Source organism: Tamandua tetradactyla, chromosome 2, assembly GCF_023851605.1.
Source record: "Tamandua tetradactyla isolate mTamTet1 chromosome 2, mTamTet1.pri, whole genome shotgun sequence".
Classification (NCBI taxonomy): domain Eukaryota; kingdom Metazoa; phylum Chordata; class Mammalia; order Pilosa; family Myrmecophagidae; genus Tamandua; species Tamandua tetradactyla.
The window spans coordinates 190,874,228-190,944,305 of NC_135328.1; the positions used below are offsets into that span (position 1 = coordinate 190,874,228).

At 48.9% G+C, this 70,078-nt stretch overlaps 4 protein-coding genes across 6 annotated transcripts; all 4 read right to left on the reverse strand.

The window, feature by feature from the left end:
• Nucleotides 1-2,184: 2,184 nt before the first annotated feature.
• Nucleotides 2,185-7,408, reverse strand: GJA4 (gap junction protein alpha 4). The gene is made up of 2 exons (XM_077150382.1): nt 7,320-7,408; nt 2,185-6,236 (listed from the first exon to the last, which is right to left on the reverse strand). Exon 2 carries the CDS (start codon nt 6,217-6,219, stop codon nt 5,218-5,220), a length of 1,002 nt encoding a protein of 333 aa, XP_077006497.1. The 5' UTR covers nt 6,220-6,236; nt 7,320-7,408; the 3' UTR covers nt 2,185-5,217.
• Nucleotides 7,409-11,962: 4,554 nt separating this feature from the next.
• Nucleotides 11,963-16,528, reverse strand: GJB3 (gap junction protein beta 3). 2 transcript variants are annotated; one of them, XM_077137180.1, is made up of 2 exons: nt 16,268-16,528; nt 11,963-13,492 (listed from the first exon to the last, which is right to left on the reverse strand). In XM_077137180.1, the coding sequence occupies exon 2, from the start codon at nt 13,456-13,458 to the stop codon at nt 12,646-12,648; it is 813 nt and encodes a 270-aa protein (XP_076993295.1). In that variant the 5' UTR covers nt 13,459-13,492; nt 16,268-16,528; the 3' UTR covers nt 11,963-12,645. The 2 variants fall into 2 exon arrangements, with proteins under 2 accessions (XP_076993295.1, XP_076993304.1); XM_077137189.1 differs by lacking the exon at nt 16,268-16,528 and adding an exon at nt 15,706-16,046.
• Nucleotides 16,529-36,248: 19,720 nt separating this feature from the next.
• Nucleotides 36,249-37,043, reverse strand: GJB4 (gap junction protein beta 4). The gene has a single exon (XM_077130466.1). It carries the CDS (start codon nt 37,041-37,043, stop codon nt 36,249-36,251), a length of 795 nt encoding a protein of 264 aa, XP_076986581.1.
• Nucleotides 37,044-39,981: 2,938 nt separating this feature from the next.
• On the reverse strand, nt 39,982-44,037 carry GJB5 (gap junction protein beta 5). 2 transcript variants are annotated; one of them, XM_077137207.1, is made up of 2 exons: nt 43,806-44,037; nt 39,982-41,813 (listed from the first exon to the last, which is right to left on the reverse strand). In XM_077137207.1, the coding sequence occupies exon 2, from the start codon at nt 41,789-41,791 to the stop codon at nt 40,970-40,972; it is 822 nt and encodes a 273-aa protein (XP_076993322.1). In that variant the 5' UTR covers nt 41,792-41,813; nt 43,806-44,037; the 3' UTR covers nt 39,982-40,969. The 2 variants fall into 2 exon arrangements, with proteins under 2 accessions (XP_076993322.1, XP_076993313.1); XM_077137198.1 differs by having other exon boundaries at nt 39,982-41,816; nt 43,806-44,032.
• Nucleotides 44,038-70,078: the final 26,041 nt, after the last annotated feature.

Sequence of the window (70,078 nt, forward strand, 5' to 3'; positions counted from 1 at the left end):
AGGTATTAAGTATATAAAATTAGAAATAATCTTCGAGAGGAGGAAACTGTGTAAGCATAAAATCACTGGAAAGGAAAAAATTAAAAAATTTGACTACATAGAAATTAAAAACTTCTGCAGATGAAAAGACAAAATAACAAGCTGAGAAAATGATTTACAACAAATAAGCTAGATAAGAGATTGATATCTCTATAATAAAATATCCACCTTCACTACTAAAGTTTACCCATTGAAGGTCAGTGCCATTTTTGTTTTGCCTATTTAATAAGGAAAGGAATTAAAATTTTATCAGGAATTAAAAAATTATAATGCTGGCGTGGGTGTCTTGAAACAGGTCTTTCATGTTGTACTGTTGAATGTTTAATTTTTTCGAGACAGCAACTTGGTGGTACATACTGAGGAAGGAAAACATCAAGTCCCTTCTTTCTTCAGAGTCTTGGAATTTGCTATTCCTTTTCCCTGGAATGCCCCCCCCCTTTTTTTTTTTCCAATCACTTTACTAGATAAATTCCTCCTTACCTGTCATGTGCAAAAGGTCACCTCCTCAAGGCAGCCTTCCATGACGTCTACGCAGGATCAAATCCTCTGTTTACAGCCTTCACTATATCAACTGGCATTCTGGGAGCCAAGTAGGAGGAGAAGGCTGAGGATCACACTATTTGATGTTGTAAACTTTCATTTCTCTGTTTCGTTATGGTACTTCCAACCCTCAACTACGCCGTGTTTCCCTATCCACGGACTGTTTATTCCTCTCGGGAGAATAAATTTATAGCCTTCCCCGGCGTGGGGGAAGGGCAGCCACCCAGCTGCTCAGAAAGGAGGAGGGGATTGACGGGCCTCATTGAGGTCTCCGAATTTTTAGCTCCACCTTCACTTCCACTCCCAGGGGTATTTGATGTCTTCACTTCTGTTTTGCTTGTGCTTTTGGCATTTCTGGGATCATCTGCAATGAATTACTTTCATAATCAGAAAAAAGCCCCTGCATTTTAATTTAAATTTTCATACCTTTAAGCCAGTACTCTCCATTCTTAAAATGTCTTTTTTAAAGAAATAGAAATTTGGAAAATATTTATGCACAGATACCTACATTACAGTGCGATTTATAATAGAGGATAATTAATTGCAAATAATCCAAAAATACAATAATAGGGCCATGATGAAGTGGGTAATGAAAAAGCCATTAAAGGTTGTTTCCAAAGATATTTAATGAAAGGCTTATGATTTAATGCAAAATGAAAAAAGGGGTATACAAAATTGTAGGTATACCTTTTCTTAGGTTTTACTTTAAAATATGCGTAGAAGGCGGCTAGAAGGAATTACTTCTGAATATTAGCAGCTGTTATCCCTGGATAGTGGAATGTCATTGCTTACAATGATCATGCATTACCTTTGTAACCTGAAAAAAAATCTAAATATTAAGAAGGGAAGAAACTAGAAAAGTTAATGTAGTCCTAGGTTGCATTAGTAGAGGTAGAAGTTTTGGGGCAAGAGAGGTGATAATCTAGATTCTGAACATCTACAGTATCATCTCCAGCACTTAATGGAGGGGGCATGTTAAGAAGAAAATAGACAAAGTACAGGTTGGCTAGATATTTCTGGAAATCAGAGTCAGTGGGAGGAATGGGAGAGGAATTGGCTGAGGATTGGTCTGCTGGCTATCTGCATGTGGTTACAGTGCTCAAAGGGGACATACAGAGTAGCTGAGTTCACTGAGCCCCTGGGGTCAGAGCCAGGGCTTGTGGGAGAGGTTATAAAATGGAGAGGGAAGTTCCAATAATCCTGTGATGGATACCTTTTCTCACAAATACCAATGGCCATGCTGAGCTTGGTATGGATAGGACTCCCAATCAAGGCACTGGAGGTCAGTAGTGGAACCGTGAGGCCAGCAACCCAGGGGTCAGCGAGTCAGCACATTGGATTGGGAAGAAGTTTTGATATCACCACCCTGGGAGCTTTCTTTGTTTATGTGTGGCCCATAATGTTCACATGCTCCCATGGGTCACAGGATAAGATGACCTTGGGTTATGCAAAATTTCCAGTGCACTCCACATAACCCCATCCTTTTCTTTCCTACTCAGGAAGGCAATGAAGTTACTGGAATTGAGCTCATTATAGAAATAACTTTGTGTCTGTTCTGATTTATGAAAAATATTACATCACTCATGAGTTTCAGACCAATGATTAGTGACAAGTTACCTCATGCAATGCTCCAGACACCTAATTTCCACATACTTGTTTCTCATCCAATCCCCACATTTCACAGTGGGGAAACTGAGGCCTGGAGAGGGAAGAATGAGTGTGACAAGAGTGAGAGGCAACAGCTAAGCCTCCAAACTCCAGGCTATGGCACCTTCTATAAATGAGAGCTACCTGTTGTCAACTTAGATTTTGGTGGTGAGGGATGGGGTGGTGGGAGGAAGGAAACAAATGTAAAATATGACATGTGAGTCTGCTGTGTTTCAGCTAGGCCGCATCACCAAGGAGATGCCTATGTCCAAAATATCCTTAACATTCAATTCAGGCTTCTAACACCTGTGCTTGTCAGTGAGGTGGGGCTGGTGGGATGGGATGGAGTTTGCAGCCACTCTTCATTGTATAAGTCATCATTCTCCTATACTGCTCCCACTCTGACCTGTGTGGCCCCATGCCCACTATACTGTCCTCATCCTTAAACCCCTACACCCAAACTTAATTTCCCTTGTGTTTGTGTGGCCACTGGTCTAGGACCCAACTCCAGCCTTGCTGAAGGTCCAAGTCCCTGATCCCAGCCCCAATATCAAGCTCAGTGAGTAGTAAGCTTTGAGGGAGGGGAAGGATGCTGTCCTCACTCACCTAAACCACTCTTCTGCCTTTCTAAGCTAGGACAGCCTGCAAACACCTGATTCACAGGTTTCCAGGGCCCTCAGGTGGGTCTGGCTCTAAGAGACCAACCCCTAACACACAGCCTATAGCTTTTCACCTGGCTGGAGAAGAATCCTTTGGAAGGGGGCTCTTTCTCGGAGTCATGCTCCTCCAATTTGTGAACTATCTCCTTTCAGCCCAGTCTAACTCAATCCCTCATTTCATAGTCAAAGCGTATGCTGGGCTAGGCTCCGGGAAATAAAAGCGTCCGCCTGGAGATGCTTAGAGTCTTTCTGGGGAGATAAGATAGGCATGTACCAAGAAGTGGTCCAGAATACTGAAAGGTAGTGGTCATTGCTAGGGGTTGGCAAGGGGAGTCAGAGAGGAGGAAGTTAGCCTTGTTGAAATGGGCAAACAAAATTTTATTACATGCTACTATGAGTTAGGCACATTCATATACTTTCTCTTATTTTATTTCCTGCTGCTCATGAGGCAGACAATGCTATCTGCATTTTACAGATGAGAAAACTGAGGCTCAGTGAAATGAAATTATTGGCTCAAGGCCACATGACTTGTACCTGTTGGAGGCAGCATTTAATTTTAGGATCCTTTGTGCCAAATCTCTTCTTTATTTTGCACTAAGTCTTTGCCTTTTCCAGGGCAAAGACTTATTATGTGTTTAAGGGATTGATGGGGTTTGGAAGTGTGGGGAAAGGGGCTCCAGGCTGACAAAAGAGCAGAGTCAGAACAAACAAGGGAAGTTTGGGAAGCAGTGAGGAAGCTGGCTGGTTGGGTTTCAGGGATTCAAAATGTGAATCCAAGCTGGAAGAGTAAGTGGGTTATAACTTATCAGGCAGCATGTTCAGACTCTATGGGAAAGTGGTAAGTGAGTAATTAGTTCTGGGGTGAGGGATACAGCACTGGTCTTTTGGAAACCTATCCTGATGGGAGAGGGGCTTGCTATAAAGGTGTTGTGGCTTTTGAGGGGATGTGGCCCCATGAATGAACACTATTGCCTCCTCCAATTTAGACCCCAAGTCTCCCAGGGTAGGAAAGAAAATTGGTTTTCCAAAGGGCCACTACCTGGCCACCTTCCCCCCATGGAAGATCAGCTTGCGCAGCACTGGGCTTATCCTCAGCTGCACCAAACCTGGATGGCTCATCAGACCCTAAGCACCCTCCCAGCTCCCCAAGCCTTTGCAGTTTTCTCTGTCAGAATAATCAGTGACCTTCCCAGCAAACTCCTATTCAACTTTGAAAATCAAGTTCAATTGCTAATTTCTAAATGCAGCCTTTGTGACTCACAGGCAAGTTTCAGCCCCTCCAGTGGAGTGACAATTCCCTCTACCACTTTATACTGCCATTTGTGTTCTATGAGTGAGTTCTGGGTGCATGGGGAAGAGATGCTCCTTCTTGTGTGCTGACAGACTAGAAAGGACAACGTAGGGAGGGACAGTGACCTAACCCATTCAAGCTGGGCTGTAAAGGACTTGGCTGGCAGGCATGCTTAGGGAGCAAAGTGACCAGTAAGGATAAGCATATTGAAGGAAGAGCATGGCTTGAGTACCGGATGGGCATGGGGCAGGATGGGCCATTGGTTAATGGCTAGGTCACCAAGGCTAGGGCAGTTGGGATTAAGAGAAGTGGATGGTGCCAAAGCATTTCAGAAGGTAGAACCTGTTAGGGCTCAGAACTATTGGGAGACAGAATGTAAGAGTTTGAGGGGTTAAGGGCGTTGGCAGAGGCCAAAGAGATTATGCAGTACAAAAAGGAAAAGGAAGCCTGAGGTAAATAACTGCCCTCCCCTCTCCTGCCTTGAGGCACAACACAACATCATCAAAACACACCCAGCTTTATAATCAAGTCCTGTTTATTTTAGAAGCATAAACTGTGGAACTGGGAAGGAGTGATGAGGACAAGCCCACAATTACCTTGGCTAGGCCAGATCAGTCCCACAACCTTCCCCCAGCCCTGTGCTAGCAAAGACTCTGCCTGTCTCTGGGATCAAGACTGACCCAGCAGCCTTTATCAGTCTTTTCCTGTGAGGAGAGGGTATGAGGACAACTTGTGCAGAGGTGAAGCTTCGATGAGTGAGGGTGGGGCCAATTGGCTCTGGGTTCCTCAGGACCAGGTGAAAAAGACCAGAGACCCCAAATATCCTTGACCTACAGCACCCCAAGATGAGTTGAAGCCAGGTTTTAGGGGGGAAGCTTTGGTGCTCCGGGTGTTCGAGAACAAACTGCAATGTAGCCCTCTGGCCAGCAAGCACCCCCTTCCGCAACCATAGCCACCTCTGCACAGCCTTCAAGGAGAGGTTATCCAAAGCAGCCAAACTTCCCAAGAGCCCCTCTGTTGGGTGACAGAAGCCCCAGGCTCTTACACATACTGCTTCTTGGAAGCAGAGCTGCTGGGGCGACTGGGAGATTTCTGGACGCTCTGGGGAGGTGGATCCAGGAAAAGGTGGGGTCTGGAAGAAGCTAATCTCTCCTCTGTGGTCAGGTTGGCCCAGTTCTGCTCACTGGATGAGAGCCCGTTGTAGGTGGGGCATGGTGGGGATGAGGGCCCCTCGCCCATGGGGAGGTAGAAGAAGACCTGGTCAGTGTAAGGGTCTGAGGAGGTGCCCTGGGCTGGGGGGGCATCCCGGTCCTGTCGCGCTCTCATCCCTCGGCACAAGTAGTGGCAGAGCAGGTGCCCCAGCTCCAGCAGATTTAGCACCAGAGAAATAAGTCCAACCACCAGCATGAAGATGATGAAGATGGTTTTCTCTGTTGGGCGGGAGACAAAGCAGTCCACGAGGTAGGGGCAAGGTGCACGCTGGCACACAAACCTGGGCTCCATGGTCCAGCCGTAGAGACGCCATTGGCCATAGAGGAAGCCTGCCTCTAACACACTCTTGCAGAGCACACTGGCCAGATAGGTGCCCATCAGCGCCCCGCGGATCCGCAGGCGACCATCCTCTGCCACAGAGATCTTGGCCATCTGACGCTCTACAGCTGCCAGTGCCCGCTCCACGTGTGGGTCTTTGGCTGGCAGTGCCCGCAGCTCCCTCTCCTTCTGCCGCAGCCGCTCCTCGCGCCTGGACAGGTAAATGACATGGCCCAGGTAGACCAGGGTAGGTGTGCTGACGAAGAGGAACTGCAGCACCCAGTAGCGAATGTGGGAGATGGGGAAGGCCTGGTCATAGCAGACGTTGGTGCAGCCCGGCTGGGCCGTGTTACACTCGAAATCCGATTGCTCGTCACCCCACACCGACTCACCGGCCAGGCCCAGGATGAGGATGCGGAAGATGAAGAGCACCGTCAGCCAGATCTTGCCTACCACAGTCGAGTGTTCCTGGACCTGGTCTAGCAGCTTCTCGAGGAAGCCCCAGTCGCCCATTGCTCCCGGGTCTCCTTCTGCAGGGAGCCAGAGGACAATGTCAGCATGCCCTAGCAATAAGCCTATAGGGAAGCTGAGGCTCAGGAAGGGGAAGGGACTGACTTGGGGGCTCACACCCAGCAGGGGAGTTAGGACCCAGAACACATCTTTGGATGATGGGTGCTGAGATCATTATGTTTCTCTTAATGGCAAGGTATGGGTGGGGGTCCTTGTCTAATTACACATCTGTGCCCCTCTTCCCCAGTCAGAACCCCAGGATGACCAAAGAGCTGTGAATCGAGTTGAGGCTCCTGAGTCTAGGGGGACCGAGAATTTGAGGAACTTATCCAAGGTCACACAGCCATACCATGCCCCTCCTTCATTCTGCCCAAGGCTATCTACACAGACAGGAGGGGAGGATATGTGTGTGCTATCTTTAGCTTCTTGGGGGGCCCAAAACCTCAGGTACTTGTTCCCCTCCTCATCAGGTCTCACCCAGCTGGCCTCATTCTAACCTCTGAGTTTTGGGTTGGGTTGGGAAGGGGTTTTAGAAGCTGAAGGCAGCCTCTTCCATCAGCTCCACCTGACAGCAATAATGGCCACCTGTGACTTGGTATGGACACTTGCCCCCTACCCCCACCCCCTTTCCCTCTCCTTCCCAAAGCTATTCCTGCCAAACTCAAGACTCTTGGGAGGAACTGTCATTGCAGGGTGGAGTCACAGGCCACAGAGTTCCCAGAAAGCCTGAGTGGGGTGGTGAGGAGGTAGGGGAAAGGGAGGGGAGAGGTACTTTTTCCTAGGAGCAAAGATCAGGTTCTAGAACCAGACCTGGGTTCAAATTCTGGTTTCCTCTTACTAAACTCTAGCCTTGGATGCCTGAGAATTTCTTGGAGGTTCAGCTTCCTCCTCTGTAAAGTGGTAATAGTAATATTTCTACCTCCTAGAGTTGTCATAAGGCTTTGAGGAAGGAATAGGAAGCCTGTTTAGCAGAGAGCCTGGCCCAAACTTCCTGCTGTGGCAGGGGCCCCACAGCTCCCCTCAGTCCCGCATAGGTGGCGGAAGCTGTGTCCCCCACCTGACTTCTTGCTAGCAGGTGGCGCCCCTGGCCCCGGTAGACTCACCGCTTGCCTTGCCTGCCGGACCAGCCCAGGTGGAGATGGAGACACACAGTCGCCAGGGAGCGGCGCCCGCCGGAGCCCTGCTGGACTGAGCCAGGCGGCGGGGGCGCCTTAAATAGCCCTGAGCGGGCGGGGTGGGGGCAGGAAACAGGACGGGGAGGGCTGCGGGGTGCTTTACAGACCGGGCGGGGAGGTACAGACTCTAAAGGAAGGGCCAGGGAGGGAGGCAGCATTGTGAGTTGGGGGTCCAAGGAGGGCTGAAAAACCCTGGTGCTCCCCTTCTCTGCAGCTGATGTTCTGGATGGTAAACCCTTGACCCTCAGTTTCTTCAGCTCCAAAACCAGCCTAACTCTGAGGTGAGGATTTTTCAGAGTGGATTTGAAAAGATTTAGAGAGTGCATCTGTAAAGATCCTAGCGTGTGACCCAGGGGCTATGGAGGATGAGGTGGAGGGTCTCTAGGAAAGCACTCTCCCTTGACCCTGGGGACCTATTGCTCTTGGTGAAAAGGAAAAAAGACCACTCATTTGTTAGGTGGCCACAGTGTTCCAGGCACTGTGCCAGGACCTCAGCAATCATAGCTCATCAGGACACGGGGAACCACACTGGGAGAGAGGGGTTATGATCCAGAGTTCCTTGAGTCTGTGGTACAGCTGGGGTCTCAACCCTGTCTAATTTCTTCCAGATTTCTGCTTTAGGAGACAATGCCCACAACATCCTCCTCCCCAGGCAGGCCACACATTCAGAGGTCACTAAGCAACATCCATGGACAACTCAAGACTTGGATCCTATTCACTCTAAGCTGGGGTAGGGGTGTATCCAAAGGAATTAAAGGGATGGGCATAGCCTACCATCATTCATTCTGGCATCACCCAGTTGATGAATGTTAATGCAGGGTCTGCTCACAGCAGAGGCATTGTGCATGGAGCTGGTGATACAACGATAAGCCAGCTTGACTTGGCCTCTGGCCTCCAGTTCTCACTGGCTGCTGCAGGCGGTGGGCATCAAGCACATCAGGACTTGGGTAATGGCGGACAGTTCTGAGAAGTACAAGGTGACTAATAGGGGACTTGTTAGTCCTGGAAAAGACTGAAGTAGTCGGGTGAAGGGGGCAGAGCATTCTAGGGCAGGAGGAGCAGCGGAGCAAAGGCCTGAGGGCTGTGAGGTCTTGGAGATCTTGGCCACTGCCCCCAGGGTGTAGAGGCTTTGCTGGCTTGGCCAGGTGGAAGTTGAGACTTTGTCGTTGACCCCGGTGTCCTTAGGCAGGTTGCTTAAACCTCTGGGCCTCAGTTTCTTTCTCTAAAGAATGGGGTTGGTAATAGCACCTACTTCATGGGGTTGGGAGAAGATTTAATGGACTAATGTAAAGCATAGCGTAATATTGGTACATAGAAAGTTTTCCACTGAGTAGTGGCTAAAAAAAAATTGTGACAAAACTTTCATAATAAGAAAGGTCTGTGAGTTGGTCTTAGAAGCAGAAAGGGCTGAGGGAGAGAGAACTCAGGGGACAGAGTGATGGTGGGGTGGGACCAGCTAAGGAAAGGGAAGGGGGTAATAGGGGCTGAGGCCTGGGGCTGGGTGCCAGAAAGACCCGTTTTTCCACTCCAGGATTCAGTCTTTGGACTTCAGGGCTCCAGGGCTAAGACCCCAAGGGTTCTGCTTTCAGTGCCAGCAGGAAGACCCTCTGGGGCAGCTCAGAACTTCAGGGATGTCTGCTCCTGTGGAATCAGACTGAGCTGGCTTCCCCTTCCAGCCCTTTCCCTCCGGGTGAGGCTGAGCTGGGCCTCCTGAATTTTTAAAACCGACAACTGCGCCCATTTAGTTGTGACCCTTGAGGTCATGAGAACAGAAGCCTCTGGGGGCTGGTTCTCAGCACACCCCCGCGGCAACCTTTGCTCTGAGTCCTCTCCTGGGGCTGGGCCGAGGCTCCAAAAAGCCTTTCTGATTCCCTTTACTGGGAAGGAGGGAGGAGTGGGTGGAGCTCTGGGGAGTGACGTCAAGACTGCCTTCACCCTGATCTGATCCCTGCCTCAGGGGCTTTGGAGATCAGGGTGTAAATGACCCAGTCCATTTCCCTGGGGAAGAGAATCAGCCCAGATGATAGCCCCTACAACCTGGCTGTTCCACCTGGGGAATATCCCTAAATTCCAACTTCCTGCCACCATCCCAACAGGTTCCTGGCCTCCTGCCCTGTTCCCTCAAGCCCAGCCTCCACATTTCTTAAGAAACCTGACCAAGGACACTTTCCTGCTTAAAACCCTTCAGGGCGGCATAACGGTGGCTCAGTGGCAGAATTCTTGCCTGCCTTGCCAGAGAGCCAGGTTTTGATTCCCAGAGCCTATCCATGCCAAAAACAAAACAAACAAACAAAAAACCCCTCCAATGGCTCCTACTGCCTTCTGGGTTAGGATCACATGCTCGGATCTCCTGGTTGCTGGCCACTTCTCCAGCCTCTGCTCTGTGATCCAGCCACACATAGCTACTTTTACTTAGTTCTCTGTGCACTCTTGCTTTTGTCTAGGCTGTTCCCTCTGCAGACTGAACCCCATGAGTCATCCACAACTTTGCTGAGATGTTGCCTTTTCCCTTGCTTACAGTGAATCCACAGACCATGGGCGAGAAGGAGGTAGAGGTGTGTACCCTGAGAAGAGAAGGCCCAGGTGGCATGAGGGTCACCTTCCTTCCATGTGGCCCATATAAGGGGTAATAGTGATGTCCCATGGGGACCCGGGTGGATAAACAATGGCTCAAGACATTCTGGATGAGAACAGCCAGCTGCACTGCTCAGAATAGCTCTCATGCCAAAGGCCGATGTACAAGGCTGGAATGTCCCTTCATCCCGTGGTCCTAGGCCCGGCAGTGTGGAGAAGCCCAGAGGGGAGGACTAACTGATATTCTCTAGTTGCCCTGACCTCCAAGCCACCCTTGGCTAGGCAGCTGGAACCACCCAGGAAGATGCTGGAATAAATTGTGACAAGTAGGTGGAGATCACCCCTCCCTGAGACCTTTGCAGCCATCCAGCCCAAGCTGCAGCTGACATGATAATGTGTCCTGAACAGCAGGGAAAGGCTTTCCTAGACACTGTTGAGGGTGGATATTTACGGAATTCTTACTATGTTCTTATTAGTTGCCATGCTAATATTTTACCTACAGTGTCTCATTTTATCTCCACAACAATGCTATGAGGTAGGTACTGTCCTGAGTGCTCTGTGGAATGAATATATCCTGTTTGCCCCTCAGATCTTCTCTCCACTCGTCTTCACCCTGCTCTATGCCCTGGGAGGCTGACCCTTACTGACTGCCTCCATGGTACCGACTTGCCCTCTGGCTTCTGGTTGGGTCAACGGGAGCCACTGGGAGGCGAGCAGGCGATGGAGGGTACTTATTTGGTCTCTGTGGTTGGATAAATTCTGCAGCTTCTGTGGATACCTGACCATTGCTACCAGGTATTAGCCCAGGGTTCTGCAGCAGACATTGTGGTTTCCTTAGCCATGCCCATACCTTTGAAAACTTAGGAAACTCTGTTACTTTGTTTGAATGAATCAATTGCTCCCTGCCGGTCCATACAATTCCTATGGTATTGATGATGAAACAAAGTCTCCGAAAGCTTGCTCAAGGCACTGAGTGGTGAAACTGTGGTGGCGAAGTGGTCAAGTTATGATTCAAACCCAGGGGGTGGGGCCATGCTGTCAGCCCAGCCCTGGGCCCTTTAAATTTGGCTGGCATTCCACTTCCCAGAATGGCCACACATGAGAGCAAAGGTGAACCACGGGGTGTTCTGTCTACACAATAACTTGACTTCTCTCTGCTTGTGTTGGCTTCTGGCTCACTGGCTTCTGGCCTTGGCTTTGATAGTCATTAAATGTCCCTCTGGGCTAGTGGAGGCTTAATTTCCTTTGGCTTCCCATTCAAATCCGGCCTTCACTGTCCTTAGATGTTGGTGTCCCCTAAACTTCAGATCACTACATTGCACTGGGAAGGGAGGAGGGGGTCTAGAGCTACTCCAGGGGTTGGTTAGTACAGGAGATAAGTCTGTGTTTCCCTCAGACTCTGAGCAATTTAGGCAGGGCTGGGTCCAGCCCCAGAATCCTGCCAGGAGCCTGGTGTGGAGAAAATGCTCAAGAAAAGTAGAGGGAGCTGAATGTAATGCTTGAGGGATGCTGCGACTGCACACCTTCAAAAAAAGGCTACACTGTGTGTTGTGAGCATAGATAAGGAGTGAAAGTATGAATAACCAGGATTGTGTGTACACGGGGTGGTATGTGGTTTGTAGACAACAGTGATTGTGTTACAAAGGAGGGGACAGTGTGGCTTGTCTATAATGAGAACGACACTGGTTAGGCTGTATACTCAGGGCAGGGTCTGGTTTTAAATGTCCAGAATTGCTTTATAGAGGGAGCACAGTGCTCTCTCGTGGCCACAACTAGAAGTACAATATGTAAATCTGGAGGTTCTACCCCAGCCTCCACCTCCAACCAGACCCTCACTCCCAACTCAGTCAACCCCAGCCCAATTTCAGCTCGAGCCTCAGCCATGGCCTCCATCCTAGCTTCATGTAAGCCATGGAAATTTTTACCCTGCCCTCAGGGTCCTGTGGGTGGGTATGTGGGAGGACAGAACGTAGACCTAACTTGTATAAAATACAGCCTTTATTGATTTCAAGGAAACTGCCTTGGGGACGTTCCTATGAGCTCATCCACCCTGAGTCCCCAGGAGTGGGGTCTGGAAAGTTGGCACCAGACTTAGCACATTTTCAGGGAGGAATATGGGAGCAAAGCTATCTGAAGCCGAGGGAAGTAGATTTTGTGAGTTCCTGAGGGTACTGGTGACCCAGAGGTTCCCTGAGTGTTTGGAGCATGGATTGGCTTCAATGAGAACCTCCTTCTCCTGCCAAGCTCACTCTCAGGCCTCCAGACCTTGCTTCTCCTGGGAGAGTTAAGTTTCCCTTTGGTTTGGCACATCTCACTTTTTGTGGCTTCCAGCGCTCTGCACCTGCTGTTCATTCTACTTGGAAAATCTCTCACCTCCCTTAAACATTATTCCTGGGGGAAGCCTTTCCTGATCACCCCTCCTGGATTAGGTAGAAGCTCCTGCTATGAGCCCCCTAAGCCTCCCCTTGCATACATGGTTAATTCGCATCTTTAAATGTCTGTATCCCCTGAGGGCTGGCACTCTGCCTGTGGTGTGGAGGCACAGTGCCTAGCACTGTTGGATAGCTTAGTGCATTCTTGGGGGGCAGGGTGCACACAGCCCCTATAGGACCCCTCCACCTTTGCAATAGCCCCCTGGCCTGTCCCCAGTGGCAGCCCCAGCCTTGCCCTCGGCCCGCAGTCAGATTGGGGTCAGGTTGGGTGCTGAAGCCTGTAGCCCCTCATCGCCTGGGTCAGGGCCCGGCTCCCCAGCCTCTACCAGCTTGTGGTGGCAGCGGCAGGTGGAGGCCCGGCTGGCAGAGGACGAGGGGCCCCTGGCCCCCGGGGGTTTGTTCCTGTGCATGCTCTGCAGGATCCTGTGGAAGATGAGGTAGCAGATCTCGCAGATGGTGAGCACAATGCAGATGGCCGAGGCGCCCACCATGAAGTAGGTGAAGATCTTCTTTTCTGTGGGCCGGGCAATGTAGCAGTCCACAGTGTTGGGGCAGGGTGCCACGCTGGCACACTGTACCAGACGTGGCATGGCAAAGCCATGCCAGAGAGTGTGCAGCACATAGAGGAAAAGGAACTCCATGATGAGCTTGAAGACGAGGCTGAGCAGGTAGGTCCACCACAGGCCGCCATGCTTCTTGCCTGTGTCATCATACAGCTTGGGACACTGGTCGCCATGCTTCTGGCGGTGCCGGCGCTCCCGCTCCTCACGATAGGCCACGTGCAGGATGACCAGCAGCGAGGGGCACGTGACAAAGATGAGCTGCAGGGCCCAGAGGCGGATGTTGGAGATGGGGAAGAAGTTGTCGTAGCACACGTTGGTGCAGCCCGGCTGCTTGGTGTTGCAGTCAAAGTCCTTCTGCTCATCCCCCCACACGTGCTCCGCCGCCACCACGTACACCAGCACCCGGAATACGAACACCACTGACAGCCAGATGCGCCCGAACGCCGTGGAGTACTTGTTCACGCCGCTCAGGAGCGCCTGGAGGGTCTTCCAGTCCATGGTGCCCGGTGGGGGGGCTGGGGGCTCTAGCCACCTGAGGGAACGAGGGGGGAAAACATCACATGAATTAATAGGTGACGTTAATGAACATTCACTGTGTTCCAGGCATTGTTCTTTGTGTGGATGGACTGGTGGGGCCATCGCAATGAGCCTATGTCGTTCTTCCCAAGCTACAAACAGGAAACTGAGGCAGACAGCGATGAGATAACTTGCTGAGAGCCACAGAGCTTGCAGGCAGGCAGGAAGGGAGCAGGTGTTTGTTAACGAGCTGATGACCATGACCGAGCCTTTGCTATGAGCCAGGTACTGAGCTAAACATTCTATGTAAAGGATATCAGTTAGTCCTTATAATGTCCCATGAGAAGGACACTATTATGCTCTCTTTCCACAGATGAAGAGACTGCAAAGCAAGTGAGATAACGATAACATGTTTAGTCAGTGCTGGCACATCTCACTGTGAAGTTCAGAGAAATCAAGTTACTTCAACCTAGAATTGGAGTCAGGGTCAGTCCTTCTGGTGCAGGGCCTGTGCTCATTGCTTCCTCCCCTTCCTTTCTTCACTGGACATCTGCCCCTGATCAGGTTCTCACAACTGTTACCTTCCTGATGCCTCACTCCCATCCTGTAAAGTGGGGTTTATGAGCCCCATTTTACAGGAAACTGAGGCTAGGAAAGGGGAAATAACCTCCCCAAGTTCTCACAGCCATTGAGTGTGAAGATGGGAGAGGAACTCAGGGTGGGGGCATTTGGGGGCTATGGCGAGGTCCAGGGAATATCTACAGACAATCCCCCCCCCCCCCCGTGCCATGGTCTGGGGGAATCCCAGCCCCCCACCCTGAACCCTGCTGGTTGCCAGGGTTTTGTGGGGGGGGCATATGCTTTGTTCATACCCCCCCAAATCATATCTCCTTTCCCCAGAGTGACTCAGAGGGTGCGGATGGGTGGGTCTGCCTGAGTGCACGTGGTGTCTGCATGCTGCTGTGGGCGTGAGGGTGTGGAAGCACGCAGCACTCCATATGCATGTGGGGGGGTGTCTGTGTGCACACCCACCCAGCTTTGGGTCTTCCTGGGTGTGGATGCAGGTGAGTGTTCACTGAGAGCTGGGCTGGTGATGCTGAGCATGCAAGATGCCCGTGTGGCCCCCTTGGAATGACCGCTTCTCGCCTCTCTGCTACCACTACTCTGGTTCAAGGCACCATCCCCCTTGCCCATATTGTCACGTGCCCCCGGAATGCATTAAGTTGGATCTTGTCAATCCCTTGCTTAATGCTCTCTACCTAACTTCTCATTATGCCTGGAAGTAAACTCTAAATTTTATATTCTCACCCTCCTCTCCCACGTTGTTTTCCTCCCCGTTTCTGCTCTAGTCACGCCGGAGCCTTGGGGGCTTGTACTTATTCCTTCTGTCTGGAATGCTCTTCCTCCAATACCTCACATGGCTAGATCCTTCTCATCACCGAGGCCTCTGTTCAAACATTGTCTCCTTAGAGGCCTCCCCAGTTGACACCATCTGAAAGAGCCTCTTCCCTCCCAGTCACTCCACTCCTGTCCCCTTAATTTTCTTCATAGCACCTAGTCACTATTTGAAATTGGAGTATTTATTTGTTATTATTATTTTTTGTTCTTCTTTGCTGTTTGTTTACCCACTAGAGTGTCAGCTCTGGGAGGGCAGGGGCTCCACTCTCTTGCTTACTGCTTTATATTTAATTTCTAGTGCTCGGCACATAGTAGGTACTCCAGCTGTGTCTGAATGAATAAATGAATGAATGCTGAGTGCTCAGAGAGGCAGCTTGGTAGGGAAGGGCTGTGAGGTATGAGCAGGAGCCCAGGGGCCTAAGGGGGTACAACCTGGATAAGATAGCTGGGGAAAAGATCCCCCTGTTCTGGAGAGAGGTTCTCCTGGGCATCTTCACCCTCCTGCTGGATGGTTCCTCTGGGAATCAGTGTCACAAAGGAAGGGGTGACTCAGGAAGACTTTATCCCTGTAACCCCTCCTCTTCTCTCCCACTCTGCTTCTTCTGAGTAAGTCCCTGGCCTTTTGGGAGGGTCAGTGAAATAGACATTGAACAATGAGTCACACCTGGATTCAAATCTCAGCTCTCCACTTACTAGCTGGGTGACTTCCAAGAATCCCAAATCCACTCTATTTCCACTCTATTACCTTATTCCTAGACAGAAACAGCTCCTACTTTCCTGTGCTGCTGTAGGAATCATAAAAAACCATTCCTGCTGCAGCCTGCCACTCACCTGGTGAAAGTTTAAGAAAAGCAGAGTAGAGGTTGGAGTCCAAGCTGCCAGACCTGGGAGGAGAAAGGACCCTGACTTGCCGCATCCACCTGACTCACTCCGTGGCTGCCGGTCCTGGTACAGCCATCCTTCCCAGGGGCTCTCTGCCCAGTCCTGCCTGACACACCCCAGGAAGCCACTCACTGGCAAAGAATTTCCCTCCCAAGCGCAGCCCTGGACTGGTGGAGCCGGTTCTGGACCCCCCCTGCTGTCCCCAACACCAGCTCCCAGTGCATTCACTGTTCCCGGTCCTTGATCCAGACCGTACCCAGCTTTTGCCCTCCCAGGACAATGCCCTCCAAGGTTAAAACTATTACATTTTAACCTTTAGGTCTGTAGACTTGGGGTGGGGGGTGTCCAGGGACCTTCTAGCATCTGGAGGCTCCCCCCGTGCCCAGAGTAGAGGCACAAAAAGGCCTTCGGGAGTAATGGTGGGGGCCACCTCCCTACCCCTCATCATCATCCACCTCACTGGCAGGATGAAGCCCCAAGCCCCCGTCCCCCCACCCGCCTCCACACTTACCCGCAACACCGCGGCCAAGGCGGGGCCCCGACCCCAAGTCCACGAGGTCCGCAGCAGAGATGAGGTAGGAGCGAGCCGGGGCTCGGCAGTCAGTGAGGCGCGCGTTGCGGCGGCGGGTACACCCAGAGGGCGGCGCGGAGGAGGGAGGGTGGGGAGCAGCCGTGGGAGCCGGCCCGGACCGCGGAGGGCCCGGGTCTTAGTCCTGCAGCTGCCACTGGTTCTCAGCACCTACTTCAGAAGGGCCCTTCGCACCTCTGAGCCTCGGTTTCTTCATTTGTGAAATGGGGGAATTGGCACGCATGGGCAGGGCCATTGAGAAGTCTCCAATGAGATTAGGGGCGTGAAGCTGTCTGTAAACTGTTAAGTGCTGTGCCCACGGTACGGTCTGCAATCGCGACTCGCCCACACGCGTTACCACAGATACTATGCTCGCACCCTGCCAGTCACCGTCCCCGCCTGCTATGGGGCCATGGGGGCACTCCCCTGGGCCTGTCCTCGTGGCTCCAGGGAGGGAGGGTCCTGCATAGCCTCGATGGCTGTGTCCCACCCAGGCTCAGCGTCCTTGAAAGGGGCACACAAACTTCTGAGAACCAGAGTGGGGCACACTCTGCGTCCACAGGGGGAAGGGGGATAAAGAGTCTTGGGCATGGAAAGGAGGGTGGAATAAGGGGAGGTCACTGCCTGGAGTTACTGCTAGGGGGGCATCCGGTGCCCAGAGGGCAGACCCTGTGCCTTGGAGTGAGGGGTGCACTCTGGGTGTGGAGAGGTGGTGGCGATGTAGAAAGTGAGGGGACATCCCCTGCCCGGGAGGTGGGCCTGCAGCTGGGGTGTGACTGGTCTGGGCTCTGGGGACCAGATGCTTTGCCTTGTTTGCTAGTGTGCCGGTGACTAGGAACCCAGTGAGTGTCGCTGGTGTCCTAGTCTCGTCAGGGAAACCCCAGAGCATCCAGCCTCCCTGGGAGTCCCGGGATCTTGGTCACGATGGGGCTGTCTGGACCCAGACGGTGACTCGTACAAAAGTGACCATACAGCGGCATCGGTCTGGGACTGCAGGGATTCCGCCTGTGGTCCCAGCCTAGTTACTCGTGCCCCTTTTACTCTCTAAAGTGCTTCACTTAGGCGGATCAATCATACGGTCACCTTACCCACAGTGAATCGGGACCTGGGAGCCATCTGTGCCAGCACCCATGCTTCAGGCTTTATTCAGTCCTCATCAGCGTCCAGACTTGGGAGGTATCAGCCTTCCCACTTTTAGGGACGAGAACACTGAGGCCTGGAGATGTTAAGTGACTTGCCCAGGGCCACACAAATAATGAGTGGCAGAGCCAGCTCTGGACGCCTCTGCTATGTGGAGTTTCTGGATAGGTCAGTCACAGGACAGAGGCCACCTTCACTCACCAAGGCCCTTGGAAATCTGCTGAGATGTGACAGTGCTGGGGTGGTCCTGTGTATGGGTCAGTGTGGGGATATGTGGGGTATGATGGTGTCCCGGGGAAGGCGAAGGGTCCGTGACCCTGCCACCTGCTACCTAACCACCTGTTGTCTGCTCCATTTCAGAGCAAAACTTACTTTCCACTTCCTCACCTTGTATTCACTCTTCAGTTCATTGGAACAATATTTCCGTCCCTACCATGCCATGAAAAATGACCCTGTCAAGGTCACCAAGGCTCTCCATGATGCCAAATCCAATAGTCACATCTCATCTGTGTTGACCTTCAGAAGCACCTGGCAGCTAATCACTCCTTCTCGGAACACTTTCTTCCCTTGGCTTCCTTGTACCTCAGAGGCCTCCCGTCTGTGTTTCTGGTGTAGGTGTGTCCCAGGGCTCAACCTTGAACCTTCTTCTCTCAGCAGGTGATCTCATCCAGGCCTGGGGCTTGAAATACCATCCGCTCTTTGATGAGTCCCACATTTCTAGTGCCAGTCCTGTTTCTCCCTGAGCACCTGACTGTTCCACCAAGGCAGCCCACCTAACAACCTGTGTTACCTGTTTCTTGTTTATCCTTCCCAATATCATTTGTGCATATTTAATGATACAGAGAATTCCTTTTACAGTTACACTAATGGAGATGTACTATGTATACTGTTCTGCGATTTGCTTTTTTCATTGAGCAAAATTTTGGACATTTTCCCCAATCAGTATATGTAGAATTGTCTCCTTTTAAAAAAGTAACTGAATAGTATATGCACGATTATATATATTTAATCAATCCTGTATTGATGAAAATTAGGGCAATCTTAATTTTATTTTAAATCTTTACTTTTATTGCAAATATTGTGATGAATATCCTTGGACAAACATCATTTAACACGTTTTTATTATGTCAATAAGTTATATTCCTAGAAGTGGAATTTTAGAGTTAAAAATGTATGCTCATTTAAAATGTTAGTGGGCATTGCCAATCTCTCGTCCATAGAGGTCGTATCAATTTATACTTCCATAAGACATTTGAGTGCTCATTTCCCTATATCTTCACCGATTGTATTCAAGCTTTATGATCTTTGTCAGTGATGTCTCATTATACTTTTTTTAATGGGGAAGGTGCATGGTTTATTATACTTTTATTTTGTGTTTTTCTTTATTATGAGTGAGATTGAGCATCTTTTCACGTGTTTAAGAGCCATTTGTGTTTCTTTTTCTATAAACTGTTCTTTGCCTTTGTCTATTGGGTGGCTGCACTTTTTTTTATTATTGATTTCTTAGGCGCTGATGTATTAAGGAAATGAGCCCTTTGTTTTATTTTATCCTTTGTCGTACAGATAGAGATGATATTTTCCCCGTGGCTTGACATTTGTCATTCGACTCTGTATGTAGAGTTTTTGCCATGCAGAATTGAACATCTTTAACGTAGTCAGATGTTATCAATCTTCTCTTTTATGGCCTTTGGGGTTGGCCTTAATTAGAAATGCCTTCCTACTCTGAGAATCGAAGAACTTTTTTCTCCTATGTTTTCTTCTAGTTAAATCAGAATTTTAATGATAAAAGTCAGATGTCACTGGTCTAAAAAATCTTCCCATTAACTTATGATTAATAAGTTAATGGGAAGACCAGCACCCACTCTTTAGACCAGCACCCACTCTTCTAACCAAGGCCGACAATGCCCCAAATGACCAAGCCCTTCCTTACCTCCTGTCACATGTACGTCCCCTTGGTCACTGCTCTCCAGTTACGGTGCCCTTTTTTCTGTTACCTGAACAAGCCACATTCACTCCTGCTTTTGGGACTGTGCATTTGTTGTTTCCTCTGCCTGGTCTAATTTCTCCTGACTCTTCACTTGGCAGATTCCTCCTCCTTATTCATACCTAGCCGCCTTAGAGAGGTGTTCCCTGGTCACCCCATCTAAAGGTACCTCACCATACTTCCTCAGCAGTAACTGTGTCACATTCTTGGAAATCATCTCTAAGAGAGCAGGGAACAGGTCCCAGGCTGGGAGCATAGCAGATGCTCAGTTACTATTTGTGAAATAAATTTTGGGAGCACATAAGGTTATGTGTGAGAATTGTCTCTCTGCGTGTTGGATTGCGTGTAGTTGTGTGTTAAAAGGGGGGTAAAGTGTGGAGTGTGCATGTGTGTGTGTTTTGATGTGTGTGGTTATCGGTTTGTTTGAACATGGAAGTGGCTGGTATGGCTTTGTGAGGTGTGTTTATGTGTTATTGTGTGTGAGGTGGCTTTGTGTGGTGGTGTCTGTGTATGTGGTTGGGTAACTTGGCTGTGAAACAGGTGATTGTATGGTTTAGATCCTATCATGCTTACCCTATCAGACACCGCCCCTTACTCTAGGCAGCAGGCTTGGCCTCCAACAACTGGCCTTTGCTTTTTCTGGGGTGGGCTGGAAGAGTCCCCATTCTAGACAGAAGCTCTGAGAACCTTAAGGCCCTGTTTTCCCATCCTAAATTTCTGTTCCCTGAGTGGGGGAATGTATGGGAAGCCATCTAGGCCATCCCTCTGCCTCAGGGCAAGCCTGTGTTGCACCAGGGTTTGGCAGCTGCTCAGGCCTCCCTCGCTTCCCTCAGGGCCTACACCTGCTGGCTGGGGGTGGGCCCTATGCTGCCACATCACCTCTTCCGGCCCACACCTCTATCCAGGCTGGTCTTGCTCCCAGGCCTTCCTTTCTGTCTGGAGCTCTTCCTGGGATGGGGCAAGGCCTTCCCTCTCAGGCTGGGATTTTTCCCTTGTGTGTATGTGTGTGTTGCCTGAAGGCCCTCTCCTCCCTTGAACTGAGATGTGGGGCAGGCAGTAGCCACAGGACAGCAGGTCAGGTGGAGGGCTAGGGGTTTGCCAGCCCTGCTTGAGGGTGCCCGGGCCTGGGGGTAAGAAGAAGAGATGTGCCTGGACCCAGGCAGGGATGTTGCTTTTAAGACAGAGTCATGGCCCCTGACCAGGCTTGGAACTTCTGTCCTCACAACTTTGTCCTCAAATGAAGGTAAGGCATGACCTTGTTGAAATGTTGTCAGGATTCATCTACTCCACACGTGCACTGAATCCCATCATGTTTCCTCTACCCGACCACCTCACTCCTCTCTTTCTCCTCCAGTATCAAACTTTTTGTCTTTACTGTATCTTTCCCATTACAATTAACATTCTGGTGTTTCTCCATCTTAAAAACAGACAAACAACAAACAAACAACCCCCCAAAACACTTTCTTGACCCCACTTCTTCCAGCATCTGCTCCTTTTCTTTGCCATTCCTTTATAGCAAAACTGAAAAGAATTGTCTTTGTCCATTGTCTCCAATTTCTCTCTTTCCTTTCTCTTCTGAATTTACTCCTGAATTGCAATACTTCAAGAAAGAAACAACCTGTGGCTTTAATGTTACCAGGATTGCATTCATGTAGTCGGTGAGAAATGGTCAGACTCTGGAAGTATTTTGAAAAAAGCACCCAGATGATTGACTGACATTGAATGGAGGGTATGAGAAAGGAGAGTCAACAATGGCTCTAAAATTTGGGGCCTACACAAGTGAATGAGTAAAACGGTCATTTACTAGAAGAGTACATGAGAAGAGTAAATTTGAGGAGGAATATAAGGTGTAGGTTGCCAGATAAAATACATGGTGCTCAGTTAAATTTGAACTTCAGATGATTAACAATTTTTTAGTACAATTATATCCCATGCAGTCTCTGAAATGTAAATTTAATTGTGCATCCTGTTTTCTTGTTTATTTGTTTGCCGCAACCCCCCAAAAGTAAGGAGCTTACTTTGGGATGCAGTAGGTGTGAGATATGGACTGGATGTCCAAAGGGAAATGTCAAGTGGCAGCTGGATAGATGGATGAGGAGGGTCACAGAAAAGGTCTGGGTTGAAGGTAAATATTTGGGAGTCGTCCGCTTCTCCTTGGTATTGAGAACCCTGAGATGGCTGAGATGATCAAGAGAGTGAGTAAGGACAGAAAAGAGGAGTGGGTCTGAGAACTAAGCCCTGGGTCACTCCATATAGATCAGCCAGAGAGATCTGGAGGAACCAGTAAGGGAGACTGAGAAAGAAAGGCTGGAAGCAAAGGAGAAAAGAAGGGGAACTATCAGGAGAGTGTGATGTCCTGGAAGCCAAAAGAAAAAAGTGTTTCCAGGAGAGAGAGGGATCAGCTCTGTCCCTGGTTACCGAGAGATCAAGAAGGATAAAGATTTAAAGTTGACTGTGGAAGTCCACAGGGACCTTGGCAAGAATTGTTTTGGAGAAGTAGTAAAGCTTTAGCCCTTGGTCTCATTCATTCTATTGTTAGCACAGCCACCAGAGGAAACTCCACTGACTCCCCTCTCCCTTGGAGTGACAGCCAGAAGCCCTTCCTGACCCAGCCCCTCTGGGGCCTCATTTTCCACACCTCTCAACTACTTGCTGCCCTGCAGCCTCACTGGCTTCCTTGCTGTTCTTGCTGCATTCCAGGTCTTCCCCAGCCTATAGTGCTCATGCACTTGCTGTTCCTTCTCCCTGGAACACTTTCCGCTTGCATCTCTGCCTGACTTGCTTCCTGGCCTCCCCATCTAAAACCTCAGTTCTTCTCCTAACACTCCCTACTCCCCTTCCTGCTTTATTTTTCCCTTGAGCACTTACAATTATCTAACGTATTCTATATTTTGCTTATTTTTTTCTTGTTTATTGCCTCCCTATCACTAAAAAATACAAGGACAGGAATTTTGTTCTCTGTAATATTCCCGGTGCCTAGAATAGTACTTGGCATGTAATAGATGAAAAAAATACTTATCAAATGAGTGAATGAAACCCACAAAGCACAGTAAACTCCTGGCCAGGTCAGCACATAGCAGCTGTTTAATCATTCCCTTCTAGCTTAGCATCCCCATCCTGCTATCCTCTAGTAGTTTTCCCACTGACCATCTACCCTTCTTTGGAAGCCTTTACTGACTGAGCTTCCCTTCTCTTCCCTCCCTCTGCCACCGGGTTCAAACCCCTGGTGCTTAAGGCTCAGTTGGATTGTCTGGCTGGCTGGAGTCTTCCTGTCTGTCCTCATCCAGTCTCTGCTCTCATTCTTAATGGGAGGAGGCTCTTTACTTAGTCTGTCCCTTAAGTTGTGAGAGTGTGGAGTATCAAGACTGACTGGGGAAGCCAGCCTAGGTGAGGTGTGTGCAATATACTTGAAATCAGCCTTCTATCTGCAGTATGGGTGCTTCTGGAGCCTCAATCCTAGGTTACAGAAGTGATGGGCACGAGGCATCAGGGAACAGAGTCTAGATTGCATCTGTCCTGAAAGGCTGTGGTTCCTGAACTTACTGTCCCCACACATTGGAGAAGTCCTGACATAAACAACTGAGTAGATGATTTGCCACTCACTGATCTGGGGAGCACAAGAAGAGAGGCAGAAGAAAATGATGGGGTCAGCTTCTTATGTAAAGAGTTTGCAAAATGATATACAGTCAGTTATTATTTGCAGTAATTACTTTTTATAAAGTTGCTGCAAACACCTGATTAGCAAATCTGACCCATTTCTCCTAGGGGAAATACAGGTTTAGGTTCCTGTGAGCCTCTGGTCACAACAGGTCATCAACTAATCAATATAGAACCTTTTGTGTGTATTTCTGTTTAAAGACACATTGTTGAATAGATATCGTTGATCTATTAACGTTGAACTCACAGCCAACAGAGTTCATGAATGAAGCTTATCTAACATGTATTTTCGTAAGGCACATCACAGCTATCTTGAGTTTAGGAACAGCACTTCAGCACTATACTTGGGGGCCATTTTAAACAGCAAAAATTGCCAGCAAAAAAGCACAAATATGCAAAAAAAAAATTGTGGCCTTAAATATACCCCAGGAAGGACGCTTGTTTACAGTATGAGATCAGAAGCAAGAAGGCAGAGTATCATTTTGTTCGATTCCAACCACCAATGATTGTAACAACACCCGGGCTATTGATTTTGGGATAGGCGGGTTTGCAAATTCAGAATCTGCAAATAAAGATGCTTAACTTTTTTATTGTTGTGTGCTGTATGGCGGGGTCACAGTTCATTATTTTTCCAAGTGAATATCCCGTTATTGCAGCACCATTTGTTGAATTTTTGTTTGTTTGTTTTTTGGCAAATGCATGGACTGGGAATTGAACCCGGGTCTCCTGCATGGCAGGTGAGAATTCTACCACTGAACTACCCTTGCACAACCTTAACTGTATAGGTTTTTTGTTTTTTTTTTAACTGTATAGGTTTTTAAATGATATTCTGATGCATCCATTTTTGTCAAGGCCATTGGGATGTTTGACGAGGTCTTTAAACATCTTTTCTAATCATGATGCTAGTGCACAGCAGTTTCACCTCATCCCACGCTCCATTCCTGAGCCTTACCTAATCTGAACTCCTACCCCATCCTGGAGCCTCAGGGGTGGGGTGTGACTCGGGACTGGTTGTTTACACACAGCCAAACTGTCCTCTGCATCCAAATGCGCTGCCATGCTTGGGTCTGAGGTCCCAGGTGTGTGGATGCCTAGAGACAGCTAACCGCATGGGTCTAGTGCTCATAAAACAGAAAAGGTGCAGAGATATGGATTTGGAATTCAAGTGTCCAGCTGGCGTTAAAGACATGAGAGTAGATGAGATCATTCAGGGAGAGCATGAAGAACGAGGAGAGCAGGAGGCCTGGGACAGAGGCCTGAAGAGCTCAATAATTAAGGGGTGGGCTGAAGGTGGTTGAGAGGGAGTGGTAAGGGAGGTGGGAGGAAAACCGGAGGAGTGTGATGTTGGAGAAGCCCAGATAAATGAGTCATCCCTCTTTATTGCAAATGACAGAGATCCAACTTGAATTAGTTGGGCCGAAAGGAAAAATCTATTGTTTTGTAGAAAAGTAGGAAGGGTAGGGAAATTTGAGGGCCTCAGAGAGTCAGGCTAGAATGTGCCTAGGACCTCTTTTCTGCTTACATCATTTCTGCTCCTCTCCAAGTATTGGCTTCTTTCTCCCCTAGCATGGATGGGCTTTTGAGCAAGGCTTTTTATGCATGGTCACCAGCAGCTGATCTCCCACATTCCCACATCTCACTACTACACACTTTAGAAACTATTAAAATAATCTGGGGAAGGACTTGAATTGGCTTTCCCTGGAGTAAACATCCACCTTGAGGTCAAGGGGTCAAGGCATCCAATTGGCAGTAACCTATGTTTAGAGTGAGAGAAGGAGTGCTGGGTGGACAGGACAAATTAGGAGCCCAAGGCACTGGGAAAAGGCTCAGGAAGGAAGGTGGTTTAACATGTTACCTGTCTCATCATACAAGCAGGTACTAAACGGCATTCATTGGACTTAATAACAAGGGAATCATAGGTGAACTTGTCAAACGCAGAGCAGTCTGAGTGGCATGATGGGGGCAGAGAAGAGATCAGAGTTCGTGGGTGTATGAGTTGGAGGTGAGGCAGTAGAGGCAGTATGTGGTTGTGAAGGCCTAGAGAGAGAGAACGTGGTAGCTGCAGGGGATTTGGGATCAAGGAAGCATTTTTGCTTTGTATTTTTTGGGATGGGAAAGATCAGAGCTTAAATGCTGACAGCAGGAGAGAGGTAGAGGTTAAAGACACAGGATAGAGTGGAGGTGGTGGAGATGGAAAGGAGGTGGGAAGAAAGAGGATTGTTAGGAGGGGAGATTAGAGTAGTCTTAGGAGCAGGTCCAGCCCTCCCACTGTAGGCAGAAAGGAAGGAGGATGGATGTGGATATGTGCTGGTGTGTAGGTTTGGTGGTAGTTGAGAGGAGAGCTGTACTTCTCAGACGGCTTCTAATTTCTCTGAGAAGCAGGGTGTAAATCAGATGGAATGGGCTCAAAGGTTTGAGGAGAGGGTAAGACTGGGAGGGCTCCCACCATGAATGACGGCAGAAAGACGAATGGGGGAAGAATGAACGGATTGTCAGGCAGTGGCCTCACACTTGGGTTGTACAGTTGATTCTAGCAGGACCCATCAGAATGTGCAGAAATGGAAAAGCACAGTGGGATTGGTTGGGATCTGAGTTTTGCTAAGCCAGAGGAACAGGAAGACGATGGCAATATATATATATATATATAAAGGACAGCAGTTTACTCTGGTCATTATCGCACCAAATATCTATTATGTGTTTATTGTGTACCAGGCATTGTGTGAGGCCAAAGATACATTGGCAAGCCTGACAGCTACTGTTCCTGCCTTCCGGAGGAACAGGAAGGAGATCTACTAAGGAAGGAGATAGCAATTGGAGACTTGCAGGTGAGATGAAGGTGTACGGCAGGAACACTGGACTCTAAACCTAGACTGGACACAGAAGCAAGTGAATATAGGAGGGGCTGGTAGATTGGGAGCAGGTCACAGGGTCAAATCTGGAGGTACCTGTGAGGTCATGAACAGATGTTGAGGGAGTTGCTAAGTGAGAGGGCTGGGGACAGGAAGCTGTGGTCAGAGAGTGGGATGCCTTGCACCGGTCCCACTGTTTCCTCCTTCCTCCTGTCATAATGGCCAACCTGTTCTTTTCCTGCCTAAGACTCGTGTCTCCTTCTGGGCTCTGGATCCCATTCTTTCTGGCTCTCTTAAGGACTTTAACACCCTCCCCCCGCTCCCCCCAGCCCGACACTCAAGTCATCCCACCAGAATTCAGACATTCCCAAATCTCTTTCATCGTAAAAAAAAAAAAAAAAAAAAAAAATTCTTGAGCACCCTGTTCTCTTACTGCCCTTTCATTTTCTATTCTTTTCATGGCCACTCTTCTCAAACCAGTTGTCCACACTTGCTGTCCTTGCTTGCTTGGCTCTCACTGTCCCTTCACTTCACCGGGACATTGTTTCTGTGAGCCACTCTCTACAGAAGCTAATTTAGTGGTCACTTTTCAGTCCCAATCTGATTTGACCTATGGCAGTGTTTGGCCTTGATAACTACTTTCTCCTTCCAGACATTTTTCTCTCGGCTTCTGTGACATCCACCTCCTCTTTCTGTGACATCATCTGCCGTTAATTTTCTGACTTACCTCACAGTCCCCTTCATGGACTTTTCCCACTCCTTTCTGGGGCTTCTTCTCAAATCCCTGCCCCCAATCTCTTTACAATATTATCCACTACTGGATATAAGATGACCTCAAATTAAAAATAGCTTTCTATATTCCCAATTATGAGACTCTTTAAAAAGATTATAATTGAATACATAAACTTGAATTCATAAACTTTTAGCATGACTGAAATAATAATTTGCTTCCTATTAACTTAGTTTGCTATGGATTTTTAAAGTGGCCAAATAAATAAAACAATATGTTAATTTAGAAGTATTTTCTTCCTTCATATTTTATGAAGCAGTTTTACTTAAACTTTTCACACTTTTCTCTAATATGTGGGTTATTATCATTAAAGTTTGGTTTTTATCATTAACATTTTCCAGATCACACTACTTTATTTCTGCCCAGGTTATATGTGATATAGTGCTTTTTGAATCTGTTTTTGGTGCTCTCCTGGCAATTTTTTTTTCCATACAAGCATGGGCAACTGACTTTTTTTTTTTCAGTATAGTAATACGATCATTATCAAGGATCAAGGCTACTGGATTACAGCTCAACGATTTCGGACATTTCCTTATGGTTGTTCTAAAACACTAGACACTAAAAAGAAATATCTATATAATGAGTCAGTAGTCACAGTCATTTGTTAAATCCTAATTTCTAGGTTATAACTCCTATTTCTTATTTAATCTTTCTCTCAATCTTCAGGGATATCTGGGCAATGACCAATTTAACTTCTTCATGCTGGAAGGAGTTAAAGAAGTTAACTTCTCTCATTGCCACTGAAAGCCTAGTTGCATAAATTAAAAAAAAAATCAACCATTATATTGTCATCTCCACAACATAACCCCTCCTTTATTGTTTGAAAGGTGATTTTTTAATAAGGACTTGCTTATAAAGACAATACTTGTGATTGTAAGATGATACCCCCAGAAACAATGATTAAATCCATGCGAAATGTCTTAGCTTCCATTTTTTTTCTGATTTTGTCAGGTGACCTCTGTGAATATCCATAATTTCATTGATTGAGGTTATTTCAGGCTAATGAGTTTTCCCCAAAGAGCATTTTATTGTTAAAAATGCAGTAATTGAGAGCATGCCCCAGAAAGCAGACAACTTTATAAGAACTTGTATCTAAGACAAATCCTCTTTACCTGAGGGGTAACTTTGGAACAATATCTTGTCTTATATGTAGACATGTATGCAGACAACTAAATTGCTGTCTCCTCACACACCTTTCCCCCATACATCCACCAGCCAACTGGACCTCTCCACTTGGGTGTCAATCACTCAATCAGGCGATGATTTTTTATTGAATGCTGACTATATCAAGCACTGTTCTAGGGAATAAAGGGGTGTACGTGACAGAGTTCCTGCCCTCAAGGAGCTCATCCTAGTGGAATGATACAGAGAATTAACATTTTGCAAATAAATAAAATTATTTCAGATGTTAGAACACGCAATGAAGTAGATGATATGGTGTCATGTTATAGAGAATGACTGGGTGTCCTTCATCTAAGGAGGACTGATCACAAAGGGCATCCTGGAAGAAGGGATGTTTGAGTTAAGATGTGAATGGCAAGAAGGAGACAGTCAGGTGAAGGTCTGGGCAAAGGATGTTGCTGTCAGAAGTCAAGGCAAAGACCCTGGCATGGGAGAAAGAAGGCCAGTGTGGATGGAACATAGAGAAGAAAGGACAGTAGAAGGAGATAAGTTTGGAGAGGTGGGCAGGAGCCTAATCATGTAAGACCTTGCAGGCCATGATAAAGAGTTCATTTTTATTTTTCTGGCTGATATGAGAAGCCACTGGAACATTTTAAGCAATGAAGTTACTTGATCAAACTGATTTGCACATTAGAAAGCTCTCTTTGGCTGCAGCTGCAGATGTTCAGGTGTGAAGGGGGTGGGATTGGAGCATGTGAAGATGGTAGGAAGCGATTGGATTTTAAATGTATTTTGGAATTATAGTCAACATGACTTGCTGATGGTGTGAATGGGGGTATGAGCGAGAGACTCCTTGTTTTTAGAATTGAGCAGCTGGTGCACGGGAGTGTCATTTTCCAAGCTGTGGAAGACCAGGAGAGAAGCAATTTAGGGGAATCAGGAGCTGTATTCTAGATGATCAGTAAAAAGTTGGATCCATGAACCTGATACTCATGGGAGTGGTTAGGTCTGTACATTTAAATGTGGGTATTAGTTTATAGATGGTTTTTAAAGCCATTGGTAAGATCACTGAAAAATATGTATAAAGGAGGCAAGAAGGTAGAGAAAACTGGGCTGTGGGGCATCCTGCATTTAGAGATCAGGAAGAGGAAGAAGAGACCTCAAAGGACATCAAGAAGGACTCATCAGTGAGCTGGGAAGGAAGCCAGTTAAGTGTGCCACCTGCAAGTTCATAAAAGGCAATTTCTGAGGAGGGAGTTTTCAACAGCCAAATGTTGTTGAGGATCAAGTGTCAAGTAAGATGAGGATGAAGAAGTGACCATGGAATTTGGCAACTGGGAGCCATTGATGACCTTGACAAGAGCAGTGTTCTAGTTTGCTAGCTGCCAGAATACAGTATACTAGGAATGAATTTTTAAAAGGGGAATTTATTAAGTTGCAAATTTACAGTTCTAAGCCTGTGAAAATGTCCCAATTAAAGCAAGGCTATAGAAATGTCCAATCTAAGGCATTGGGGAAAAGTACCTTCATTCAAGAAGGGCCAATGAAGTTTAGGGTTTCCGTCTCTATTGGAAAGGCACATGGCGAACATGGCGACATCTGCTAGCTTTCTTTCCAGGCTTCTTATTTCATGAAGCGCCCCCAGGGGCATTTTCTTTCTTCATCTCCAAAGGTCTCTGGCTGCATGGGTTCTCGTGGTTCTCATGACTCTGTCACATTTTCCAAAATGTTTCCTCTTTTAAAGGATTCCAGTAAACTAATCAAGACCCACTTGGAATGGTTGGAGTCACATCTCCCTCTAATCAATGGTTAATGCCCATAATTGGGCATGTCATATCTCTGTGGAGATAATCTGTTTTCAACCTATGGTACTGAATAGAGATGAAAAGAAATGGTTGCCTCCACAAGATGGAAAAGGATTAAAACATGACTTTAATGTATGGCTTTTGTAGGGTACATCATCCTTTCAAACCAGCACAAGCAGTTTCTGGGGAGTAATGGGGGTGAAAACCTGCTAGAGTGAACTGAAGTGATGAGGAAGTGGTAATAGCAAGTATAGACAACTTTTAGAGGAGTTTTTTTTGGGGGGGCTAAATAGGAATTAAGATGTAGGGTAGAAACTGGAGAGGGATGAGTTGTTAAGAAAGGATTAAAAACAGAGAGAGAGAAAGAGATGGAAATATCATTACATATTTGCAGAAAGGAAAATTTGTGAGCCCTGATGCTAGGAGGTTGGCAGACTTGGGGTGGGGGCAGGGAGAACGATGAGCTAGTTCTTGCCTGTTGCCTATTGCTGTTATTTCTCAGTGACATAGGTGCCAACTTATCAAGTCAAAATCAAAGATCATGAGGATGGGTGCTAGAGGTTTGCAGAAAGAGGAGGAAGTACAGTAGAGATGAAAGTAGAGATGAAAGTTTTAGGAAAATGTAGAATGCTTTAGGGGTGATGCATGCCCATTTGATATTTGAGGTCAGAAATTTAAATTGAGACCAATCAGTCTGGTTGTATTATTCTCCAGATATTCAGAAACAGGTGCCATTTAGAAAGCTGGGTTTAACTAGAGTTAAGGTCTTGCCAGGTGAGTTCTATAGAGGCAAGGAAAGCAAGGGAGGATGGATATCAGTGAGTCAGTGATTACATGGGGACTCATGGCATCTAAGCTAGGAAAGGAGGGAAGGGAGGCTAGGAAGGGGGTGATGAACAGTGAAATGGTGGTGGGCTCAATAGATGGGGTAGAAGAATTGCTGGAGTATAAACTAGAGTGAGAGCCAGCTATCAAGATGATGTGGCTGTTTGTATAGACAAGGTCTAGGGTGTGACCTCCAATGTGGGTGGGGTACATGGGTAGAGAAAAAGATTGTTGGAAACAAGGAGGTCAAGGAACTGAGTGGCCAGGGTGTTCATCAAGAATGATAATAAATATGTGGTAGTCAAGAGAAAGACAGTGGTCCTAGGACTAAGATCCTTTATGAATGAGTGGGGGATAACTAGAATATCTTATTTGTATCTCAGACTCAACTTGTCTGAAATTGCAATCATTGAATCTCCCTCAAACCTGCTCCTCCACTGGGGCTCTCCATGTCAGTAAATGGCACCACCATCTGCCCAATTTTTCAGGCCAGAGATCTGGGTGTCATTTTGATTTCTCTCTTTTCCTGATCCCCACACCAAATCTTTTTTATTCTATCTCATAAACATCTCTTAAACCTAGCTACTTGTTTCCATCCCACACCTTAGCACAGGCCATCATCAGTTCTCACTGTGACTATTGCATCAGTCTCCAAACAGGTAAGCCCTGCCTTGATACCTCCACCTTGTAACCAGAGACATCTATAAAAACTGCAAATTAGATCATGTCACTTCCCTCTTAAATCTCTTCAAGAGCTCTTCATTTTGTTAGGATAAAGCCCAAAACCAGTAACAGGGATTTACAAGGAAAGCCCTGCATGATCCAACCCCCATCTCCTTCAGTCTAATGTCCTACCACTAGCCCCCTCTCCTGGCTCCAGCCATACTGGGTTACTTTCAGTTCTTCAAACGTATCATCAGGCTTGGTCTTGCATGTAGCCATTCCTTTTGTCTGGAATACCCCTCCACCTTGCTTGGCAAAATCCTCCTCTTTCTCTAGGTCACAGCTTCTCTATCTTCAAGGGACTCTTCCCTGAATGCCTGAATGTTAGGTCCACCTCCTTCCACGTCCCCTCCCCAGTTCCCTGAGCTTCTCCAGCAAGCTGTGTGTGTAATAGCTGTCTTCTTCAATAGAATATAAACTCCATGAGGACAGGAACTCTGGCTGATTCTACCCAGATGGATCCCCAGCACTGAATATGGGGCTTGCCACATAAAAGTAAACAATATTGTGTTGACTTGAAATGAATAGGAGATTCTAGAGGTGGGGCAGTTTTGGGTGATGACAATCTGGGGTGTAGTCCTCTGTGTGGGTAGCCAAATGGAGCAGAGTAGGTCACAGGAATCAAGGTAGTCATGGAATGAAAAGGACAGGGGGACTCAGTCTCAGCAGCGAAGGTGGGAGAAGTATGGCTGACCCCTTCCTGGGCTGAAGGAGCCTACTCAGCCACAAAAGCCCATCTCCCTAAATTATCATGATGAGAAACATGATTAAAGAACAAACATATGAAAGAACTGGGTTTTAAGGTTATCTGGGGGAACTGTTATACTCAAATATTTGAAATCTAAAATCTTTGGCATTGCAGATGATGGATTCCTGCCCAGAGGGGACACCTGTCCACTGCTAAACCTTGAAGGCCAAGCTTCCTGTGCTGCACTTTTGACCGAACTGAGCCTCAGACAGAGCAGCAAAGTTCTCCTTATTGGGCCTTGTGGACTATGGTGCCAAGTTCTTCCTCCAGGCATGGCAGGATGTGGGAGGGTCCCATGGCTATGGGACAACTCGGGTGACCTCAGTGAGTTGAAAGCTTCCTGCTTGTATCTCTGCTGAGGAGGGGGTCTCCCCCGTGTTGTCCAAGGTAATTGTTTTTAAACAGTAAGCATAGAAACTTTCATTTTTTCGCCCTGTTCCCATGTGGTTTATTTTTTACTTTCTCCTGGAATACTTTAGCAAAACTTACATGAGTTCCCAATCCAGGCATGCATCAGTATCTTCTACCAATTCAGGGTAGTTTTCGTGTAAATGTCTGATAGATTTAGAGAGAGTGGAAAGGCATATACAATCATGAATATACACGATTCATATCCCAACTGGGTCCTTCCGGTTGGATAAGTTGGGCACAGTCTGGTGCTGGATTTGTTTTATTGAAGCCCAAAGAGAAAGAGAACATGGGTGTCCCTGTCTACATGCTTTTATTAATTTTTAATGGGCAGTGATTCCTGGAATACTAAAGTAGTGAAAACTATTTAAAATTGGGAAGTAGATGTGGTTTAAAATAAAACAGTATTTTAAGTTTAAAATTTTATATGTAACAAATCCAATATGTATTTTAATATTAATTTCTTGAATTTAGAGTAGATGGGTTTTCAGAAACTTTTTAAAATTTCACCATGTTGCTCATCTCATTTTCAGTTGACATAATTGCAGAGTTTAACAATTCATCTTGAAGCAGTAATGGTGTTAAATAAGTTTTCATTAATGTTAGCTTCCTAAAATGTTTTCCCCAGGCTCCTGCCTATAATGTATTTCAGCAATGTTTTATAGTTTTCAGGTTACAAATAATATACTTAAATTTCCTCCTAAGTATTTTGTTATTTTGATGCTGTTATAAAATAAATTGTTTTATTAACTTCCTATTCAGATTGTTTGTGTTTATGGTAGAGAAATGCAACAGATTTTTGTGCAACTTTGCTCACATTGTTTATCAGGTCTAACAGGATTTTTGTGAATTCTGGAGGACTTTTAAAAATATGTAAATCATGTCATATGCGAAAAAAAAAAAAGAAAGAAAAGGACAGGGGGATGCACAGGTGGTCCTCTGGCCCTGGGTCATAGGAGAATACCCGGAGGAGGAGACCCTAGGTCAAGTGCTCAAGTTTTAATGAATGAGAAGAGGTAGATGGCAATGATGGAGAGCAGGAGAAGAAAGACAACAGAGTCTAAGCAAAGTAGGAATTTCTAAAGTGGAGGTGGGAAGGTCTGAGAGTGGTGGTGAGAGCAGTACAAGGGAGTTGAGTATGTGGGAGGGGACTGAGGATAAGGCAGTCCCAAGAGGAGAAGACTGAAGGATTTCCTAGAGGGTTAATCTCAGTCACCCCTGGAGGCCTCAGGCTAGTCAGATGGTGTTTGTCACCTGGCTCAGGGCTTGAGGTCTCCTCCATTCTTGGAGAGATCCTCTAGGAGAGTGGTTGGGTCTCAGCACATGCTCACCATACGTTAGACCCAGCAGCAGCCCCTGGAGTGGGGATCTGGAATCTCAGGGGGAGTTGGGTGTGGCTGGTCCCCTGGTTTGGATCTGGGAGCTACCCTGATTTGAGTAGTGTGGGGCCATCTGGTCTGAGTTGGGTGAGAGTGTCATCCTGTTCTTCTGAATTTCTACTTGGTCTGGATTGAGAGTGGAAGCTGCCCATGTTGCCTGGGGTCAAGGGTTAAGTAGATGCTACTAGCATCCTGCCCATGCCTCCTTACTGGGCCATAGCTTATAGGGGCTCCTGGCGAATTGGCCTTGCCTGGCTGGGAGTGGCCTACCCCTGTCAGACCACCTTGTGGGGCCTCAAGCCAATGTCCTATTGATATGGGAGTATAAAAACCTGATGCCCTGGCCTCCAGAGGGGACAACTGTATTGAAGGATTTATGATCCAAAGTCCCCTCACCCCACAGCCCTGAGCCCACCTCCCTGCTCAGCTTGGCTCCCTTCCTGTCTGCTTCTCTTGCTCTTTCCTTCATGTGCACCCAAATCCCTGCCTCAGGTTCTGCTTCTGTGGAAGACAAGGACAGCTCTCTGATCTTGTCCCATAATCAGGGGTGGTGGTTGAGGCTATCCACGGACTCTAAGGGATACAGCCCTGGGCAGACTCAGCAGATCTGGGTAGAGTCTTAGAGTCTTGCTGTAGGTCCTTGGAAGTTCCTTTCCTCCCTCTAGGCCCCAGTGTCTGCACCTACAGATGAGACCCCTGGGCTAGATTTATTTAGTTAAAGAAACAAACAAAAACAAAAAAAACAAAAACGTGGCCAAGCTCCCAGGGCTAGGTGTGGTAGAGGAGTCAGATAAACAAAACACAGTCCTTCACCCAAATAGCTCCATGTCCAGTTACTCATTTAACAAATATTTACTGAAGGCAGCCAGGAACCTGGCTGACTCAATAGTCCCTGCCCTCAAAGGGCTCACAGGCTGAGTTGAAACCATAGGGAAGAATGGTAGGGACATGTGCTGGGCTTGCACCCAGGAGAAGGTGTCTAAAGCTGGCTCTGAGGATCAAGGAAGGCCTCAGAGGAGGGATGAAGTTCCAGGGAGAGGGAACAGCAGGTCCACAGGCACAGGGCATGATGTGGCGTGATGTTTGGTGACACCACAAGCCCTTTCATATCATTGGTGGGTACAAAGGAGGGGAGGTAGCAGGGGGTGAACTTGGGGCCAGGTGGAGGGCAATGGCAGGGGTGGTGGTGGTGGAAGAATTTTTAAAGCAGGAGGGATGATATGGGCAGATTAGCATATAGAAAACTCTTTATCCCCTGTAGTGGAGGACAGATTGGAGAGGCCCAGAGAGAGGGGATAAGACTGTGGTATGGGAGAAGGGCAGATTCAAGAGGCATTTAGCAGTTGGAATCAGTGGACTTGGTGAGGCATTGCAGGGTGGGGATGAGGGTGATAAGCAAGCTCCTAGTTTGGGCAGCTGGGTGGGTGGAGGTTCCATGTGGGGGTGGAGGTGGGATGTATAAGGAGTATAAGAAGGATGGGTTTGGGGGATAGTAATGAGGTCAGTTTGGGAGTTGTTGGGTATGGGTTATGGCTCTGGGACTCAGAGGTAGGTCCAGGCTGGAGGTTCTGGGAGTTGTCTGGGTCTGAGGGATGAGAGGCTTCAGGGAGGATGAGGTTTCTTGGGGAGTGTGTACCCAGTAAATAAAACAGGAACTCCCAGAGACTTGATGCTCCATGAGGATCTCGTTCACGCTGACTCTTCTAAGGAGTCTTTGAACTGTAGGGATGTGCCTTCCAAACACCCTGGAAGACCCCACCCCTGGACTGGTTCTCAGAACCATCCCACCCCCACCAGGCTTTGCCCACCTACCCCCAGAGGGTGCTCTCCTAATCCTGCACTGGGCAGGGTTAGGGAGGCTAGACTTGGGGAGGCAGAGGCCTCTTGACTGATAGGCTTTCATCCGATGGACACATCTGAGACCTGATTCTTGCTGGACACAGGGTCTCACGGGGTCCTCTTCCTCCTGCCTTGGCCAGCTCGTTGCAGAGCTCAGAGGCCCCTGGGCAGCTTCTGCCTTTGGGCACTCCCTCCCACATCCTGTGGGCACATTCTGTGTGTGGGAGGGATGGGAAAGTCTGGATTTGAGGTTCTGGCCTTTTGTGCCCATGGATTGGTTTCTGTCTCCTCTCTGAGGGCTGCAGAACCCAGGCCCATAGTGAATCCCCCTTCTTTCCTCCTGGCTGCTCCCCTTTTGGGAGCAAAGTTCTGGGAAATAATCGCACTTATTAAGGTTTTGGCATATCTTATTGCCATGTATAAAATCCCTGCCAGCCAATAGCATTCCTTCCAACCTCCCTCCCACCGAGGCTCAGGGCCCAGGGACCAAACTGCCCCTAGGTGCTGACCCTGGCTGAGCTTCCTGAGTCCTCACAACCACCCTCCTCCTCTGCTCTGCTAGCAAAGAGATGCCACTGCCCTTTGCTGGCTTTCCTGGGGGGCTTCATGGAGCAGGCTGGGGGTACCATGAGGTCTTCCCTGCTGTTCTCGCAGATTATATATATCCACCTACATTCAGTGGGGCTGACCTGTCATTTAGGACAGAGTTTCCATCTTGGAGGTGCCATTCCTGGGAAAGGACATATGGTGGGCATGTGTCAGGGAGATGACCCTGGCACCGAGACTGCTGGGGCCTGGGACTGCGGGTCTCCATGCACCTCTTGCCCATCAGGTAAGTGACCTCGCAGAGGTTAAGGAGGATGCAGATGGCATCTGTGGCCACCATGAAGTAGGTGAAGATCCTCTTCTCTGTGGGTCGGGAGATGTAACAGTCCATGGTGTGGGGGCAGGGCCTTGCGGAGCAGGCCACCATGCGGGGCAAGTCGTAATCCTGGTAGAGGTGATGGAAGATGTAGAGGAAGCTGGTGTCGACGGCGGCCTTGAAGATGAGACTCAGCAGGTACGTCCACCAGAGCCCGCCCCGCTTCTTGCCCAGGTCGTTGTACAGAGATGGGGCGTGGGGCCCGTGTCTCAGGCAGTGCTTCTGCTCGCGATCCTCATGGTAGGCCACGTGCATGACCACTAGCAGCGAGGGACACGTGACTAGGATGAGCTGCAGGGCCCAGCGGCACACGTGGGACACGGGGAAGATCTTGTTGAAGCAGACACGGGTGCAGCCTGGCTGGCGGGTATCACACGCCAAGTCCTGTGATTCATTCCACACCTCCTTGGCGGCCACCACGTACACCAGCAGCCGGAAAATGAGCACCACAGACAGCCAGATGCAGCCCAGCGCCGTGGAGTCCTTATTCACGCTGCCCAGGAGGCCCCGCAGAGACTCCCAGTTCATGCTGCCTGTGTCCCCGGCCCCTTGCATGGACGGTCTCCCCGTTGGAGTCACCCACCCGGGCGTGGGCAGCCATGAGGCCTGTGAGAACCTGGAAATGGGCATCTCCCATGGACGGTGGGATTGGCAAACCCCTTTTGCAAGCGCCGTGTCATCGTGTCCTCACTCACGGGGACTTGGCCTGGTCTACTGTTATCCCTGTTTCTCAGGGGAGCAGGCTACGTGAGGCCCGGAAGGGGCACGGGACCAGCCCCAGCCCTTCCACCAGAAGCAGCAGAGCTGGTCTTGAGCCTCCGTCTTCCAGTCCCAAAGTCAGGGCGTATTTTATTCTATAAGGCAATAGATAAATACAAATGTTAATGACCTTGCAGGGACAGGCCAGCCAATCTCTTTTGCCCCAAGTTTTAGCTGTACTGGTCACACAACCTGTAAAGAGAGCAAAAAGGCACTGCTTGCATAGTCAACTCTCCCATCAGCATCCAGGAGGGGAGGGAGACGTGGCCTTATCGGTCCTTGGCTTCGATCAGTTTTTATGGAGCTGAGCCCTGTGCGGGTATGTTCATATCAGCCTCTCTGGCAGGTCCCGGAACAATCTCCATTCTCCTCCAACTCTAGTTCCAGGGATATTCCCAACCCTGACGTTCCCTCCCAAACTAAACAGAAGGTTCTTTGGAACCATGGTGGTTTGGCAGCATTCCTGCCACCCCTCCTGCATCGGTGCTGGGCCCCAGGGCTGACCATCTTGACCACCCTGGGTTTCTTTAGAATTCCAGCCATTCCAGCTTTAGGAAGAGACTTGGGAAGAGACAGACATGGGGATTACTCTCTCTTAGGGATACCCCCTTTCCTCAGGCTGCCCAGAGGCTATTTTCCCATTATTTCTATTCAGTATTCTGTTCTGTGTCCCTACCCCCAACTCTTTCCTGCCCCTGTGCCCAGGTCAGCTCTCAGACTCTTCAGAGGCTGCTCAGAGTCTCCGGGAAGCCTGCTCTGGCCCTGGACACTGAGCACGCTTCTCCATCTCCCTTGGCAGAAGGCATCTCATGGATCCAAGTGGACTGTTCACCTGCCTTTGTTTTTTTCTTTTCTCTTTTTTAAGCTTTTTTTTATTGTTTAATATAGCATATATACAAAGCAATGAAAGAAAAAAGCAATAGTTTTCAAAGCACTCTTCAACAAGTAGTTACAGGACAGCTCCCACAGTTTGTCATGGGCTACCGTACCATCCTTTCAGATTTTTCCTTCTAGCTGCTCCAGAACATTGGAGGCTAGAAGGAATAAATATTTTCCTATCATCACAATCTTTTTCTTTTCTTTTTTTTGAGAAAAATAACATATATACAAAAAAGGAATACATTTCAAAGCACAGTGCAACAATTAGTTGTAGAACAGATTTCAGAGTTTGGATGGGTTACAATTCCACAATTTTAGGTTTTCACTTCTAGCTGCTTTAAGATACTGGAGACTAAAAGAGATATCAATATAATGATTCAGCAATCATACTCATTCGTTAAACCCTACCTTCTCTGTGTAACTCCACCATCACCTTTGATCTTTCTCCCACTCTTTAGGGGTATTTGGGCTCTGGCCATTCTAATACTTTCATGTTGGAAGGAGCTGTCAATAATATGGGGTAGGGAGATGGAACTAGCTGATGTTCTGGAGAGGCTGGGCCCCCATCACCTGCCTTTCTTGACTGCCAGCTGCTAGAGGAGACTCTTGTCTCATTCATCTCTGTCAGACCCAGCATCCGGCCTGGCCCAGCAGACATGCAATAAATGTTTGTTAAACTGAATTGAAACCACATTTCTCCTCTTCCTTGTCTCATCTCTGGTCCTCTGCCCTCCCTTTGGTCTGGCAAGATATTCCCTTTCCTTGGATGCAAGAAGAGCGTCCCCGGGACTTCTCCAGGGACTCTGCCCCTCTGGCCTTCTTCCTGAAGCCCAGCCCCTAGCTGGAGGTCCTTGGTGTCCTCAGCCCAGCCGCCCTCCCTTTTGTTCCTCACCCTGCCTGGGGCTGGCAGTGCTGTCTTGTCCTTGGACCCTCATCTTCTGGAGTCAGCTTTTGTTCCTCAGTCCCCTGCTGGGTGGGGCTACCTGAGCCAATGAGCCAAGTGAGAGTGAGTGGTCATGATCGGCAGGCAGGCTTCCCCTGGTGCATATTCAGAACAAATACCTGCAGCTCTTCTCCCCTGGCCCACACCTTCTCTCCGGCATGGCTTGGGCCTGGCTCCCAGGGCTGGCAGGTGTGTGGCGAGACTGCAGTTGAGAGGGGCAGGAGCCTGGAATTATCATGCTCAGGCCAGGGTTGAAACCCCTCCCCCTTCCCTCGGCCTCCCCCCACCCCCCGCCCCGCTCCAGGCCTCTCCTCTGACCTCTTCTCTGGAAGTCTGGTTCTGAGGTCCTTATCTAAAGCTGACATTTATGGAAAGGAGCAACTTTGATTTGATTCAGTCCAGGAAGGCGTCCTAGTGGGTGGGGGAAGCCTCTGGAGATGGTTGCTTTCTGCTGAGCTTGACTCTCTTGGGTTGTATGTGGGATGGGAGAGGCAGACCCCTCCACGACTTTTCTGGACCAGAAAAGTTTTCTCTGGCACCCTGGGGGAGGCCTCTAGGGAAGCCCCAGTGTGTCCCAGCATGGGCTGCAGCAGGCCCTTGAGCCGGCATCCCTGCAGGACAGTGAGGGTTAATGTGCAGCCAGGGAGGGGCCCTCTGCCTCAGTTCCCTCAAGCACTTCCCCAAACCAGTGATTAACATTGGTCTGGCTTTTGACAGCTGGTTCACCCCTTCCACAGCCGTAAGCACATCAGATCCTCATCAGAACTCTGCAGGGTAGGTGTTACTGACCAATTTTTTTTTTTTTTTATGAGATAGGCACTATTTTAATAGCCCATTTCAGATGCAGAAACCAAGTACAGAGAAGTTAAACGACTGGCGCAGTCATACAGCTCAGTGATGTTTTATTCTCCAGATGAAGCATGTTACACAAAATCCAGAGTTTTCGTGGTTTCAAAAGAAAAAAACATCCATGACCAAAAAAGTAACAGCTCCTCAGGGGTGGGGGTGGGGGGGGTATCAGTGGACTGATGTGTGATAAGTATCTGGATGACCAGTCGGTGCGTTGTTGAAATCGCACAAGTGACTGCAGGAATTTACAGAGAACAGCCCTACTCCTCTATTGATTGGGAAATGTCTGGGGGTTGAAAACTGTGGTTCCATTTTTGAAAGGAGTTGGAGTCACTTTCCCTGAGCCTGTGGAACTTAGATTCCAAGGTAGGTGATCTGGCTCTTGGGTCTGTGTGCTTTCCTTTGCCACCCACATAGCTTGCCACAATTAAACTCTGTGCTAAAACTGTAAGTAGGAATAAAGGCTAGGGTTGAGCATGAGCTCAGGCCATGGTCTTCTGGAGGTCAGGGGACCCCTATTCTGGGGCACAGCACGGCCCCTCACCTGCTGGATCAAGTGCAGCCCTTTGGCAGGGGCAGCGGATGGAAACAATGACCTGACAAGGATCACAAGGGCCAAAGGACCAAAGGGCACCTTGAGTCAGTGAACGAGTTGCCCTTTATTAAGCCCTGACCATAGGCCCCATACTTGGTGACTCCTGTACATCCATTCTCCTATTAAACCTTCCTCACATCAACCCCATGAGTGGGCATCAGTATGTTCATTTTAAGAAAAGGAAAACAGTGGCACAGAGCAGAGGAGTAACTTGCCCAAGACCACACAGCTGGAGCAGGTGGCTGGAGGTGAAGAATAGGGATTTGATCCCAGCCTGCCCAAGTCCTCCCCCTTGCCTTCCCCCCCAATTCACCACTCAGCTCCCCTATCCCCAGAGTGCATCTGTGAGAGTCCCAGCCCTGCTGGCAAAGATACTGCTGACCTCCCCATCCCAGGCCTCACTGGGCAGCCTGGTCCTGGCTGCCCCTTTTACAGAACTGTTTTCTTCACAGGGTCTTGAGGGTGGTCCGGTAAGAGAGGAGGTTGAGTATCTGATCCCAGAAAGATGAGGTCACCTGAAAGGAGGTCGCTTGGTTTGCAGGAAGAGGTGGCAAAGTCCGGGTGATGCCCCAGGGATGTGGCCTGGGCTCTCCTCACGGCCAGACACTCATGGCACCTCTTGCTCACCAGGTAGATCAGCTCTGCCAGGTTGAGCAAGATGCAGATGACAGCGGTGACGACCATGAAAAGCGTGAAGATGTTCTTCTCCGAGGGCTTGGAGATGAAGCAGTCCACAGTGTTGGGACAGGGAGCCACGTGGCACTTGACCACAGGAGGGAGGGTATACCTGGGGTAGAATGAATGGAACAGGTAGAGGAAGGTGGCATCCACGCCTGCCTTGAAGACCAGGCTGCAGACGTACGTCCACCAGAGCCCACCCCGCTTCTGGCCCGGGGTCTGGTAGATGTGCCTGCCGCTGTCCCCACCTGCCTCTCGCTGCTTCTTCTCCTGAGCCTTGCGGTAGGCCACGTGCATGACCACCATCAGCGAGGGGCACGTGACCAGGATGAGCTGCAGGGCCCAGAGGCGCACGTGGGACACGGGGAAGAACTCGTCGAAACAGACATTGGTGCAGCCTGGCTGGCGGGTGTTGCAGTCGAAGTCCTTGTGGTCGTCACTCCACACGCGCTCAGCTGCCACCAGGTATACCAGCACCCGGAAGATAAAGACCAGCGACAGCCAGATGCGCCCGAAGGCTGTGGAGTACTTGTTGACCCCGCTCAGAAGGTCCTCGAAGGCACCCCAGTTCATGGTGGATCCCAAGCGTCAGCTGCTACTACAGGAAAAAGATAATAATAATTGCCCACATTTATAGAAAGCTCACTCTGTCGTCGTATTGAATCCTCCCAGCAGCCATAGGAGCTAGGTTCTATTACTGTCCTAGTTTTACAGGGTTAGGTGGGTTATACAAGGTCACACAGCTACTCAGTGTAGAGCTGGGATTTGAGCACAGGTAAGGTCCAGAATCCAACCCTTAGCTATAAAAGTGGGTCAAAGCCAGGCCCGGAAGCCACTCAGTTCTCCAAGGGCCCTTGACACTGACCTTGTAGTCCTGGAGAGTGTCGAGTTATGGAGTTTGAACACTCTTCCCTCCCCTGAGGGCAGAGCCTTGAAATGACTTCTGCTCCCCTCTCTGAGACAGCTCTCCCCATAGATAGCCCCCTTCCCAGGGGAACCTGCTCTTCACCCCTCACCTGGCTGGGAGGGCGGGGCTGGGGAAGAGGCTGGAACCTTGTTCCCAAAACTCCATCGGGCCTATCACCCCTTACATATCCTGGCAGTGCATTGCTCAGGTGCAACTTGCTGAAAGCAAGGCCAACGGCAGTCCAGCTGAAGGACAAAGCAGGAGCATCATTTCTGTTTATAAAATAAGCTTCCTAGCAATAGCCTGGTATTCCAGTGTTTCCCAAGCCAGTGTTCCATGGAACCCTGTTTGATGGTGAGAGAAATGGATTCTGTATTCAAGAAAGGGGGGCACACACTGGGTCCGGCAAAGTTTAACAGGTACCTTTACTCGACCATGCTAATAAATTTGCAATGTGAATCTCCAAAAGAGGGAAAGAACGTGTGGCATTGCCCAAACTCCCTTGACCACAGAACTCTGGGTCCCCCTGACATCTTTTGTCATCTGGTGGAACAACCTTATCAGGATGCCAAAATGGGCAAAGATGCCCTGGTTAGTTCTCCTGGTGAGTGAGACCCAATGGACACACAGGGATCTGATTTACCTCTCCCTAAGGAAGGTGACTGCTGTGTGGAGGGGGAGGTGGAAGCCCTCTGCCTGGTTCCTGGGGGGTCCCCTGAGACCCATGCACAGTGGTCTCACCTGCTGTGCACCCAAGGGCTCTGGGAGCCTCTCCACCCAGCCTCTTGCTCAAAGGGCGGCTGAAGGTCGCCACGCTCCTTGACTCCCTGCACACCTGCTGTGGACGAGCTAACATTTATTGAGTGTTGATGCTGTGCTATTTTCTAAGCCCTCTACATGAATCAATATGTTGTTTGCTCTCAGTGGCCTTATGAAGGCTCATGATGCTTTTTTTTTTTTTTAGGTACATGGTCCAGGAATCGAATCTGGGTCTCCCACATGAAAGGTGGGCATTCTAACCCCTGAACTACCCATGCACTCAGTGCATGATGCTTTTTATTCCCAAAACAGATGAGGAAAGTGGAGCACAGAGAGGGTGGTCAATTCGTGTATAATCACACAGCTGGTTAACAGCAGAGCTGGGATTTGAACCTAGGCAGACTGGCCCCAGATCCTGCCCTGTGGGACTCTGCACGCTGGGTGAGCTACCTGTCGACTGTGGCCACTCCCTCCTCTACCATGTGGATCGTGGGTGAGGGAGACCTGTGGGGTCTCTCAAGCAAGCAGCCTCTCCACTGCTTGGGCATGGGGTTCCTGCTCTGAACCACCAGCTTGTCTGCTTTGTCTGCTTTGTTCTGCCTCAGGAGGGCGGAACTACTGGCAGCTTTTCAGGTAACACCCAGGGAGCTCCCAGGGGCTCTCTGGTGGATGAGGCAGGGTGGGGCTGTGCAAGCCCAGGCAGAGGGCTCTGCCTGCTCAGCTTGCATGGCCGCATTAGCCCCTCTCCCACTCAGGCCCAGCTCCCCGCTCTGTCCTGCTGGGGAGAGCAGAAAAAGTCCAGAGCAGAGGGGAGGAGCCCTTTATTCCTCTATTATCCGTACCCAGGCAGGCCACCCCTCCCCACTCCCCAGGAGAGAAGTCTCCCCTTGCCCCCTGCCATCTGGACACAGTTACCCTTACCTGGACCGCTGCTCCTCAGGGTTCTCCAGGTACAACCTCCTGATAGCCGGTGGCGGGACTCAGCAGGCGGTTGGGATTCATGTCATAACCAGGGAGGTTTTCTGGGGAAGCTGGTTCCTGGGACCTTGAACCCACAGACAGCATGGGTGTGTGCCTGCCAGCCGAGAGGAGGAGCTACGGCCGGTGCTGTCATTGGCTGGGTCCCCAGAACTGCCTCTGATGAGGCCCTGGAAACTTGGGGCTCACTCCTCCCAGGGCTGTGGATCCAGAATCTCGTCATCTTCTCTGGGGAGAATCACAGGTCCACTCTGACCCCTGCTCATCCTCCCTTCTCTAGTTTTGGGTGGGAGTGAGGGGAGCTGAGTCCTGTCCTGTCCTCATATCCTTCTCTACTGCTACTTCTTAGATCCCTTCTCTGGGGTGTCACGGTCTAGATTCTCCTCCTCTCTCTGGTTACTCTTCAGTGGCCTTCCATTCTCATGGCTTCAATTACCATTGGAAACTTCATGACTCCCAAACTCTTTCACTGGCCCAGATGATTCCACCTGGATGCTCCTCTCCTCCTTCCTCGCCTGGCCAGCTCTTAGAAGCCTGCTCTGATTGCTTCCCACTCCAGGTAGCTGAGGGTTACCTCTGGTCTTCCAAAGCCTTGAACTTCCACATCATCGCAGCCCTGTCAGACCCTGGAATAATTTATCCTAATTGAGCTCGTTCTAGGTAGGACCCAACAAATCAATTCATATCAATAGACATTTTTAGGGGCTTGTGGGCAGGGCATAAAGCAGCCATCCCCTGACCCCTGGAAACTCACCAACTTGACCCTTGATTACCAGCTGACAAGTCTCTTTTGCCTGGAAATCTCTGCCCAGTCTCTCATGACCTTAAGAGGCCAACAAATAGTCTTCTAGGCCCAGACCCCTACCTCCCACCCCTGCCATCCTGTTCAGTTTTGCACCCTAACAACGACTCCATGAGGTGTTGCACATCAGGTCACACACCCTCCTGCACACACAGTCCCAGCCCCTTCCCAATTCACACACACTGAATCCCTTCCTCACCACCCCCTGCACATATAACTGCCCCTCCACCCCCCAACAGGACCACCCCCTAACCCACAACACTGCACACAACGACCTGTCCACCCAGCATTGTTTCCTATTCTAGAATCATGCCTGAGGCACCTACTAAGTGCCTGGTGCTGGGGCTACAGAGACAAAGGGAGGATCAGTAGAGGCCAGGCCGAGTCTCCAGCTTGTGGGAGGCCCATAGATGAGGAGCCCCAGAGACCTACTGATCTAAGCAAGGCCTTGGAACGAGTTCCTCCAGACTGGAGCTGGAACTGGATGAGCACCCAGAGCAGGTGCGTCACAGTTTGATGGGGGCGGCATATCTGTGAACAGGTAAAATTGCCTTAGGACAATGGACTCCTGCACCTGGACTCCCACACCCCTACATCTGAAGTCCCTACAGCCCCACACCTGGGGCCTCACAGCCCTGCACCTGGAGTCCCACAGCCCTGCACCTGGAGCCCCACAGCCCCGCACCTGGAGCCCCACAGCCTCGCACCTGGAGCCCCACAGCCCCGCACCTGGAGTCCCACACACCTGAATCAGAGCCCCACCCATCTGCATCTAGTCTCACACCCCTGCACTAAAGTCCCACCAACCATTATCTGGAGCCTCACATACCTGCATGTGGGACCACCCCCCCTATACCTGGAGCACTGCTCACCCGCATTTGGAACCCCATGCTTCAACATCTGGCCCCCCCCCCCCACGTGACAGTACTGAAGTCCCACTCCCCTGAATCTGGAACCCCACAGTGCTGCACCTGGATCCCATACCCCTGCATGTGGATCTCATACTCCTGAATCTGGGGTCCAGTCCCCTTCATGTGGAGCCCTGCACCCCCATGTCTGGGACCCCAGTCCTATGTCTGCAGCTCTGCACCCCTGCATCTCAGATCTCAGACACCTAGATCTGAAACTCCATGCTTTTGCCTCTGGAGTTCCCCATGGCTACATCTGGAGCCCTCCACTCTTGCATCGGAAAACCCCAACCTGAATTGACTCTCACTTCTGCTACTGTCAGACCTGGGGCAATTTATCTGTTTTCTCATCCGTACAATGAGACAGTATCATCTACATCTGAGCTCTGAAGAATGTTGTGAGATGACAGTTTCTTATCTGCAAGGTGAGGACCATAACCCCACCTGCCTCCTAGGTAGATGTGCTGATTAACGGAGCCGATAGAGGGACAGTGCTCAGACCGGAGCTGGAAGGCTGCCCTTTACATGGTTGCCCATGATGTACATGTGCAGCCTGCCAGCACAGGCCTGGCACCTGGTGGGGACTCAAAAAATCCTTATATCTTTCTTCCTTTCCTTTCCTATGCCTTTTCTTTCCACAATGTGGGGAAGGAAGGAGAGAAGGCAGGGGGAGACACCCACCTGAGAAAATCTCATTTGGATGGATGTTGTCTTTGGGTTCAAAAGGCAGAAACCCTGTCCTCAGGGACTGTCCAGAGAGTTGGGCAAGGCTGGGGGGGTGGTTTCTCATTAGTGTTCAGACACAGCCTGTTGGTCTAATTAACTTCCAAGATGCCCTTTATCAGCGGGTCACACATGGCTGGAATTTAGTGTTCCTGGGAACCACAAACACACTTCCATCAGCAATACAACACAACCCCTCATGAACACACACCTACACACAGCCACACTTACACGGCTACGTGCACAGTCCTGTACACACAAGGGGCGGTGGCTTTGCTTTTTTCCCTCCTGCACTCCTGCTGTCTGGAAAGGTGCCTGCTAGCTTAGTTAGGCCTCAATTTATGCTGAACAAATGATAAATGAAATGCTTGCACCTGCAAAGACAGTCACACACATCTATGCTTCTTTACATTCTTCCCAAAGTACAGGAGAGAGGAGACACATAAAGGCATCAGTTACAGCATTATGAGAAGTACTATAACAGTCATATAACAGAGAACAGATGTCGAGTTCTGCCACAGGGACACCCAGAGAAAGTGATATTTTAGCTGGGTCTTGAGGAATGTGTAGGAGTTCACCAAAACGAGATGAAGAGGGCAAGCATCAAGGCAGTGGGCACAGAGTATACAGAGGACCTCTGCGAAAGAGAATGGAAGAGCATTAGAGAGTAGGCTGGGCCGGTGATGGGGACACTACAAGGCAAGGTCAGCAAGGACTGACTGCATGAAGGACCTGGAATGCTGTGCTAAGAAGTTTGGATTTATCTTGTGTGCAGAGGGATGCACGGGAGAGTTTTTAACAAAGAAGTGACATGGTCAGATGAGTGTGTTTAGAAAGCTCCTTCGTTGGGAGAAGAGGTTGGATTGGAGGAGCTTGCAAATAACGTTTGCAGAGAAAATGTTATTGCAATGATTTAAGCAAGAGATGCGTGAGAGGGTTGGGTTGGGGGAATGGTTGGTGAGTAGAACTGTCAGTGTTCAGGGGCTGGCTGGGTAGATGGGGTGAAGTAGCAGGCAGATCCAGGCTGGTTCCCAGGCTGCTGTTCTTGGTGATTTGGCAGATGGTGGGGCAGGAGCAAAAGCAGGTTCTTTATGGGGGGGTGGTGGTGGTGGTGAAGGGAATGAATAGGCTATTTATAGATTTTGTGGAGTTAATGAGATAGCGTTACCTGTGCTGCCTGAAAGGGTGTGTGTGGACGGCAGAGTGGACTGTTCGTTAGCAAGTAGGTGGCCGTGATGGCTGCAGACACACTTTAAGAGTCCTCAGCCTTGAGGGGGCTGTAGGAACCCCAGGAGTGGACCAGGCAGCCTTGGGAGCGAGCCTGAGTATCAAGAGAAGCAGGTCCAGGAGGAGCTCTGGGGAACACCAACACGTTAGGAAACAGGCAAGAGTCGAAACCAGGGAAAGTGGGGGAGGGGAGAATGTCCGGAATGAGTGATCCAGGGAAACCGCCTGTGAGAGGCTAAGCCAGTCCGAGGTCTCTGGTACCTTCTGCCAGAGGGATTTCAGCAGAGTGGTGGGGGCAGAAGCTCGAGGACAGTAGGTTGAGAAGATGCTGGACTATTTTAGGGAGCTTTCAGGGAGGGAGGAAGGCAGGGCAGTGGGTAGAGAGAGAAGGGCTATTTTTCAGGGGAGATAGGAGCAGCTGTACAGGCAGATCCATCTGACGTGCAAATGCATCCTGCTTTATACCTGCTGTCTCTTCCCCTCCTGCCCTGGTCCTCTCTGGATCTCCAGCCTCTACCTGACACTCTGTGTCCCCTGAAAGGCTCAGCCCAGGCATTCCTGACCGCAGTCACTCTGTTTGGACAGGGTCGCTGGCCAAGACTGACCTCCTCCCTCAACCCCAACTGTATGAGATAGTCCCAGCCTCACTGCCGGGTCTGAGCCCCCTGCCTGCTGTTAATGTGGGTGCTAACAGGAGTTGGGGTGGGTGGGAGTTGGACTCTGAGACCAGCCATCCCCCAGAGCTCCCTCCTGGATGTAGTGGGCAAGGGGGAGTATAGGCTCCCCACCTGATACACTACCAGTTTACTATCAAACTACCGTTCCTTAATGGAGAGCACACTTTAGGTCTTGAGGGAACAAGATAAATCAGCATGTGGTGCCAGGATGCCAACTCGGTGCTCATTCATTCCACGGAGGAAAGGTGGAAAGGACAGAAAACGGGGCAAGTTTTATAATGCCAGCTTCATTCTTAAGCATCCACTCTGTGGCAGACTCTAGTGCAAATATTTTACATACAACATACATAAATCATACATGCAACAATTACCTGCTCTCACTTTGCCCCTCTCCTATCCGTTCTTCACACACAGCAGAGGCAGCCTTGGAAAGTGCAAATCACGTACAAGGAAAAAACAACAAATGTCCAAAGCCTTTGGGTGGCTCCTTGTTGTTTATGAAATAAAATCCCCTATTGCTTTTATGGCCTGTAAAGCCCCACCCGCTCCAGCCTCAGCCTCCTTTGTTCTCAGCCGGGTCGATCTTTGCACTCTATTCACACTTGCCTTCTTTTGCTTCCTCGAACATAGGAAGCTCTTCCCCAGTTCAGGGCCTTTGCGCGTATGCCCTGACACTCTTTCCTCATTTTCTCTGAGTTAGCATCAACTCAAGCTTCGGCTCTTGATTGAAATGCCACTGTCTCGGGGGAGCCTTCCTTGACTCCCTGAAACTCGGTCATGTTTTCCATTGTACAATCTCTTCACAAAGTGTTTCTTCTTTGTGACCCAATCACAGTTGCACAATTGCGTTTAACATCTTCCCTCCTCCCTGAGACTGTAATTGCCAAGAAGACCAGGCCTGGGAGGTCTGGAGGTTGGGCCATGGGAACTATGGTCACTGACCTAGCTCCACCACCTGGCTCAGCACCTGGCATGTAGTAGATGCTTAATGCATATTTGAGGGCGAACGGATGAATGATTCTGTCTATTGAGAGAAAAGTTGCTAAGAACATTGGTAAATCCCTGGGCATGAAAGCATTGAAGCACTATTGTGGTAGCATGGGTTCCAGAGCTGGGCTGCCTAGATTTTAACTCCAGCTCTCCTACTATGCACTCCTGGGCAAGTTTCTTAGCCTCTCTGGGTCTCAGTTTCTTGATCTGGAACATAAAAGCATTAGATGAATGAAAGGATGAGAGCAATGAAAATATGTAGAAAACCTGTGCCTGGCACATGGTAAACCCTCAATAAAACCAGCTGTTATCCTCAGTTAGGACCACTAGCTGGGAGTGAGACTGGGTTTATGCTGCTTTCCATTTTCTTTCCTTCATTAGTTGGTGATAGTCTTTGGAAGAGTCTACTTCAGCTCTGTTTGGGGAAGGAGGGAGGAGAAGTAAGTGGCTACTTGGACTTCGTAGTCCAATCCTGCCCTTGAGTTGCTTATTGCTGAGAGGCGGTAGGGACACCCAGTTGCATAGATTCAGGGGAAAGAGCAGGGCTAGGGTCCCAAATCTTGAGTTCTTGGCTAGGTTTAGCAGGAAAGCCTGCTCCTTTGTCGAGGTTAGATTTCAGCCCAGGCTGGGAGAGGCTTTGTTTTCTCATGGAAATTGAATTCCTGGTGAGTTCCCATCTCTGAAGACTTCGTGACTTTCCCTGGCCCCCCCCCCCCCCGCCCCCTGCCCCCCAGAAAGCAGGAATGGGAAGGGAGGGAGACAAACATGGCAGAGAAGAGGCAGCGTTGGGAAGGGGTGAAGAGTTGTGTGACAGGCAGAATCCATCTAGACATGGATGCAGATCCCACCTCTTCCACTCCCTAACCATGCGGCCTTGCTCAAATCAGTTTTCCTCTCCTAGCCTTAGTTTCCCAGTTCCCTAACAGGGACTGGGAGTGGGGGAGGGTGACAGAGCCGCTGCGTGTTGTAGCTGAGAGGATGTATGTAAAGCCTGAGGAGTCACAGTCCCCATGCATTCCTTTCCTTTCTGCTGCGCAGGCTGTTGCACTCTAGCCCGTAGGGTGGACATTCTTGTTTGTGCCCTGGGGCCCCAGGTGGGGACTAATGGTCATAGTCTTGACCTGCTTGTCCTCCGGGGCCCCAGGTGGCGACTAATGGTCATAGTCTTGACCTGCTTGTCCTCCGGGGTCCTAAACTGCACTCCACTAGTTCTGCCTGGGCTCCTGAGCTCAGCCTGAGGGGTCTGGGGCTGGGCTGTGGGCCCTTGGCATTTCCCTACTATTTTAGAGGCTCTCGAAGGGCTGGGTCCTGGAAGCAATCGCTGTAGGAAGAACCTCTGTTCCTGAGGCTGAGGGCTCCAGGCTTCACGCCTCCTCATCCCTCCAGCCAGGCCCACAGTAAGACTCATTCAAATGGCCCCAATCACCTAGGGCCCTGCTGTCCCTGGACAGCTTGTCTGTGTCCCTCTGGGGCCTCCCTTGTAGAGGACTCAAGGACTGGTGAGCAGTCCTTGTGACTTGGCCAGCACATCTCTCCTGGTACTATTTTAAACCCAGGGCCCTCTCTTTTGAACCCTGGCCTGGATGCTCAGGAGCTCTGGTCAGTCGTGGCCTAGAGAGGAGACCACCTGGTTTACTGGAAACAGTCAGACAGATCTGGGTTTAAATTGCATTCCATCAGGTGATCAGTGCATGTAGCAGGTGCTGCCAGGGTCCACGCCATACCTCCTCGGCTTGCTCCATTTCGGGAGGACCTTGGTAGAGCATGGAGATTTGCAGAATGTCCAACCACTGCCACTCTGTCTGGGGTTCTCTCAGGTTGCCTGGGCATGGGACAGGCGGGAAGTGCCAGGGAATTTTCACCCCACTGGCTGCAGTCCTAACTGATGGGAGTTAGGGGATAAATTCTCCAGCTCCTGCTCCCCTTGCTTGGAATAACAATGAGGCCTGTGTTCCACACCATTTCCCAGAGCCATGGGCAGCAGGACTAAGCCCAGTTTCCCATGAAGGTAACGTGCTCAACCATACACCCTTCACCAGCTGCCTCTCTGCCACCCTTCCCTTTTCCATTCTCACATTTCCTGGGATCGCCTCCTAAATAAACACCTTGCATCAGTCTCAGTTGTTTATCTCAGTCTCAGCATCTGGTGGCACCTAGACTAAGACAGTATCTCCTGTTTGAATAGAATAGCATTCTCATTTCCTGGGAAGATTTCCTAGCCTTACTTTAACCAGCTGCCTCTTCTCACTGGGTTTGCTTTCTTGCTGACTCTTGATTGGCCCAGATATGGGATTGGTTCAAAATTGAGCTCATCATCCAATGATGATCCAGAGAACATTCTCCTTGCTCAATGGATGGGTCCAATGTGACAACTTAACCCAAGCTGACCTAGTAAGTATTCTTCCCTGGAACCTTTGCACATGGGACAGGGAGAGTGAGTCTCAGTTCTTATCTAACATTTAACCCGGTGAGAAGAGAGGCTCTGGACCTGCTGGTGGCCTGTGTGAGGAGACACAGCTCTGCTGGATGAGAGTGATATCAGCATAGAAACGAGACATGAGCAAGTGAGTACGTGGAAAGCATCTGCGTCCCCAGCTCTGCTGACCTTTGCAGCCCAGCAACATTATTTTCCTTCCTGCATACATATATAAGCCACGGCCTCATCCCTTCTGCTTGAGGCTGTTTAAAATTTGACCTCTGTCACTTGCCAGTGAAAATACTTTCACTGTGGCTTGCCATTTAACAGCGCCTGGTGCATAGTAGGTGTTTAATGAATACTTGTTGACTGACTTTTGTCCTGTGGACCTCACTTCCCTCCTTTGAAAATTGAGGTTTATAATAACTTTCCTGCAGATTGTTGCAAAGATAAAATGGGAACATGAAAGGGAGAGGGCTTTGTCAATGATGAAGTGTCGGACCAAGCGAAGAGCTTCATTCCACCAGGTCAGCCGTGGGGGATGCCAGGGTGGGCCAGACAGGCTGGTGAGTGCTGCTCACCACAGAGGGCTGCATGGCGATGGCGATGGTGATGGGAGTGAAATGGGAGGAATGGCTTGAAGAGAGCGTTTTTTTTTTCCCTTTTGAGAGAATCCATAAAGGCAGAGAAGGGGATTAATGCTTATCAACTCTGTTATATAGCTCCTTGCATACATCAGGGTGCACAAACTGGTGACCCAGAGGCAAATGTTTTGTTCAGCCTTTGCGGTGCTAAAGAAACATTTCAATTAAGTGCCGGCATATGCAAACCTGGTGGTTCCACGTGGGAACATGGTTTGGGGGTGCTCTTGGAGAACGGGGAGAGCTAGCAACATGGGGCGTAAACTTACCATGGGATGAGTGATTGGATTTGATGAGCAACTCCCGTGTGGGGGCCCCTGTTCCTCAGTTTGCCACAGTCCCCTCCAGGCCCACTCATATGTTATTTGCCTGGCTCTTGTGGGCATTTGAGATTTTAATCCTGGACATTCTCAACCCCTCTTTCCAATAGCCCTGCACCCCTCATTTTACAGGGCTACAATGGCCTTGCCCCCATTTTACAGATGATAAAACTGAGGGTCAGAAGTGAAGCAATAGACTCCACGTCACACAGTTAGGAAATGATGGAGCTGAGATTATAGTTCAGGTCATGCTGACCACAAAGCCCAATGACCACAACATGGGGGACTGTTGGGCTGTTTGTGGATGGGGTGGGAAGAGATGGAGTGGTTCAGTGTCATTGATGGGTACGGGAATGCCATGCATAGAGGCAGAGGAAGTGGAATAGGGTGGGAGATTTCAGGGTGGGGAGATGATGCGGTCAGGCTGGCCATGTCCAGTCTGAAGGGCTTCCCAGGTGAACTTATAAGGCATCAAAACTGGGTCTGGTGTTCTGAAGTAAACAGAAAAATGTGTGGTTGTGGCTGAAAACATTTTGGGGGTTTGATGACCGATTAGCCAAGGGGAATGAAGCAAAGGGAGGGGACGAGAGATGATTCCAGCCCTTTGAGAGCTCGGTGGCTGGTGCTTCAGGGCATCAGGAGTGGGCAGTGTGGAGGGTGGGGGTGGCGGCGGAGGGGGGAAGCTGATCTGCTAGGGAGAGTTGGCGTGCCCAGCTATGGAGGTGCTGTTAGAGGGGCCTGGGGAGAGGCTGGAGTGCAGAGACTAAGTTGAGATGCCCAGGACAGACAAAAGGGCCAAGGCCTGGGATGTTGGGCAAACCCTGGCCTAAGTATGCGGCAGAGGATGCTCCCCCATTCACTGTCTCTGAACTTCAGCAAGGTAATGAGTTTCCCCACCCCTCTTCACCCAGCAGGCCCCTCCATAATCGGCTTCCCTGGGGATGTTTGAGCCAAATGGATGAGAGTGAGGCAGGCAGGGAAGGAGGGAGGGAGAGCCGGTTATTGCTTCCCCTTGGCTCTGAGTGGATAATTATGCAGCTCTCTGAGCCCCAAGACTGGGCCAGGAGGCAATCCATAGACAGCCTCTCAAAATTAATGGGACTCTAAGGGGTTTGGTGGGAGGGGAAGGGCCAAGGCCAAGCAAGGCTGAAACGAGATGAACTAGAGACAGGAATAGACTGTGTCTAATAGAAAGACTGAGATGCAAGGTCTGAAATAGAGATGGCGAGAGATGAAGGCAAAAAGCAAGGAAATGGAAGCTCAGAGAGGTTAAGTCACCTGCTCAGAGTCACACAGAAGTTAAGCCGGGGTTTGGTGTCTATTTGTCTGCCTTCAAAGCATATGCTCTTAACGCACTCGGTGATGTGACCTTTGTCCTCAGGGGTAAGTCACCAGTAAACAGCCTGTAGTTAACCTGCAGTTAACCAGAGGCAGAGCTGTTTCTGGTCTGGACTCAGGTGGGTCCCTGGGGAGAAGTGGTGACTTCTGTGGATGGTGAAAGAAGAAAAGAGAGCCAACACCACTTGTCCAAGGCTCAGCTCAGGCTGGGGCCCTCCCTACCCGTTGGAACTAAGCGCCACTTCTTTGTGACATGCTGCCTACCCCCCCACCCCCCCCCCGCCCCAGCACACTGTGCTTCTTCTATTTAGATCTTGCAATCTGGGTAATTGTCTTATTTTCATATCTGTCCTTCCCCTAGCTTTTGAGCTCCTTGAGGGTAGGGCCAGGTCTAGGACATTTTTTATCCTAGCACAGAATGCCTAGTAAATTTAAAAATAGAGCAGAAAAAGGACAGTGGTGGAGTTGCAATCTGAATAACTCTGGATTTTGGCTTACAGTATTGTTTGTGTCGATGGATGTGCCATGGTGATGTAAGGTATAAGATGGCCACATGAGGGGAAGCTACATGAAGGTATGTGGGCACTCTCTGTACTCCAAATTAATAGTGTATTAAAAAAAATAGAGCAGATTCCAGCAGTTGGCTGGGGGAAAAGAAAGGGGTTTGATAAGGGTTGGGCAGCGGTCAAGGCCCCAGATGGAACTGGGGTGCAGGAAATTGATGCAAGTGCCACAGGGCAGTGTTCTCCCCCAGACTGGGCACATGAGGACTCCGTGGCATGCTGGGTGCCCTGTTCAGGACCCTCACTTATGGCTTCATGTGCCGAGTGTCACCAGGGCCCTAGTTGGAGTCCAAGCAGTGCTGACTCAGGATTCAGTTCACTAAGAGGGTGGGGGTGCGGGTGGGGGGAAAAGTGCCAGAAATCTCCTGACAGCATCCACTACTGACTATGCACCTGCTTTGTGCCAGCAACATAGAGAGGTGCTTCCTATATGGTATTTATTTGAATTCTCAAAAACTTCCACTTTGTGGAGGATGATTCAAGGCTCAGAGAGGTTAAGTAACAGACCCACGGTCACACAGTATGCTCTGGTCAGAGCTCTGCTGATAGGCAGGATGGGAGACCTTTTCAAGCTTGCCTCATAAAGGGGCCCTGCAGCAGTTCTTCCAGGACTCTGAGGGCAGGAGCTGCTGGACCACGAGGCCTCCACCAGCCTGAAACTCGAGCCAGTAGCACAGAGCTCTCTCTCTCTCCAGGCTTCTCTTCTAGGAACTTTTTGGTTATCTCATCTTGGCTCTCATTTGCACTGCTGCTCTGCCCTTCTTTATATATAGGTTTCAGGTTACACTAAGCACTAAGGGCAGTTTTGCCCTCAGCACTTTATTGTGAAGCTCAGCTTCTCCTTTTGGCCTCTGTAGCCTCTGCTTCCAAGTCCCGATTCTGCAGGAGCAGTTGATTGGCCCAGCTGGTCACTCTTGGGTCAAAGCGGCTGTGACTTGAACAGCTGCGGCACACAGGGCAGTTCAGCCGAGTGGTACAGGCTTGGGTTCTGCTGCCAGATAGCTGGGGTTTGAATCCCCACTTCTTTCCTGTGTGACCTTAGGAAATACTCCACCTTTCTGTGCTTTCCATTCATTACTAGCTCACTCCTCATAGGGTTGCCGTGAGGATTAAATAATAAACATGTGCAAAGCAATTAGGGCAGTGCCTGGCACAGAGTAAACACTCTATGGCTACCAGTTATTATTATTATCGTTATAGAACGTGGCTGGTCTACTTGGCAGGGCAGTGATTGACATGTCTCCTACCCGCAGCCAGTTCATGGCGGGTTGACTTATTTATGCTTCTAACCTGTTGGGGATCCTGAGTGAGAGACTCATCATAAGGAAAGAAAAGGGCCTCGATGCAGGGTTGTGCGTGCCCGTATGTGAGTGGGGGGGAGAGGTGATTCTAACCCCTGAGGCGGAGGCCTGGGGGGAGGGGCTTGTGAGCGGCACTGACGGCCATCCTCGGTGGGCTTTGGGGCACAGGGCTGCACTTCCACGCTTATGCCTTCGCGGTGGTGATGGAGGAAGGTTTCTCCCCGCCTCAGCAGAGCGTGCATGGCTCTGTGTGTGCACACGGTGGGTTTTCAGGGGGAGAGCAGTGGCTTTGTCCCATTATCAGGAATCTTCTAGGATTCTAGAAGCCCCATGCTGCGTCGGGGTGAGTGGAAAGCAAGGCCGGCTCTCCCCGCTCTCCCCACCCCGCCCTGCGGAATAACCGTTCGGGGCTGGAGCGGCGCAGCTCAGAGTCCCAGAAGCGTCTCCGGAAGCGCAGCTGCTGGGGGCGTCGGTGGAAGAGGGAGACACGGGGAAGGGTGAGGAGGCTGGCGAGGCGGTGGCTCAGGCCCTCAAGGGGAGGAGAGGCTGGAAGGAGGTAGAATCATAACAGCAAAAAGAGTGCCTTTTTGAGGGCCCAGAAGAGTGTCTACGTGGTACCAGAAATTGTTTGTTGACTACCGATAACAGCCCAATGAAAGGCTGTGCTTTGCCATCACTCTAGTGTTACAGGTGAGCAAACTGAGGCTTTAAAGAGGTTAGGTAACTTTTCTTCCTGCTCATTTTTTTTAAATTAATTTTTAAATCTTTAAAAATATATAACAACAAACAAACACAAACATTCTTAACATATGATCATTCCATTCTACATATATAATCAGTAATTCACCATATCATCACATAGTTGTATATTCATCATCATGGTCATTTCTTAGAACATTTGCATCAATTCAGAAAAAGAAATAAAAAGAAAACAAAAAAATTCATACATACCATACCCCTTTCCCCTCCCTTTCATTGATCACCAGCATTTCAATCTACCAAATTTATTTTAACATTTGTTCTCCCTATTATTCATCTTTATTCCGTATGTTTTACTCGTCTGTTCATAAGGTAGATAAAAGGAGCATCAGACACAAGGTTTTCACAATCACACAGTCACATTGTGAAAGCTATATCATTATACAATCATCTTCAGGAAACATGGCTACTGGAACACAGCTCTACATTTTCAGGCAGTTCCCTCCAGCCTCTCCATTATATCTTGACTAACAAGGTGATATCCATTTAATGCGTAAGAATAACCTCCAGGATAACCTCTTGACTGTGTTTGGAATCTCTCAGCCATTGACACTTTATTTTGTCTCATTTCGCTCTTCCCCCTTTTGGTTCAGAAGGTTTTCTCAATGCGTTGATGCTGAGTCCCAGCTCATTCTAGGATTTCTGTCCCACATTTCCAGGAAGGTCCACACCCCTGGGAGTCATAGCACATAGAGAGGGGGAGGACAGTGAGTTTGCTTGTTGTTTTGGCTGAAGAGAGAGGCCACATCTGAGCAACAAAAGAGGTTCTCTTGGGGGTGACTCTTACACCTAATTTTAAGTAGGCTTTACCTATCCTTTCTGGGGTTAAGTTTCATATGAACAAACCCCAAGATTGGGGACTCAGCCTATTGCTTTGGTTGTCCCCACTGCTTGTGAGAATATCAAGACTTCTCCACTTAGAAAAGTTGAATTTTCCCCCTTTCTCACCATTCCCCCAAGGGGACTTTGCAAATACTTTTTCACTCACTGTTCAAATCACTTTGGGGTTTATTGGGGCATCACTCCAGACAAACCGACAAAAGCTTATGCCCTATTCAAGGTTCCATGTACTTATGGTGTTCAATTAAGCTGTCTACATAAGTTATATTAGGAACTGTACATTTTTAACATGCCAAGATGACTTTCACTCTGGGCTTTGCGCTTTCTGCTCCCTCTGCCTGCCACGCTCCTCCCTCAAGTCTCCACCTGCCAGGCTGGTGAGTAACAAACTATCCCAAAACCTAGCAGCTGAAAATGACAGATATTTCAGAGTTCTGGTATGTCAGGAAGCCGGGAACAGCTTCACAGCCAGGTTATGACTTTCATTACAGAGGCATTTTGACAGTTGTTTGCCCTTTCCTTCCTAAAAGAATATTAGAAATTATATTTTATGGCTGTATTGGTATGAATGTGGATGTATTAAGGTTACATAGTAAAACACTGTTTTTGACCTAAAAGTTCTTTATTTCTTCTGATTTTAAAAGAAATGAAAACATTTTCTTGGGCCGTGGGTCCTGTGCTGCTGCCCTCAGTGGATGTCAGCCCTGAGGGGCTAGCTGGTGGTTTCGGCTTACGGCCTGTCGTAGGGCTGCAGGCAGGACATTGACTGGAGCTGCACACTTCTCAAGGTTTGGCTGAGGCTGGAGATTCCAAGATGGCTCATTCTCATGGAGCGAGAGGCAGGGGGCATTGGATCTCAGCCGTGTGGGTCTCTCCAGGGGCTACTTGAGTGTCTCTCGGACAAGGCTGCAGATTCACACAGGGTGAGGGATGAGAGAGAGAGAGAGAGAGAAAGAGAGAGAGAGAGAGAGAGAGAGAGAGAGGGAGGGAGGGAGGGAGGGAGGGAGGGAGGGAGGGAGGGAGAGAGAGAGAGGAAGAGAGAGAAAGAGAGAGAGAGAGAGGAGGAGGCTGGCATGACTTCTGTGGCTCAATCTCGGAAGACATGCATGGTCAGTATACCATTCCTTCTGCCACATTCTATTTGCTAGAAGTGAGTCACTAAGTACAGCTTGCATTATTTTTGAAGGCAGTGGCATATCTGAAAGAATTTGTGGACATGTTTTAAAACCAACACCCTTGGCTTTGAGAGAGGCCTTCCCTAGCCACCCAGTTTAATCCCCATTGCAACTTCCCCATATTCCCTAGCACATCACTTAGTTTATCACTACTTGAAATGACCTTGGTTATTCCTCTGAGGACTTGTGTAATATCTGTCTGCTCCAACTAGAAGGTAAGCTCTAGGAGAGAGGGTTGTTGCCTGTCTGTCCACCGCTGTTGCCCTGGGGTCTAGCTCAGTGCCAGGCCCCTGTGAAGTTCCCAGTATATGGTGAATGAATGAAGGAGTGAGTGAATATGGTGGTGGTGGCAGAACCAGGAATCAGTTTATGCAGGTAGTGGAGGGTTTATTGTCCTGGAATTTTCCCCGAGGACACTGGAATCTGGGAATAAGGTCCATTAGGGAAGATGATTCAGAAGGGAGGAAGGTCCAGTAGGGAACTGGAGGCCCAGTAGGGAAGAGAAGGGGAGGGCAGTGAGGGAATGAGAGGTCTGGAGAGGTCCATAGGATTACCTGTGGGCACAGATTCCAGATTATAAGGTCTAGTGGGGGAGCCAGGCAAAGTACAATAGTATGACAGATGCAAAATGAAGGTGTGTTCAGGGCCCATTAGGCTGGTTCCTGATATTTTCTCTACCGATTGAGGTCTTTACTCTTAAGTCCACCCTTGATTGGACCTTGCTCACCTGCTGGGGTGTTAAGAGCGGAGTTGGGTGATGAGTGGGTGGAGAGATGGGCTCAGGCTGCTGGGTAGTTGCAAGACTAGCCCATCTACCTGTGCTGCTCTGTTCAGCCTCTGGGTGGCAGCAGAGGCCCAGGCTTGGCAGTAACTCCCCAGCTTCCTGCAGCCTCTGTGAACCCAGTGAGTAGTTCGTTCTCTGCTACCAGCTCCAGTTCCTGGCAGTGTGGAAGCTACTGGGTACGGTGGAGAAGCATACAGGCCAAAGATTTGGGGCATTCCAGCCTGTGCTCTCACTTCTAAGTTTTTTCTCCCACTCTCCCTCTAACCTTCTTCTAGTGTCACTTTCTCCCTGCTGAGTCTTCTTCCCAGAAAAGCAGAGAGGTGGCCTGGGAACAGAACTTGTCCGACTTTGACTGTCTTGTGAAGATCTTGCCCTGAGGGCAATGGAACGTGCACTGAAATGCTTGAAGCAGGGAACTAACAGGGTCAGGGTTGTGTTTTTAGAAAGTTACTTTGGCCACAGGGGGAAGGATGACCAAAGGGCTGGAAGCAGAGGTTTTAGACCGGAAACTGTTGCAATAGTCCAGGTGGGAGAAGGTGAGGGTCTGAGAAGAACCAGATAGGTGCCTTGGCAGATGGTGGACATCAGGGGGAGGGGCCTGTAGGACACAAGACATCCTGGGGAACAGGTGGGCTGGGCATGGTGGTGGGTAGTGCCAGATGCTGGAATGAGCACACCATGGGAGTGGAAGCTGGCAGGAGGGTGTGTGTGTGTGTGGGGGCAGCCCCTTATCCTTGATGGACATGCTAGCCAGGAAGGGTGTCAGAGCTGTGAATCAGAACAGGGACCTGGGACCCACAACTGGAGCACAAGTAAGGCACTGGCCTTGGAACCAGGGTGAAATCTCTGACCAGACCTGGGCCTAGAAGGGCAGCTGGCCCTACAGTACCTAGAGTCTGTTCCCCCATGCCCATGGGCTCCAAAGGTGCTGCCACCAGACATCAGGGATGGTGTTAGGAGGCTCCGGAGGACCGGTTGGTGATTGGCTCTGGTCTAGAGTTGAGCACGGTCCCATGGTTTCCCACCTGAGCCCGTGGGCCCTGCAAGCCTTCCCATCTGCTGCCTATCAGCTCTCCCCGTCGTGGGCTCCAGGTCCTCCTCCAGGGCTTGGGGTTGGGCTGAAAGCTCTTTTGGTGATCACAGGTGGCCTTGTTACCAGAGACTGCAGTTTGATTGGGTCTGGCAGAGCACCTGGCTGCCTCCCAGAGCTCAGAGACGCTTCTGGCCTCCAGACTCTCACTGCAGATGGTGAAGGATTCACCTCTGAGCCTAAAGAATGGTTTGGGTTTGTGCACTTTTCCCTCTTCACGGGGCCGTTAGCCATGTCTGGAGCACCCTCCCACTGCTCACTTTTACCTGGCCAACTCCTGTTCCTCTCTTAGGTCTCGTGCTGGATGTCATTCCCTTAGAAACATTTCAGTAACCCCCCTTTATTCTTGCTCAGAGAACCCTCTGCATTTCCTACAGTGAATTTCTTACAACTTATGATTATACTTTTATTGTGTTTCTTTAACATCTCGACCTTCTTAGCAGGCCCTCTGAGAAACTCCCTGTAGGTGGGAAGCATGCTTATATCCCCAGACTCTAGTCTTGTGCTGGGCCATTGTGGCATTCCACAAATGTTTGTTGAATGAGCGAATGAAAGAATGAGTGAGTGCGTTATGGATGCCCCTGGGGACGCCCCAGGTAAGCTGGGAATTTGTAAAGCCGCAGAATAAATCTGGCATCTTCCAGATGACACATTTTCACTTGAAGGTAAGGAATTAGGAGTGTTCTATTTACTTCTTAATTGAATGCTTTACACGATAAGAGTAATACATGTTCCTTGTCAAAATTCAATCAATATACATTATTTTTATATTAAAACAAGCCCCAACATATTATGGAGTAGAATGCAAAGTTCAGCTGGAATTTAAGGGGAGAATGTAAGGCCAGGCCCCTGCAGACATGAGGGTGCTTCTGTGGATGGGCACACTTCTGGGGAGAATCTGAGAAGCCCTCCTTAGGCAAGTGCACTGGCCCTTGGTGTTGTGACTGCAAAACACAGGGCTCTGACCCTCACAGATGGGGCCACGTCAGGCGGGACTCAGAGAGAAAGCAAACACTGGCCTTCATGACATCAGACCTGCTGGCCGGACTCTGGGGGCAGGAGCCCGGGGAGGAATGGGGAGGAATGTTTAGGAATGTTTACACGGAAAAGTGGGAACTTGGGGGAATTCTGGGGGCTATCAGGAAGGAAACCTTCTTGGTGAAGAAATACCAAGAATCTTGAAAACAACCCAAGGTGGAGAGTTCAGTTTCTGGGAGGGGGTCCTGTTACCGGCCAGCTGTTTCAGAAGCCCAGAGCTGGCCGCCCAGAGCCAGGGGCATCAGATCTGCAGAGAATTAGCCTGGATGGGTGGTGGGTGTTACTTGGCTTGACTGGGGTGGGTGATAGCACAGCAATTTTGGGAGCTCAGAAGCGAGTGGACCTTGGAGAGTGCCAGTGTTTTGTGCAAAATATACAGCACAGAATGGAATAAAGAACCTGGTCCTGAAGCCTAACAGACCTGGGTTCGAATCCCCGCTCTGCCATTTGTATGTGACTTTCCCTTTGTGAGCCTCAGTTTCTCTCCTTGTAAAAGGGGGATTCTGAACTCTGTCTCTGTGGGGGTTATAAGGGTTACCTTAGGACTTGGCTGTCTGCCCATTAGAATCCCACAAACTCCCGAGTAGTATGTAAAAAATACTGATGCCTGGCCTTCAGCCAGACCATGTGATTCAGAATCTCTGGGAGGGCATCCCCCAGCATCTAGGATGCTTTAAAATGGTCCCAGGTGAGTCTGTGCACAGCCGGAGGGAAGAGCCTCTGCCGTAGGTGATTCAAACCATAGCCTTCTCTCCAGCTCAGGAGGCAGTTGATGTTTCCCAATTAATCCACAGCAGCTTTACTCTTGGTTTTGTGGTCAACCAACAAGCTGCTTTTATGGATCTCATTGGGCTGCTGTCCTCTTCCTAGCTTGTCTGCTCTTTGTGTGGGCCTGACTGCTGCCTGGGAGCGGGGGAGCAAGCACAGGGTCACAAGATGGGGGGGGGGCTGCCATCTGTCTAGCGGTCTCTGGGGCTCTGGGGTGACAGAGATGAATTGATAGGGAGACTGACACAGACCAGTCAGAGCAAAGGGCTCCCTTCCACCTGCCCCCTGCCCCCTGCCCCCCCCCCCCCCCCCCCCCCCCCCCCGCCGGCTCCACCTCCAATCGAAGAGAGCCAGAAAGAGATATCAACTTAGTGCTTAAACCTGAGCTACAACAGAATCTCCTTGGGGGAGGTGGGGAGTTTGTTGAAAGACAATTGCCGGGCTCCACCCCCAGTAGGTCTGGGGTGAAGCTGAGAATGTGTTTCTACCAAATTCCCAGGTGACGCTGCTGGCCCGGGAACATTTTTGAGAATCACTGATGTGGAGAGAGAGCCTTGAGAGAAGTCAGACAGGCAGGCAAGCAGACAGACAGACAGACTGCATCTGAGACAGAGAAACCCAGATACACCCCACTTCTATTCACACATACTCAGAGCCAGAGAGAAACTTGGAGAACCACTCCCTGAGAGATGAATAGGCAGTTAAGCAGACCCAGAGATGGGCTCTGAGACAGAATTGAGAAACCCTATACACATAATCAGAGCCAGGGAGGGAGGGACCCCAAAACACGGATCCCTGCGAGGAGCCCTCTGAGGGAGAGAGAGACAGTGGCCCCTCCCTGGCCCTTCACCTCAGCCCAGAGAATGACAAGATACCTCAGGAAAAGAGAGCGATGGACTGACCCAAAGACAGACAGACAACAAAACTATAGGAAAAGAGACAGACTGAGTGGCAGACAGAGAGGCATTTAGAAATTAGGAGTCTGCAAGAGCCAGGGGACTTGAGTAGGAGCCTCAGGAGAGTCCACCCCAGAACATGCTGGTGCCAGCTTGTACCTGCTGTGCTGTTCAATAGTCTGGAGATTGCCCAGCCGGTTGTAAAACCCTGGAAGAATGGATATTGCCCATGGCAGGAGTATTTACATCATGCACTCATGACCTCGGAGGAGCAGAGCCTGGGATGGCTTTATAAGCAAAGAACCCTCTTTTCTTGACCTGGGTTTGGTCCTGATGGGACTTTGCCCTTTCTCACAAAGGCCAGTTCCTGCCTCCTCCTTCAGGAAGCCCTCCTGACTACTCTGTCAATGGGGCTCTTGTCTCCAGGGGATCTGCGGTCCCAACTTCTTGGCTTTCTTTGGATTTCTCAGTGTCCTGGCTCATTGTTTCTGGTAAGACTCTGGGCTAAGTACTAACCAAACCGCTTTCTGGTCCTCATTGTCCCCATGTATAAATTGTGGGTGGGAATTGGTTATAAAATCCCTAGGGCCCTTCCATTTGGAATAGTTTGTTTTGTTCCCTCTTTCTTATCTTTTTTGGGGGTCACATTCCCCTGTCCTTGAGCCTGTCTTGTGTGAGAGCTCTTGATGTGTTTGCTTATTTATTTATAAAATATACACATCATAAAACATCATTTTACATGAGATGAAAATACAAATAGATGTGGTAGTATTTTTCTTCCCTCCCCTGCTCTAGTCTGTGAGTTCCAGATTGGATTTGCTTGGCCGGGGCAGCTGTTCTGTGATTATTTGATAACAATGGCATTTGAACATCAGCTTGGCGCTCACTCTGAACTCAGCATCATGCTAAGCACTTTAGATGAATGAACGTTTTTAAGTTCCTCAACAACCCTCCGAGGTGGGTACCACAATTGTCTCTACTTTTCCAAATGGCACAGAGATGCAAAATCACTTGCCTGTTATCATGGAGCAAGTAACTGATGGGGCTGGGATTTGAATCCAGGGCACCTGGTCCTACCACCGTGCTCTTGCCACCTGTTAAGAGTGACCCAGGAAGTTTTCCGCCTCTAAGGCCTGCCCCCCAGTCTGTGTGCTTCTAGACAAGTGGAGACTATCACCATATGTTTTCATTAGAACCGTTACTATCACTTCTAAATATTCTCTGAGAACTTCCCGTGTCCTGTGCCAGGAGCCGCAACCGCACTATTTTATTAACTCCTTGTCCAAGGCACTCACGTTCAGGGTTGTCCTCAAAAAGTACGAACTTGGGAGGCGGAGCCCTCCCCAGGGCCAGGCGGGGCCACTCTCAGGCTACCTTGGCTAGGCAGGAAGGGAGATTGACCCACAAACACATTAACAGATGCATCAAGTTGCCCTAGAAACTAGACTCTAGTTAAGTGCCTGAAAAGTAATTATAAACTCCAGAATATCTTTCAGCCGAGCAGGTGGCTGGAAAATTAGAAATCTATTTCTGAGACACCTTCTGCTTTCCAGAAAGACTTGAGGTTATGTTTCAGGCAGGGGTGAGGGATGGTGGCCTCAGCTGAGTGTGCGCGCATGTGTGTGCGTGTGCACACCTGTGTGTGGACGGAGCGCGGCGGTGGGTGGGGACAGAGGGGAGGGGAGATGCCAGTCTGGGGGTGCAGTTGTCATGCCCGCCATTCCCTGGCACTCCCTGCAGTGTGGAGGCATCAAAGCGCCTCCTCTCCCCTGTCACCCCCGAGAGCTGGGTTGCTAGGACACCGGAGCTGAGGAGATGCCAGCTGATTTGCCAAACAATTTTTTTCCTTCCAATTAGGAATAATTAGACAAAGGGAGAAAGTGTGCACTTCGATGGTAGCAAAGACGAGCTTGGAGCTGGGGGACCCCGAGTGGTCTTTAGGCAGGCAGATGGGAATGTTGTCCCCGCTCAGGGTGGAGGGGAATGTGGGGAAGGAGCTGTAGGGCCAGCTGGAGGGAGAGAGGAGAAAACTCACATTTATTAAGTGTCTCCCACATGTCAGACGGCAAGCCTGCGACCTTACAGGCATCATCTTCTCTCACAACAAGGTGAGGGAGAGGGTCCCCTCATTGTACTCCAGCTTTCTGGGCTCTGCCCCACTCCCCAAACTTCTTAGGGCCCTTGCACCACTCTTCCCTCTGCCTGGAGCACTATTTCTTTCTTTTTTTTTTTTTTAAATTACAGAAGTTGTGGGCTTACAGAACAGTTACGCATAGAATACTGGATTCCCATATACCACCCTATTGTTAACAACTTGCATTGGTGTGGTGCATTTGTTACAATTGAGGCAAGCGCATTTTAATAATTGTACTATTAGCTATAGTTCATGATTTAATTTAGGGCTTTCTGTGTTGTGCAGTTCCATGGATTAAAAAAAAATGTATTCTAATATCGTAACTACAACCTAACATTTCCCCTTTTAACCACATTTAATTATATAGTTCAGCACTGTTAATTACTCCTCAATGTTGTGCTATCATTACCGCCATCCATTACAAAACTTTTCCATCATCCAAAATAGAAACTCTCTACATTTTAAGCCTTTACTCCCTATTCCCTACCCCTACGCCATCCCCCGGTAACCTGCATTCTAGATTCCGACTCTTTCGAGTTTCCTTATTCTAATTATTTCAATATCAGTGAGATCAAAAAATATTTGTCCTTTGGTTGTCTGGCTTATTTCACTCAACGTGATGTCTTCATGGTTCATCCATGCTGTCACATGTATCAGAACTTCAATTCCTTTTTAACGGCTGAATGATATTCCATCGTGTGTATATACTACATTTTGTTTATCCATTTATTGGTTGATGGACACTTGGGTAACTTCCATCTTTTGACAACTGTGAATAAGGCCGCTATGAACATTGGTGTGCAAATATCTGTTTGAATCCCTGCTTTCACTTCTTTTGGGTATCTATCCAGAAGTGGGAATGCCAGGTAACAATGTAATTCTATACTTAACTTTCTGAAGAACTGTCAAACTGTCTTCCACATTGACGGTGCCATTTTACATTATCACCAGCAATAAATGAGTGTTTTTTATTTCTTCATATCCTCTCCAACACTTGTAATTTCCTGTTTTTTTTTTAATTAGCCATTCTAATGAATATGAACTGATCTCTCATTGTGGTTTAAAAAATATGTTTTTTTATTGACAGATCTTCACACACATACAGTCCACATGTGCTGTACAGTCAGTGGTTCACAATATCATCACATAGTTTTGTGTGTTCATCACCATAATCATTTTTAGAACATTTGCATTGCTCCAGCAAAAGAAATAAAAAGAAAAAAAGCACTCATACATCCCATTCCCCTTACCCCTATCTCTCATCACCATTAATATCATTGTGGTTTTGATTTGCATTTCTTTCATGGCTAATTATGTTGAATCTTTTAATGTGCTTTTTGGCCATTTGTATTTCTTCTTTGGCGAAACGTCTGTTGAAGTCTTTTGCCCATTTTTAAATTGGGTTGTTTGTCGTTGAGTTGAAGGATTTCTTTATTCTGGATACGAAACCCTTGTTCACTGCTAGTGTATTGAAACACCACTGATTTTTGCATGCCAATGTACTTTCTTGTAACGAAATGAATTTTGCTGAATTCATTTATTAGTTCTAGAAGCTTTGCTTAGATTTTTCAGGATTTTTTGTACATAGGATCATGTCATCTGTAAATTGAGAAAGTTTTGCTTCTTCCTTTCCAATTTGGATGGCATTTATTTATTTTTCTTCCAGTACAATGTCGGATAAACCAATGGTGACTGTGGGCATCCTTGTCTTTTCTGATCTTAGAGGGAAAGCTTTCAATCTTTCACCAGTAAGTGGGATGTTAACTGTATGCTTTTCATATATCTATCCTTTATCATGTTAAAGAAGTTTCCTTTACTCTTAGTGTTCTAGGTGTTTTTATCACGAAAGCGTGCTGGATTTTGTCAAATGCCTTTTCTGTATCAATTGAGATGATCTTTTTTTTTTTTTTTGGCTTTGTTCTGTTAATGTGGTGCATTACATCAATTAATTTTCTTATGTTGAAGCACCTTTGCATTCCTGGGATAAATCCCATCTGACCACTGTGTACAATTCTTTTAATGTGCTGTTGGGTCTCTGATGCAATCTGCCTTAAATTGGGAGGAGGGAATGGTAAGACTTAAAAGAGAATGGAAAGAAGCCTTGGTAAGGGGACTTAGGGTAGAAAAGGGGAACAAAGATGTAGGGAGACTTTAGACCAAATTCCCAGCCCCTCTCCACTCTCTTCACAGATTTATTTATTTATTGTATGCTGTATGGTGGGGAGGGGGGTCACATTTCATTCTTTTTCCATGTGACTATCCCGTTATTGAAGCACCATTTGTTGATTTTTTTGGGGGCAGGTTGTGCATGGGCCGGGAATCAAACCCAGTTCTCCTGTTATTACAGAACTCTTTACAGAACTTAACATGTGCCAGGCACTGCTCTAAGCACTTTTGCAAATAACTAAATTACTCTTCAAAACAACCCATTGAAGTGGGTATAATCATCATCCCTGCTTCACAGATAAGGGTACAGAAAGGATAAACAACTTGATCAAGGTCACACTGCTATTGAGGTCAGAGCCAGGATGGGACCTAGGTAGTTTGGTGCCAGGGTCCATGAACTTACCACTGTATGATGCTGCATTTCACCTGACACCTAAACTCCCTCTGATCTCTCTATCCTTTTTCTTCCTGAGCTATCTCCTTCCCCTTGGGGCCTGCTCTGCCTTTTCTGATTATTTATTTTGGCCAAGATCTTCTTTCTCCATCATCCTGCCTGGAGGCACTCAAAGTGGAGGAACTGAGGAGCCCTCGCTATGGGCCCTGTCCCTGTCTCAGATAGAACAGCACCTGGGGACCGTGAGTGGGGTTCAGTAGTGATCATAGCTTGCATTTAATAAGATGTTTGGATGAGTACGAATATTTTAGTACCATGTAAACTAATTGCTGAAATAAAACATTGGTTGTTTTGCTCCAAGGTTGCAGTCACTGGGTCAGAGATCAGAGCCCCGTCAGTGATTAGGCCATTTGGGCAATGACCTGGGGTACCCATCTATAAGGAATTTCAAACATCACTGGAATAAATTTGGAATAAACTGAGGTTTTCATGCAAGACTCTGTACAGAGCTGGTGGAATACAAAGGAGTCCCAATTCTGCAAAAATAGGCAACATTCTCAAAGGGAATATTGGGGAACACCTTGACATACATTATTATTATTTTTTTACTCCTAGTAGCAATTCTAAGATGAACATATTATCATGCATATTTTACAGAAGAAGAAATTTAGGCCTAGAGAGGTTTGGCCATCTGCTCCAGGTCACATAGCTAGTAAGAGGCAGAGCTGGGGTGGGCACCTGTGGGCCTGTGCCCAGGGCCTGTGCTTTTAGTCTAGTTGCTATGCTGCTCCCCAAGAGAAGATGGGTGGGCCCTGCAGAAGAACTGGAACTTACACTTCCTCTTCTCCTTTCAGGTTCACTGCTGTTGGAGGGCAAATGTGCCTGCAGCAAACTCAAATCTGTGGACAGTAAGGACTTGCCTGCCATAAGAGGCACAAGCCTCTTGGTTGGGAGAAAAGAGGAAGGGTAGGATGGAATGCAAGAAGGATTCAAGGAAGAGGTGGCATTTGAATGGGGTCTTTGATTTGTAGAGGCTGCACCGTTTTTTTTTTTTTTTTTTGGGGGGGGTGCATGATCTGGAAATTGAACCCGGGTCTCCCACATGAAAGGTGAGCATTCTACCACTGAAACACCTGTGCCCCCTCGCATCTGTTTTTATGATAAATATTTCTTGAGACCCTACTGTGTGCTAGACACCATGCTAGGCATGAGGTATCTGTTGATGAATAGAAGAGGCATTGCCCCTGCCCACTTCTTGTTTTTTTTTTTAACATGGGCAGGCACCGGGAATCAAACCCAGGTCCTCTGGCATGGCAGGAGAGCATTCTTGCCTGCTGAGCCACTGTGGCCCGCCCCTGCCCACTTCTAAGCTAGTCTAGAGCAGCACTGTCCATAAGAACTTCCTGTGATGATGGAAATATTCATGATGTCCACCACAGGGCTCACTAGTCGCATGTAGCTGTTGAACACTTGAAACGTGGCAAGTGTCTCTGAGGAACTGAATTTTTAATTTCATTTACTTTCAGCTAATTTAATAAATGCTTATGCTGATAAATGCTACGAAGGAAACAGATAGGATGTGGTGAATGGACAATAATGGAGAGTAGTCTATGGCCCCAGAGTAGGAAAGGGATTGACATGTTGAGCGCAAAAGGAGCCCAGTGTGGCTAGAGTATAGAGGACGAGGGGAGGGCATCTAGGGGATGGAGGTTAGGGGAGTGGACAAGAGATGAGGTCAGGGCATGAGAGTCAGGGTCTGATCATGTAGGCTTTGTAGGCCTGGGTAAGGAGTTTGCATTTTACTTAAAGTGCAATGGGAAGTCACTGAAAGTTCTTTTGCACTGGCTGCCAAGTGGAGGATGTATTGTAGGTGGCACTGTGGAGGTGAGCACATCGGAGAGGGGCTGCTGCTATCACAGTGGAGAGGGACGGTGGAGTAGAGTGATGGCTATGGAGGTGAGAGGCATGATTCCATTCCAGGCATGCTTTGAAGGCAAAAATGGCAGCCTTTACAGACAGATTAGATATAGAGAGGGTGAGGAAGAACTGAAATCAAGGGTGACGTTCTTTTTTTTTTTCTTTTCTCTTCATTTTCAGAGAAGAAAAGGAAAAACAAAACAGGACAAACCAAGAGTCTAGCTGTTGCAGGGTCATCCAGATGGCTGCTGGAGTCAACTGGAATGGAATGTTTATTTGGTTATGTTGGATCATTGTATGTGTGGACCGAGTGTGTGTGCACATTCTGTGTGTTTCTGTGTAGCCGAGT

Coding starts and splice junctions, on each gene's coding strand:
- GJA4 (XM_077150382.1), bottom strand. CDS start 6,219: ATGGGCGACTGGGGCTTCCTCGAGAAGCTGCTAGACCAGGTCCAGGAA.
- GJB3 (XM_077137180.1), bottom strand. CDS start 13,458: ATGGACTGGAAGACCCTCCAGGCGCTCCTGAGCGGCGTGAACAAGTAC.
- GJB4 (XM_077130466.1), bottom strand. CDS start 37,043: ATGAACTGGGAGTCTCTGCGGGGCCTCCTGGGCAGCGTGAATAAGGAC.
- GJB5 (XM_077137207.1), bottom strand. CDS start 41,791: ATGAACTGGGGTGCCTTCGAGGACCTTCTGAGCGGGGTCAACAAGTAC.